The sequence below is a fragment of the Tiliqua scincoides genome, chromosome 5, assembly GCF_035046505.1.
Source record: "Tiliqua scincoides isolate rTilSci1 chromosome 5, rTilSci1.hap2, whole genome shotgun sequence".
NCBI lineage: Eukaryota > Metazoa > Chordata > Lepidosauria > Squamata > Scincidae > Tiliqua > Tiliqua scincoides.
The window spans coordinates 142,896,522-142,967,520 of record NC_089825.1 but is presented as its reverse complement, the minus strand read 5'-3'; the positions used below and the strand labels follow the sequence as shown (position 1 = coordinate 142,967,520).

At 47.5% G+C, this 70,999-nt stretch overlaps 3 protein-coding genes across 3 annotated transcripts; all 3 read right to left on the bottom strand.

The window, feature by feature from the left end:
* Positions 1–13,107: 13,107 nt before the first annotated feature.
* On the bottom strand, positions 13,108–19,537 carry LOC136654031 (vomeronasal type-2 receptor 26-like). Its single transcript, XM_066630893.1, has 6 exons — positions 19,394–19,537; positions 17,891–18,313; positions 15,905–16,132; positions 15,303–15,550; positions 14,469–14,595; positions 13,108–13,953 (listed from the first exon to the last, which is right to left on the bottom strand). The coding sequence occupies exons 1-6, from the start codon at positions 19,535–19,537 to the stop codon at positions 13,108–13,110; spliced, it is 2,016 nt and encodes a 671-aa protein (XP_066486990.1).
* Positions 19,538–34,914: 15,377 nt separating this feature from the next.
* On the bottom strand, positions 34,915–44,150 carry LOC136654030 (vomeronasal type-2 receptor 26-like). Its single transcript, XM_066630891.1, has 4 exons — positions 44,130–44,150; positions 37,874–38,101; positions 37,045–37,162; positions 34,915–35,825 (listed from the first exon to the last, which is right to left on the bottom strand). The coding sequence occupies exons 1-4, from the start codon at positions 44,148–44,150 to the stop codon at positions 34,915–34,917; spliced, it is 1,278 nt and encodes a 425-aa protein (XP_066486988.1).
* A 9,606-nt stretch (positions 44,151–53,756) lies between these two features.
* Positions 53,757–68,488, bottom strand: LOC136654029 (vomeronasal type-2 receptor 26-like). Its single transcript, XM_066630890.1, has 4 exons — positions 68,345–68,488; positions 57,522–57,944; positions 55,511–55,738; positions 53,757–54,602 (listed from the first exon to the last, which is right to left on the bottom strand). Exons 1-4 carry the CDS (start codon positions 68,486–68,488, stop codon positions 53,757–53,759), a joined length of 1,641 nt encoding a protein of 546 aa, XP_066486987.1.
* Between the last annotated feature and the right edge of the window lie 2,511 nt (positions 68,489–70,999).

Sequence of the window (70,999 nt, the reverse complement as noted above, 5' to 3'; positions counted from 1 at the left end):
CCCTAGAATCCTGTGAGAACTTTTGTGGAGTGAGATCATCAAGACACCTTCGTTTGTGACCTGAGGGCCCATAAGTAGTTAGATCAGCCAATCATTGCAGGCTTGGTAACACCCAGGGTGTGTCTGTCACAGGTACTTGTTGATTTTACTAACTCAGCAGCCTGCACCTGCTCCTGGACCAATTCGTTAGCTACGTTTCTGTTTCACTCAGAACCCAGAGCTAACAGAGCTTCTCAAAGAACTCCAGTGGGGAGGCTCTGTCTCATCTGTCTCCCCACCACTGCATATCCCCATGTCACCGGCATTGTACTTTTGTGGAGTGAGGTCATTAAGACACCTTCGTTTGGGACCTGAGGGCCCATGATCCCTGGTCCTAAATGGGTGCCATTTAGCTATCCACTGCCATAAGTGAAAATGTGTTGGCACAAATGTTGCACCACCTCAATGTCCTGCATTACTGGATAGAAATCTCTTTTTCTATTGTCAGGTCAGATATCAGTGTCAGGTGTGTGACAGAAGGATATCTAAGTCTCATCTCCTGAAGGGATCAACATAAAACACATTTTACTGCACCTAGGAGCAAAATGAGTCAATTCACCCCCATTTATTATCTATTCTCCCTGGTTTCAATCTAATAAATGCAAAACAAATATAATACAAGTTTATATTGCACCAAATTGCAAGGCACAAACTTGAATGGGAGGAGAAGTATGAAAAGAAAATAGAAGGCCAGACAGGTACCAAATTTAATTTTCCTTACAATCTGCTTCCTGGTGTTCAGCTCAGATTTCACCATGTAGATAATGTAGAATTTGGGGAGAAAGACGAAACCCAACAACCCAGCACAAGAGCTCAAGATGGAGACCTCCACGGCAACCATGTATTACCCTTTGGCGCTGGAGAACATGAAGGCTGTCAATCAAACAATCAATCAATCAATTTAAAGATGCAGTTCACCATCATTATAATCATTTATTATTTTTTGAGCAGTTACAAAGACCATAGGATAACTAAAGTAGATGATTGCACTTTGGAGGAGAAGGGAGGAATGAGAAATTAGTTTGACCCTGAAATGTCAGATTGGTGAAAGTTGAAATGAATCTCAGGATTATGTCCAAGAGGAACGGTAGGGAATAGAGAAGGAATTCACATGAGTTTCTATAAAACAATGGACATATCTCAAGGGGGTTCATGCACAATGCTACGGACGAAGGTACTCAAGCAATTCAGTCAGGTGACAAAATTCTTCTTCCTTACTAAGTTCTCCTTGGTGTTCAGCTGAGGCCTCAACACAATAATGAAGAATTTGGGGAGAAAGATGAAACCCAACAATCCAGTACTAGAGACCAAGATGGAGAAGAACTCCACGGCCACCATGTATTTCCCCTTGGTGCTCAAGTAGGCTGGCACAAAGTACACCTAAACACTGCAAAAGACTAACATGCTGAAGGTGATCAGCTTGGCCTCATTGAAAGTATCAGGCAGTCTTCTGGCCAAAAAAGCCACCCAAAAACTGACAAGGGCCAGAAATCCCATGTAGCCCAGAACAATTGAGAACATGAAGACTGAGCCTTCGTTGCACTGCACTATGATCTGACCTATCAGGGAGTGCGCGTCAAGCTCTGGGAAGGGGGGAGACACTGCCAGCCACGCTGCACAGAGGCCAGTTTGAATCAGACAACACACCACAATGGTGGACATGGCCAAACTCTTCCCTAACCATTTTCTCATCCTCTTAGCTGGTCTGGTGGCCATGAAGGCCAGGATCACAGTGAGGGTTTTGGCCAACACTGAGGAAACAGCCCCAGTGAAAGCGATGGCAAACAAGGCCTGCTGGAGAATGCAGGATTCCTTTCTGGGCTGGCCAATGAACAGAAATGTGCAGAGGAAGCAACACAGCAGGGAGAACAGCAGGGCACAGGTGATGTTCCAGTTGTTGGCTTTGACAATGGGGGTGTTCCTGTGCTGAATGAAGCTCCACACGAGCACAAGAGTGATGGTGGAGAGAAGCAGAGCAGAAGAAGCCAGAACAATTCCCAAGGGCTCTTCATAGGACAAAAAGGTTATGGCTTTGGGAATACAGTGATCCTGGTTCCTGCTTGGATGCTGGTCCTCTGGGCAGACACTGCAGTGATCTGCATCTAAGAGAAACATGCAGAGATTCAACAGTTCCAAGTGTACTTGTGTCACCTGAGCCTGTCTGGCAACAGTGCAGTTCAATCATAGGATGAAGTGTGCTAATTAATACATACAAAAGAAATTACTCACTCCAATGTTTCTTTCCATCCATCACTGTATGTAACACATCCGAGTATACTTTGAATGTCATCCCTCAGCAAAACTGGCATCAGGCTTTACCCAAAGTCAGCTGTGCAGTGCCTAGGAAGTGTGTGCTGTCATGGGGGGCAAACAGCCAGCCAGCAGAGTTGTGTATAGGCTGTCCAGTCACCTGTAGGTCACCTCCTCCATTTTGCTGATGCGCTTCCGAGGAGAGTCAGGGAGTATTCTGAGGCAAGGCTCAAGGATTAGAGCCTGGTGCATGTTGCTACCACCAGGATCCACCTCCTCTCTTCCCTGGCCTGATCTCTCCTCATCCACAACATGCCCCACTTCTGACTTACCGGCATCTGCAGCAATGTGGTTCCGGATCTGCAGCTGCTTTGAAGCAGATGCTTGGTTTGGCCCAGTGGTGGCACCAGCTTCATGCCATCACTGGGCCTTTGACAACAGTAGGCACCTGCCCCACTGTCATGACAGTCCCATAGGAGTGGGCCATATGTTCAGCTGAATTGCTGCTTTACTGATTGCATCAGTATGATGAATTGAGGATTGGGCCCTAAGGGTCCAATCCTAAAGGTTCATAGCACTGGTGCTGAGCTCCAGCGCCAGCACTGGGTGCTGTAAACATGTCATAAAGGACATTTACGGCACCCTTGGAGTAGGTAGTGCCAGATGAAGAATGCCATGTGACTGCGTGGAGATAAGTGGGACCACCAGGCAGTGGTCTGGCCTTTAGGTTTTGGGATGGGGTTATGAGCGGGGGAAGGGGAAATGGGGAAGAGATGGGGTGGGAGGGTTGTGGGAGCGGCAGAGGCCTCCTCCGCCAGATCCTATCCTCTGTGTCTGACCTAATAGCTTGACATGAAGCTTCTCACATCTGTGCCAGCAAAATAGGTGGTGCAAACATGAGAAGCCCCATAGCGGGACCTGAGACATTCCAAGGGGGAAGGGGACAAAAGTTCCTTGATGCCACAGTTCCTCTGAGTGCTGGGAAAGAAAAGATTGGGCTGGAAGACCTTTGAGCAGCTCATTTCCACCAACTTCTGGAACACCGATTGGATGGAGCATCACCTTCTTCACTTACCCAGCTGGCTGGAAATCCTCCCTTCAGAGCACTGAGCACAGTCATAGCAACAGATCTGCTCCCCCTGGCGTACCACCTTTGTCTGTCCAGGATGGCAGCTCTCAGTACATGTTGATCGGGGCAGCAACTTCAAAAAACCCCAAAGAAAAAGGATTAGCATGGAAATCAACTGTTTTCTCATTGCTGTTTGGTTTGGTTTGTTTTGCACAACAATACGGTAATGATATATAAGTCACATTTTTGTAAACATCTATATTCGACTTGTGCTCCTCATATACTGATTGATTTACTTCTATATTTATATATGTTTCTTGCCAGATATTTCTCAAGGTGGTTTACGTAGGCAGGCTGTAGACCCAATAAGTGTCGTTACAATATTGTTCTATATATGAATCAAGATGTTTTCCTTCCATGGTTACTTCCCGTACGTACCACCTCTTCACCATATTCAATTCAGCCTCACAATTCATAGGAAGATATGGATAAACACAAAGAGAAAAGACTATAGATATCATATGCCTGGGCATACATGAGCTTTACATGTATTATCCATGGTTATTCATCCTATTCTACCAGCGCAAACATTATAACAAATCTGCCCCATTTGTCCATGTTATTCTTGAATCACTGTTATGATAACCACAGAAGTCTAGCAGATCCAGAGTAAATCCCAGTGAATGCCACAGGGCTTGCTTCAGAGTAAGTGCATCATGTACAGGAATATGCATTCCCAGGCATCTGCTGAAGAGTACTTCAGAGTTCTTCTACAACTATGGAACTAAAGCTCAGAAAATGCATTCAGATCCTTCCCACCTGATCAAACTTCTGTTTCCACACAATGGCGCTTCCATTAATGGCAAACTCTTCTCCTTCAGGAGCCCAGGGGTCCGTCTTTCCTACCCTGACTCTACGGAAAGAGCGATTGAGGAACGTGACTGTGTTGACGATATCAAAACCTGTGGCCAGTTCCCCATTTTCAAAGAATATTTCTTCGCCTGCGTTATTCTTGAAGTGAATGTTTCTCAGAAAGTGGTGAAGCTGATTGGAGAAAAAGAAAAATAATACTCAGGGGTAAACTGTTGAGCAGGAGTTCTTTTGATATCACTGGAATCTGCGACCTTGACCTTCTGGCAAAAAAGATTCTGTGATTATCCATGGAGGCGCATGGCTAGGTCATTGGACACCCGGGGCCCATACATTTTTGACACCTCCCCCTGTATATGACAAAATTATTTTCAGTAGTAGTCATGAAATGAAATGAATAATAATCAGGGCCAGAAACATCTCCTGAAAGACTGCATACAAGCAAAACACTTTTTTTTTTTTTCTATGTGATGATTATAAACTTTACATAGTTAAACTTTCTCAGAGTTATTCTCACCCCCTCCTCCTATTCCCAGTCCCCATTTCCACCAGAATTCACAATTCATTTAATAACTCCAATAGTAACCCTTCAATCTATTGCTCCTCTAAATTAAGTCCCTTTCCAAATGGAAAGGACTCGGGCTTAGACAAACTAAAGTGAAAATATTGTCTCACTTTTCGCTCAGTCCAGTTGCATTGCAAGAGTGGATTCAAGTCCATCCGTGACCATACACAGTAGAGGCTAACAGGAAAATCCTACCTGCCATGGCTGAACAGCCCAAACATCACCTGTGCATCCAGTTCCCTTTGATCTGTGCTTAAATATTGAAGAGTACATGGAATGGAGAGCATGTACTACGGCATGAGCAGCATTGTAGATATTGTAGCTCTCACCGGACATTTTCATTTCAAATACAGAACTGGGGAGACTGCTTAGCTTCTCCTTCCCAGTGCAGTTCCTTGTGTTTGGTAGATTCAAGTTTAATGTGGGGAATGAACACTTAAATGCAACTGACCAGAAATTATACGACCAAAAAAACACAGACCAATATGGATTTATTGCCTTAAGGAAGTTTTCATATCTCGGCACATCCTTAGTGTGGAGTGCGAACGACAATGTACCATTGAAGGATTTGGGTGTGAATAAAACTGGGTTTAATATGGTTTCAAAATCCCACTTAGATGTCATGATCCAAACATTCTCTGCTTTACAGTTTCATAAACAATTAGAAGCGTTCGCAAACTTTCCATACATCGTGAATCTCCATGAGCAACAGTCACTTTGCTTTTGGATGCAGAGAGAATAGATCCTATTCCTAATACATGCTCATAAAAGGGTTTGTTTTCATGGAAGTAATTCTTTGCTTCTGAAATAGCCTTCGTAAAAGCCACACAAATGTTGTTCTGGAGGAACCTGGGAAGGAGAGTCCTCAGAAATGTTTCTCCAGTGTCATTGTCTGAAACGAGGAGGCCAATCCAGTTCCATTTGAAATGTCTAATCAGTCAAACAATCCCAGTGTACTGAGATCTTGCATTTGGGACCATCTGGTAGAGAGAAGGGAACTGAGTTCTGTCACTCAGTGAAGAGTCAAGTAAGCCATAATTGAGTTAAGGGGAAAGACAAGGAACTTTTTAGGGCAGACAAACATCTGATTATTGCTAAATAAAAAGGTCCTCTCTCAAATGCCTGGCAGGTTATATAGTAGAGTTTTTTGTACTTGATCCTGTAAGAAAAATTTGGAAGTCTCAATTTTCTGGGGTGTAGTGTTTTGGGCAGGATGACCAAGAGGCTTAGGATAATTCATTCAGGCTCCAGTTCTGTCCACACTTTCCTGGGAGTAAGCTCCATTTACTATCATGGAACTTACTTCTGAGTAGACAGGCATAGGATTGGGCTCTCGGGACCCAATCCTGCCCAACTTTCCAGCTTTAATTCAGCTGTCATTGTGTTATGCACTGCATCCTGCAGTGTGGGGCATTCATGGAGGCCTCCACGAGGGAAGGTACTGGAGAGAATATTTTGCCCACATAGATTTGCTGCTAATTCAGTACAAATTATTCCCTCCTTAAAGTGGTTTTTTAAGAACTTAATCAGGTTTTGACATTTTCACACAACACTTGATTAACATTTGATTCCAACTATGTGCTAAATGGACAGAGAAGAGTCTTCTGTCTTCACTCGATGTAGCCCAGATTGTCTGCTCTTCTAGCAATCCTAGTGGCTGTACCTCTCTCTAGATTAGGGAACACACATACCTGTGGGATCCTGTATATATTTAAGATGTGAGGCATCAGCTTCAAATTTTGAGGAATTGTTTTTTTAAAAAAAAATTGGTTTTGTTTTGTTTTGGAGATGCTCTAAGAGGATTCCTGCTTCCAGGCAGGGGTTTGGACTAGATGACGCTTTAGGTCCTTTCCAGCTCTAAGATTCTATTATTCTTTACTTTGTCACCGTATGCATGTCTCCTCATTGTGTTCAATGGGGCTTACTTCCAGGTCAATGTGAATAGCCATGCAGCCCTAAGGCCTAATCCTATGGGCATCTTCTGTTGATGGAGCTCGTGTTCCACCACTGGAATCCCTCTCCACTACAGAAGCAGTGACAGGGCATGCAATGCAGCGTGAATGGCTGGTGACCATGTGTGTGCACCACCAGAAACCTCCAGCTCCCCCCCGAGCATGCAGTGTGCACCTCCACCTTTTAGAATGGCAGGGGATGGGATTGGACTGTGCGTCTCTCTAATCAAGTATCCATTTTGCCTCTTTTGAGCTATTTCCCTCTACATTTTAAACTCTTCCGGCTTTTAAGAAACCAGCTTTGCTGCTGACTTAGATCTGAGTAGATCCAAGCAACTGTATTAGACCTAGTCTGGGGGCTTAGCATTCTGGCACCACCACTGTCACTGAGGCTCACCCTCGACATGCCTCCCAGCCCGATCCTTCCTCGGAGCACCTCCTCTGCTGACCCACCTGCTCTGGAAGGGGATCTGCACTCCTTCCGCATTCAGGGGCCTCCAGCCATTTGTGCCTTGGGCTGAAGGAGTGCAATCAGCACAAGGCCCTAATCACACTGGGCCAGTAGTCTTGGAAAATTCGCCCCATGATTCCAGCAACTCTTCAAACTCCTGTAGCAGATACAGATAGAGCACCTTTGGCAAGCCTGGCCAGTGACTCACTCAGCCTCTCTAGCTTCTTGTCACATTTGCATCCAAGTGGATGACACAATTAGCACCTCCATCATGTTCTCCTTGACATGTCTGAGTCCAGGACTCTTGTCTATGTTGGAATCATTGAAGGGGAGGCTTGAGATCAGCCCCAAGCATTCAACATATGATATGAGCATGTGGTCAGTGTTTATGGGATTGCAGCCCTAGCAACTGCTTATGATTAGGCCAAGTTGTATGAGTGAGTAGTGAATACACTGCAGTGATTTTCAACCCGTGTGAGTGGTACATTGGTGTGCCACGCACGGCCTGCATGTGTGTCGTGGACGTTTGGGGAGGGTCATTTATTAGGCCACTTGGTGATGTGGGCACTCTGAATGGCAGCTGGGTGTGCCTTGTCCAAGAACCCATGGTGAGTCTTTACAATTTTACACCCCTGACAGTGTGCCATGAGCTGAAAAAGGTTGAAAATATCCAATACATTGTATTTCTTTTTATTTTGACTCCACATTTCTGCTACTGCATTATTATCCCCACAATAAAAGTGATGTATTTTTACACAGTCATCTTTGTGTCCCATAGCTCTTGTGTGTCATTCCACTAAGTTGTGCCATTGACCTTCACACTCGAACCTGCAGGCCTATTAGCTTTCCTCCATGTGTGGTCATGTTCTACGTATCTTTAAAAGCACACCCACTAGCAAAACCACTTTAGAGCACCGGCTGCAGCTCACATAACCAAATATTCTGTTGCTTCCTACAGTAAAACTTCTCCTCACAGGGATAATGAGCAGGGCACATGGAAAGAGTTCTAGCTTAGTGTTCACCCTGACATTCTAGTTCTCTAGGTCCAGGGGTCTTTTGGTATATGTGAACTTGAACTCACTCCAAGCCACCTCTACTGCCCCCAATATAGCCACCAGTCCCAAAGTATGTAACCCCAAGGAATTTTTCTATATTTACAACACTGATTTTAATCACAATTACTAGACATCAAAACGACAACTCAACTTACTGTCCTCCCAGGGAAATCACATCTGGAGTTTCTTTAAAAGAGAGATCTTTGTGGTGAAGAATTGAGAGAGAGACAAAGACACCAATAGTAACATCTGGAAACTGCTGAATGCTCTTCTGCCAACCCCACCTGGAGTGGCAGTTGTTGATGACACTGTAAGGCAGCTGCAGCAGAAGCAGCAGCACTGTTGTCCATCTGAACAGCAGCATGTCTGAACCTCAGCTCCACAGCATTCAACCAATTTCCAATGACTTCCATAAATGAGGCACTATGAACACAATCATCAGTCAGGAGGAGAAATGACTATAGAGGGGCTGAGTGAATTCCCACTGCCAAGTTTCTCACATGAGGTCTTCATACTCAAGCGACAGACACCTGGCTGTATGCAGTGAATACTCTACATCCTTCTTGTGTAGCTGACTTTTCAAAAGCTGAAGTGCACATTTTATCCTCAGCTCCCGAGTGAATTCAGCTGTTTTTGTTATGAGTTTTGAAGGTGGCTTCAGATTATCCCTGGGACTTCTCTAACGGAAGGCAATGATTTAGATAATGATCAGGCAGATGATTGCATTGAAAAACTTTTTCAGAAGTCTGCAAGGCTGAAGAAGCTGTGTGTGTGTGTGTGTGTGTGTGTGTGTGTGTGTGTGTGTGTGTGTGTGTGTGTGTGTGTGTGTGAAGAGCCCTACACATGTAGGACCTAATGTTTAGTGTTGGATGGGTGGGTGGTGATCATCAGGTGGAGGAGGTTTAGGGCGCAATCCTAATCCCTTACGTCAGTGCTTTCCAGCACCGACATAAAGGCAATGCAGCTCTGAGGTAAGGGAACAAACATTCACGGACTTTGAGGGGGCCTCTGTGAGTGCCACCCAACTGCAGGATGTAGCACATGTCCCATTGGCACCGCTGTGCCAGTGTTGGACAGCACTGACATAAGGGGTTAGGATTGCGCCCTTAGAGCCCAATCTTGAGCTGCTGAACATCCAGAGGAGCAGCAGCACCTAAAGGCAACCGCTGCATCCTGAGTTCCAAGTATGTGCCTGCAAAACAGCCAGTGCAGAGTTGAGAGGTCCCATGTCAGACCAGGATCTCTGATGCAGTGTTCTTGATCCAGTGCAGCAGAGCTCTACTAGTCCCGCCCCTCTCCCTGCAACATTTACGGTGTGCTCATGGAGTCCCCGAATGTGTCCGCTGTCTGCCCCCTGCCTGGTTTGTTTGTCTGTCACTCCCACCTTCCCAGACATCCCCTGTGCCTCTATTTCCCTTTAATCTGTGCTTGGAAATTGAAGAGTACATGGAATGGAGAGCATGTGCTACAGCATGAACAGCATTGTACATACTGTAGCTCTCACCAGACATTTTCATTTCAAATACAGAACTGGGGAGACGGCCCAGTTTCTCCTCTCCAGTGCAGTTCCCAGTGCAGTGCTTGGGAGATACCAGTTAAATGTGGGGAATGAACACTCAAATGGAACTGACCAGACACTGTACAAGAAAGAAAACAGAGGCTGATGCGGATTTATTGCCTTAAGGAAATCTTCCTATCCTGGCACATGGTTTGCGTGGAGTATGAGAGACAAGGTACCATTGAAAGATTTGGGTGTGAACAAAAGCGGGTGGAATACAGTTGCAAAATCCCCCTGAGATGTCATGATCCAAACCTTCTCTTGCTTTGCATTTTCATAAAGTACTAGAATCAATCGCAAACTCTCCGTAGGTCGTGAATCTCCCTGAAGAACAATCATGTTGCTTTTGGACGCAGAGAGAATAGATCTTAGTCCTACTAGACGGGAATAATCCTGGTGGGGCCCTTGCAGCCCCGCCGCCATTTGCACTGCCCCTCCCCCTCAGCACATGTGGCAAAGGTGGGAAAATACAGACATTGCAATGGGCTGCCTTTTGGAACTGAGGGCTGTGGTGCAGCTGTTGCTGGGGCTGGCAGGCTGCCCGGCTTCTGTCTGCACCGATCTGGCAAGCTCCCTGTCGCAGCTCTTCCTTGCTGACACTCCAAAGTTCTGAGAAAGAGGTAACGTGGAGCAGGGAGAGTCCTGGATGAACTGACTCTGAACCATTTAGGTCTTCCCAGCACTGACATAGCTGTGCCAGTGGGGCATGTGCTGTACCCTACAGTTGGGGGGCAGCTATGGAGGCCTCCTCAAGGTAGGGCCATCTTTGTTCCCTTTCCTCAGAGCTGGAAAGGGGGTGAGGATTGCGCCCTGAGTGTTTGAAGTGAGTCACATAAAGTGGATTTGCTTAACTCCAAACTGACCTGAGTCTGAATGTTCTGAGTGCCAATGAGATGTTCTTATGACACAGCATGGAACCAAACTTTTTATTTATTTAATTAAATTTGATGTTATCATGCGGGGGCTACAAAATCTTCTTTGACCCCAGCTAGCAGATTGATGCCTTAGTTATGCCACTGACTGGGGGGAGGCAGCAGAACAAGTGGGTGGTGACCTGCTGGGGGGAGGAGGCAGGTTTCCCCCAATTTTCACTTTTTAAAAAGCCTAGGTGTGATGTCACTTCCGGTTGTGACTTCACTTCCAGGGCAACATTTTGAGCTTGGCACTGGGCTACATGATCATTAGCTATGCCACAGGCTATGCCAGCAAGTAGATTAGGCCTTCATGGGCCCATGGTTGTCTGGCAGTGACCAGCAAGCATTCAGCACCCTATTTTGGACTACATTTGTAAGTTGTTTAGTCCAGCCTTTCAATAGCCCCTGGTTGCCTGGCAATGCCACTCTCTTTTCAGCACTCTGTATGGGGCTACCTTTGTAGGTGAAGCAGGCCTTCAACGGCCCATAATTGCCTGGCAGTAGCTAATGACAGTTCAGCACCCTATCTGAGGCTATATTTGGCCCATCGTTGCCTGGCAATAGCTGGCAAGCATTTGGCACCCTATACAGGAGTTCCTTTGTAGGTTTAATATTACTTTATTGGCCCATGTTTTCATGGCAGTAGCCAGCAGACATTTAGCACAGTATATGGGACTACATTAACAAGTGAAATAAGCCTTTACTGGCCCATAGTTGCCTGGCAGGAGCCAGCGAGTGTTCAGAACCCTCTCTGGGGCTATATCTGCAGGTGCATTTATTTGCCCATGTTTGTCCAGCAGTCGCTGCTGGGCTTTCAGCACTCTATGTGGGTCTACATTTGTAAATGAAGAAGGCCTTTATTGGTCCAGGGTTGCAAGGCAGTAGCCAGCAAGTATTCAGCACCCTATAGGGGACTACATTTGTAAGTGAAGTAGGCATTTACTAGCATATAGTTGCCCGGCAGTAGCCGGCGAGCATTCAGCACCCTATATGGGGCTATGTTTGCAAGTGAAAATGGTATTTATTGGCCAATGTTTGGCAGGTAGTGGCTGGTGGGCATTCAGGACCCTAGATGCAGCAGAATTTGCAAGTAAAAATAGGTCTTCATTGGTCCGTGTTTGCCTGGCAGTAACCAGAGAGTTTCATTCCCCTATATGGGGCTACACTTACAAGTGATGACCTTTAGTTGCCAATGGTTTCCAGGAAGTAGCTGGTGGGCATTTAGCACTCTTTGTAGGAATAGGTTTTCGTGAGTGAAAGAGGACTTCATTGGCCCCTGGTTACCTGGCAGTGGCTGGCAAGCATTCAGCACACTGTATGGGCTACATTTGCAAGTGAAGTAGGCCTTCATTGACCAGTGTTTGCCTTGCAGTGGCTGGTTGGTATTCAGCACCCTACATGGGTGGGCTGCATTCATTCAGAATTGGGGCAGCATCTGTTGCAGCAGTATTCGTCTTTCACCAGTGGATATTAATGCATCGGCCAGTGGAGGTTGGTCGCTGATAAGTTCTACCTAAGTAAGTACTAGGCCAATAGGCTATGTGCTGGCCTGGCCTGCGGATGAACAGAACCTGGTGTGATAGGTACCACTGAGTGAGTGTTTGGGTGCCCGGTGTGATGGGCGTCCCATGTGGGGGCCATGGCTGCGGCCTGGTTAGGGACTGGTGTGATAGTCCTAGTTCTTTTGCCCAGTGTGATGGACACTTAAGGCATACTGTTACAGGTCTTAGGTTACAGATTCAGGTTACTTACACTCCTTTCTGTATTTTCAGGTCGTTGCTCAGTGTTCCCCACCTGTGTCTGCATCATTCTTATGTTCCTATTGGACACTACACTGTGTTTTGGGTGAGGAAGAGGGCAGCGGCCTTGGAATTTGGCACCCAGCTCGACTTGGGCGACATGGCGGAGATCTCGTGGGCTTTGAAAAGATGTATCCTCTGGGGCCAGCTACTCCCTTTGCAAGTTTTGTGCTATTCCCACCAAGGTCCTGTCAGCATGCGAAAGACTCAGATTTTGGAACATTCTGGATTTTGGAATTCCAGATAAGGGGTAATCAACCTCTCTCTCTCTCTCTCTCTCTCTCTCTCTCTCTCTCTCTCTCTCTCTATCTATCTATCTATCTATCTATCTATCTATCTATCTCTGTGTTTGCTTGTGTGTGTACACACATTCTTTTTCATCAAATTAAAAGCAGGGCTCTGCTGGAACAATAATTGGGCAAAAAAAATGACATATGAGGAATCCTTTCTAATGTACTAAATGCATGCATGATCCAAAGTGTTTTACAAACATCAAAGTAGTTGGACTTAACAATTTTTTAAAAAGACAAACCATAAAAGTGAGGGGGGAAATAACGAGACATGTAAGAAGAAAGAGAAGTTCAGTCAGGTAGCAAAATCCTTTTTCCTTACTAGCTGTTCCCTGGTATTCAGTTCAGGCTTCAGTACAATAATGTAGACTTTAGGGATGAAGATGCAACCCAGCAATCCAGCACTGGAGACCAAGATGGAGAAGATCTCCACGGCCACCATGTATTTCCCCTTGGTGCTCAAGTAGGCCGGGATAAATGATACCCAGACACTGCAGAACACCAGCATGCTGAAGGTGATCAACTTGGCTTCATTGAAAGTATCTGGCAGTTTTCTGGCAAAGAAAGCCACGGCAAAGCTGATGATGGCCAGAAAGCCCATGTAGCCAAGCACAATGTAGAACATGGTGGGTGAACCTTCATTGCATTGCAATACGATCTGAGTGGATTGAGAACGCATGTCTGATTCTGGGAAGGGGGGAGACGTGGTCAGCCACACTGCACAGATGCCACTCTGAGTCAGAGAAGAGAGTATGATGACCGACACTGCCAGTCTTTTCCCTACCCATTTCCTCATCCTGTTTCCAGGCTTGGTGGCCATGAAGGCCACCACCACAGTGAGGGTTTTGGCCAACACACAGGAAACAGCAGTGGAGAAGATGATGCCAAACACGCTTTGGCGGAGAAGGCAGGTCACCCTCCCAGGCTGGCCAATGAACAGAAAGGAGCAGAGGAAGCAAAGCAGCAGAGAGCAGAGGAGGGCACAGGTGATGCTCCAGTTGTTGGCCTTGACTATGGGAGTATCGTGGTGTTGAATGAAGACCCACATCACTATTCCAGTGACTGCAGAAAAGAAGAGAGCCAAGGAAATCAGTGTAATTCCCAAGGGCTCTTGACACGACAAGTAAGTTATTGTTTTAGGGATGCACTGATCCTGCTTCCTGTTTGGGTGGTGATCTTCTGGGCACTTGTGGCAATCTTCTGCATCTGGAAATAACAAGCAAATTCATGCAAATATAGTACAGGAGAACTTGCACACAGTTTGTGATTTTATTTAGTTATAGTTCCACATACCGTTATTTAAATATTGTCATATTCTGCTCTATGGATTATAGCAAGCCTTTCATCACCAGGATTGGGCTGTCATGTGGAGCCTCTTACGACGGTGGAAGGCACATCCACTGTTGGAAAATGGCGGCCAACAGAGCAGGCAGCACTCCATTGGTGGCCATTTTTATGAGCACTGCGTCATGAGGCAGCAGTGCTGCAGATCAGCCAAACAGACCCTGCAGAACCTAGTAAGGTCGCAGTGGGGGGAGGTGATGGATAGGAGGGTGGGTGGGGAGAGGTGGTTAGTGGCAAAACTGGGTGAAGAGGGGGAGGAACAGGGGCGTGGAGGCAGCAGCAATTAATGTCACTTTGTATTATTTTACTTACCTGTCTGGACCGAGATGCTATCTTCAGAGCACTGAGCGCAGTCATAGCAACACACCTGGGCACCCTGACGAACAATCCTGCTGTGTCCAGGAGGACAACTGTCAACACATGTGGACTGTGGAAGTATCTATCAACAAGTAGAAAAGCATCACATTGAGAACCTGAAACCAGCCATTTCTTCCTGTGTTCTGTCATGTTGAGTTGAACCTATTTATCCACTGAGGTTCTAAGAGGGATAATAATAATAATAATAATAATAATAATAATAATAATAATAATAATAATAATAATAATAATAATAAACAACTTTATTTGTTTCCCGCCCTTCTCCCTGAAAGGGACCCAGGGCGGCTAACAACATGTAAAAAACAGATTTAAAAAACATAAATTAGCACAATAGCAGATAAAAACATATTAAAAAACACATTAACAGAGACCATAAAAACGGTAGTCAGATTAAAAGACAGAATAAAAAGAGCACAAAAGAGCAAGTCACAGAGGACTCAGGCCTGTAAAAAACTACAAGATGTGTAAAAAATGTTAAGAAGGCCAAAAAATCAGAAGGCTTGTATAAACAGCAGTGTCTTCAGGCCTCGCCGGACACTCTCAAGAGAGGGAGCCATTCTCAGGTCAAGGGGAAGGGAGTTTCATAATGTTGGTGTCAATACTGAGAAGGCCCTAATTCTTGTCGCCGCACCATGTACCTCCTTAAGACTTAAGAGGACCTGACTTAAGACCTGACTTAAGAGGACGAGCCGGATTGTACGAGAGTAGGCCGTCTCTAAGATATCCTGGCCCAGAGCAGTATAGGGCTTTAAAGGTCAAAACCAGCACCTTGAATTGGGCCTGGAAACGAACGGGCAGCCAATGTAGCTCCCGGAGAAGTGGACTGACAGAGTAAGACCTCCTAGCTCAGTGACCACATGGGCCGCCACATTCTGCACTAATTGCAGTTTCCGAACCGTCTTCAGGGGCAGCACCACATAGAGTGCGTTACAATAATCTAACCTTGATGTCACCTTGATGTCACGATCCAAGTACGGCTGCAGCTGGCGCACCAGCCGAAGCTGAGCGAAGGCCCCCTAGCCACAGCCGCCACCTGGGAATCCAGGAGCAGCTGCGAGTCCAGGAGGACCCCCAGGCTGCGAACCTGCTCCTTCAGAGGGAGTGCAACCCCATTCAGAGCTAGCCGATAATCCAGCACCTGCATCGAGGATTTCTGAACCAGGAGAGCCTCTGTCTTATCCAGATTTAATTTCATTAAATTAAATGAAATTGATTGAAAGAGTCTCTGTGACACTCAAAATACCATGGTGCAACAGGGCCTGAGACAACAACAGCACCGAGAATGAAGTGTTCTGGGTCAGAGCACAACCTTCCTCTGATCTTTTTCTGCTGTGGATTCTACAAGTCAGAAAGATAATAGAAATCCTCACTTGGTTGTACTTGTGATTCCACACTATGGCACTTCTGTTGATGGTGAACTCTTTTCCTGCAGGAGCCCAGGGGTCCATCCGTCCAACACGGATTCTATGAAAGGACTTATTGGGATATGTGACTGTGTTCATGATATCATATGGAGCTGCCAAATCCATGTTTTCATCAAAGAATATTTCTTCCCCGACACTGTTGTTGAAGTGAACATTTTTCAGAAAGGAGTGAAGCTAGTTTGGAAGTGAGAAAAATGTGAATGAGCTGCTTTCAGTGGTCAAAACCTAGTGCAACTTCCCTGAAACTCTTGGATTTGTTACATTCGCGCATAAATTAATGGCCCTATCCCCAGGGCCACAGCACTAGTCTTAAGTGTGCGGCCCTGGCAGCAGCCATTACAAATGTACTGTAAAGTGATGGAATGTTTATAGTTATTAGATGCAGTTTGAGGCACATTTGCCTGGAAGTAACCCCATCTGAACTCAGTCTAACTTTCTTGTAAGTGGAGACATGCATAAGAATGCCCTGAAAATCAGTGATTGGACTGTGGGGGAAATGCACCACGTCCTGGATGACATTCATAAGCACACTCCCTAACTCCCACCAATTTCGTCCAAATTATGGCCCACCCTGTATTCTTCTTAGAAATGACTAATTAGAGAAGACTAATTAAGGCCTAAATCCTAACCAACTTTCCAGCACTGACATGGCTGTGCCAGTGGGGCATATGCTGTAGTTGGGGGCAGTCATGGAAGTGTCCTCAAGGTAAGGGAATGTTTGTTCCCTTATCTCGGAGCTGCATCGCCCTGATCTCGGTCCTGGAAAGTTGGTTAGGACTGTGCCCGAAAGGGGACTGCACAAAACCTAAGATGATTTTGCCAGTCCTAGTTAAATGACTGAGAAAACACTTCCATTTTTGACATATGTGAAACCAGCAGGAAAGAGAGAGGGTGCTGGTAATATCTGCAGTAGGGCAAGGTACTCTTGCCAATTACAGGTTGAGCGTATTTATTTGTGTGGATTCTGTTCCAAGCACTCACATAGAAGGTAAAAAACGCACTATAGCAAATCAATGCATAAAACCAAGTTTCTTTGCTCTGGTGATTTAAAAACAACCTTGCTGACCTTTGTGATGTAAGATAAGAGTCATTAAGAAGATAATCCATCAATCAGTCGTCCTGCAAGGGCTTCCAAAGGCACTTCACTCAATCCCTCCTTTCACCAATGCAAAGTGATTACCTTTCTTTCACATGCTCAGGGGGAAGGGAGGGGTCGCCTGGAGAGAGAAGGATTGATGGATTGTCAGCCAGCTGCCCTCTCTCTCTCTCTCTCTCATTAAGGAGGCTATTGTTAGGCCATTAAGGACTGGTCAGTTTTTTAAACTGATTTTAAAGGGATGCATTTTTCCCCTTCTCCAGGGATCAGCACATTCCTTGTCATTTGCAGTGGCCATTCATGTTGAGTCAAATTTGTGTATAAAAATCAATGTATAACAAGGCTGAACCTGTATGATGTTTCTTATTAAACTGAATTAATAGGAGAATCCACTCTACCTGCCACGGATGAACTTCCCTGAAGTCCCATGAACCTCCATCTCCCATCAATTTCTGCTTTGACTTAGATGAATATATGGCATGGAGCGCATGTGCCAGAGCATAAACAGAATTGTAGATGCCATAACTATGACCAGGCATTCCTGTTTCAAATATGGACTTGGGGAGGCTACTCAACTTTTCCCTCCCAGTGCAGCGTTTTCCTGCTGGAACATATTTGTCAGCTAAAGGCAATGAACAGTGAAATACTAGGGTCCAGAAGAGCTGGAACTCAACATGATGAAATTCTTTAAGAAATAATGTCTCAAGAAAATCTGCATATCCTGCCATTTCATTTGTGTGGAGTGCAAAGGACAAAGTGCCATTGAAAGTTTGTGGTGTGAATAGATCCAGATGGAATACAGAAGAGAAATCCCAGTGAGCTGTTATGATCCAAACCCTCTCTATTGGTTTCATTTCATCATATTCACTTTTTGATAGAATCTTGCGTAAACCCTCCATGGAACGAAACCCCCCATGAACAAGAATCACGTTGCTTTTGGCTGAGGAGATGGTGGAACGTGTTCGTTCCAGTTGGTCATGAATCTGCTTTTCCATTTCTCCCAAGAAGGACTTGAGCGTTGGAACAACTTCCCTAAAAGCGATGCAAATGTGGCTCTGGAGGAGCCTGGACTTCAGGATCCGCCAGAAGGTCTCTCCGCTGTCGTCATCTGAGACAATGAGGCCAACCCAGGTCCATCCGAAATGCCGAAGCAGCTGCACAATCCCATCGTACTGAGCCTTTTCATTTGGGATCATCCGGTATAAGGAGGGGAACTGAGTTTTGTCACTTAAGGCCGGATCAAAGGAGCCGTAACTGAGCTAAAGGGAATGCCAGAGATATTTTCAGAGCTAAGAACCATTCACAATCTGCAAATAGCAATTGCGTCCCCTGATGTGTGACACAATAGAAGTTTGATTTCAATTTGTGTTTCATTGTCCAGCAAATATTGTGGAGATTTCTGATACTGCTGACTGGCCAGGATTACTGGAGTGCTAATTATATCTTATGCACAATGCCACATGTCAGAGTCCAATTAAAATTTTTAAAGGGTTCAGGATTTGGCATAGAAAATGGGCAGGTTGTACTTTCCTTCCCTGCCCATTGCTTCTTTACTACCAATTTCCCAAATTTTCCCCTTCCCCTCATTGTACAAAATGAAGGCCGGCACATGTTATGAACACTACCAGTTGACACAGTGCTGGTAGCAGGAGGGCAGGAGGTCTGGTCTAGAGGGTTGAGCCTCCAACTGCCTGAAGATAACATCTGAAGGTTGGCAGTTCGAGGCCGCCGGCACCATGAACGGCGAGACCTTGAAGCAGCTGACAAGCTGAGCCGAGTTATTCCACCTGCTCTTCGGAAGGAGCTGCTTGTCAGCCTGTGTGGGAGGAGGCCAGAAAGTGCTAACAGACTGCAAAAGTTCCATCTGAAATGTGGTGTGGTTCTTGAAAGATAGAACCTTTCTTTAATTGTAAAAATCCCTACGGGGATTTAAACAGCCTGCCTATGTAAACCATTTTGAATTAAAGTCTGAGGAGAAATCTGACGACCAAGAAAGGTGGTATATAAACCAGAAGCTAAGCGATAATAATAATAATAATAATAATAATAATAATAATAATAATAATAATAATAATAATAATAATAATATTAGCAAAATCGCTTAGCTTCTGGTTTTCTAACTAGAAAGCAACCTAACTCTAATACCCAGTATGCACACATTCTCATGCAAAGTTTAATTAAAACCTGATTGAAACATGAATGACCAATGCTAAGCAAAAAGAGCAAAACAGAGTCTTTTGGCCCATCAGTTTGGGTGAGACATATGTAGGAATACAGCATGTTTGCCTTCCCTAACTTTTCCATTGCTTGAAAATATACAGAGAGATGAAGGCACATACCTGTGGTATCCTGTAGAGATTGACAATGTGGGGCATCTGCCTGGCGTTGAAAGTGGTGAGTCCTCCAATGATAGCCCTTAGCTTGACTTTCATTCCACAATTGTAATTGAGGGGATTCTGAAATCCTGAGAAAAGAACTTCCATGGTGCCAGCACAGGATCCCTTTGCATTGAAAGCATTTAGACAGAGTGTGGAACTCAGTGAGTTGTTGGGTAAAAGGTTGGAATTTGTGTTGATCTCACTTATGGCAAACCAAAAAACAGAGACATGGTGGAAGTTATGAGGTACTAAGCTGTAAAGAAGTATGCTCATTGAATATTAGACCTCGTACGTGTATACAAGCACAGTACCTCTGAACTAAGGTATAACTACTAGGCACTGAGGTTTGTAGTACTTAATATCTCATAGTAGGTCTTTTGTATTTTGATCCTTTAGAACAGAGATGGCCAACCCGCAGCATACCCCATGCCATATTTTATGTAGAGAATCTTCAGTGTGCAACTCCACCTTAATGTCACTTTTAGCGATTACCATGACAGATAAGTAGAGCTATTAGAGCCTCCAAATTTAAGGGCAGTATATCTCCCAGTGCCAGAAGGTACAAAGCCAGAAGGCTGGGAGTGCTGTCTGGTGCTTTCTAAAGTCATCTGACCGAGACCAGAAAGGTGGCCTGCACCAACCCTGAGTCCAGCCCAGCAAGACTTGTTCCAAGGTGCATGTAATGTATGTTCATTGCCCTTCTGCACACCGAAGCCTCCCTCTGCCTGCCCATCTTCTCATCCTCAAAGATGATCTTAGCCAGGATCTCTTTGCAGATGGTTTTTCTGAAGATGTGATCTTTGCGAACTGAGCTTTGCTGATCTTGTTGGTCATCTCTCGTTGGCATCACCACCTTCTCGTTGGCACCACCCCATTCCGTCCCTGCCGCCTTCTACAGCCACCCCTTGCCTTTTCAGTGCTCTACCAATACCGGTCTTCTCAGGTAAGAAAGGAACCCACCAGTTGGCGGAATGCAACTCACTGGCATCCGCCCTATTGGTTTTCTGTCCTGTCCGTCATTCTTTTCCTCCCCTTCTCCCATTTTCCAACTAGAGCAAACCAAGAGGAGTGGGCGTGGCTGCCCTGAATGGACCCATTACGGTGTTAGAAACTTGGGGGCATGCTGTGTAAGGAGTTGCAAAGGAAGCAAGCAAACCATCAACTGCTGCAATGCTTTCTTTGTTATGATTTACATGTTTTTCAGAAATGCATGGTGACTTTGTGAGTGCCACTTTATGACGTAAGTGACGTCATTAAGCAGCTAATGGTCAGAAATCAGACCCTGTTCTCATATAAAAACTCATTATCTGCAAATGACAGAAGAGAAAGTACGCAAATCTTGATCATATCTCAAGATTTGGGAGAGCCCAATTTTCATGTGGGCCGCCTTTTCAGTGATAACACCTCAGAAGCTGAGAGCCTGAGGGCCAGATGAAAAGCTTCCGGGGGCCGCATCCAGCCCCTGGGCCTTATGTCTGACACCCCTGCCCTAGAGACTGGGGGAGCTTTGTGAGCAGAAAAGGGCTGTTACCAAGGAGTGGCCACCAAGATCCCGAGTTCTGCAAAGGATGGCACTGGAGAAATGGGAGCCCTAATGCAGAAGACTCCAGACTGGAAAGGAGTGGAGGCCAGGAGGAGGGAAGAGAAGGAGGGAAGAAGCAATGTCTGAAACTGAGCAAAAACGAGAGCAGAGAACCCCTGGCTTCAGCATTTCCAGAAACTACATATCTAGCCATCACTGCATGATATTGAAAGTCAATGCACATTTTTAAACTTCTGCACCTCAAACGCTCCGCATCTGATTCCTCTGAAATTTGACCAGCATATGGTGCACAATAAGGCTGCAATCCTATACACTCTTTCCTAGGAGTAAACCCAGTTGAGCACAACGGAACTTACTTCTAAGCAGACATGCATAGGATTGTGCTGTCAGTATATTCTCTGAGCCTTGGTTGATACAGTTCAGACAATATTTTTTCATATTACAATTAAGGGAGTGTTTATAATGGGGAATGCAGTTGGATTCATCGGCATTAAATGGCCCCATTATAACGAGATCAAAGATAATGACGACTTTCCCCCTTCTAGTCACAGAAATATTGAGAATGTCCATTTTCACACACTGAGGAACTACATACTTACATGCCACTTTGTGAGAAAAGTGGGCGTGTACTAAAGTTGAACTCATCCCAAAAGTTAAGGAAAAGAGAGACAAATTCAGCAATCAGTATTTCATCTGGAGAAGCCTCAATAGGATTTGGAGATATCGGCCTCCAGCCACGTTGGGAGTCCTGGTGCTTGCAGAAAACATGAGGCAGCAAAAGGAGCAGCAGCAATGCCATCTGCCCGCAGTTCTTGTCCACAGCTAAACTGGTCGATGTTTGTTGTGTGACACACACCAACTGTACAGTCGCGACAAGAATCAGTCTTGAAAGAAGCTCCTACAACCAAGATGCTGCACCCAGTTCCCCACCTGGAGTCTCAAACTTTCGGTTGATCCTTCCTCGCCTGCCTCCAATTTACCTTGAAGAAGCTGGTAGCTGACAGGTTGCTTTGGAACCAGCCTTCATAGATGGAGTGCCTCATCAGCTCCTGGGATGAATTCATCTGTTTCTGTTTTGAATTTTGCTTGTGGTCTCTGGTTAGCCATGGGACTTTTGGAGCTAGACAAGTATAATTATCCGAATTACAGGGTTGAGAATTGCCATTTCCAACACGCTCAGTTCTCTGCAAAACTCAAGAAGTTATGTCTGTTGGCTATACAGCCAGGGATCAAACTCACTGCATGATGGCTATTGAGTCGAAGTTTCTGAACAGTTTTGATTTAGACTAGCATGAGAACAGTGGAAATAGAAGTGACCACAGATGACCAGCTTGGATTTCTATCTGTGGCTTTTAGCCAGCAGTAGTGGACCTACCATTCACTGAAAGGGGCTAATGGCCAGGTGCAAAGCTCTGCATGGTCTAGGACAGGGGTCGGCAACCTTAAACATTCAAAGAACCATTTGGACCCGTTTTCTGGAGAAAAGAAAACCTCAGGAGCCACAAAACACTTTTGACATCTAAAATGAAGATAACACTGCATGTATAGTTGTTGTTTTTTTTTTTACCTTTATGCTCTTATAGGTCCCATTTTTATAATGTAGCCCCCTCTTGTAGGTCCCTTGTAGGTGCTGGGGCACCTTCCTTATGAGGAAAGGCTACGGCGTTTGGGCCTCTTCAGCCTAGAAAAGAGGTGCCTGAGGGGGGACATGATTGAGACATACAAAATTATGCAGGGGATGAACAGAGTGGATAGACTAGAGATACTCCTTACACTCTCATATAACACCAGAACCAGGGGACATACGCTAAAGTTGAGTGTTGGGAGATTTAGGACAGACAAAAGAAAATATTTCTTTACTCAGCGTGTGGTTGGTCTGTGGAACTCCTTGCCACAGGATGTGGTGATGGCATCTGGCCTGGATGCCTTTAAAAGGGGATTGGACAAGTTTCTGGAGGAAAAATTCATTACGGGATACAAGCCATGATGTGTATGTGCAACCTCCTGATTTTATAAATGGGCTATGTCAGAATGCCAATGCAAGGGAGGGCACCAGAATGAGGTCTCTTGTTATCTTGTGTGCTCCCTGGGGCATTTGGTGGGCCGTTGTGGGTTACAGGAAGCTGCACTAGATGGGCCTATGGCTTGAACCAGTGGGGCTGTTCTTATGTTCTTATGTCCTTTTATTATGCACCACCAAGAAAATATTTTTTTTATTTACTATTTACTTATCTTTGCTCTGCTGTTGTCCTGGTCCCTGGATCTTCTCTTCTCTGCTTCTTCTTGGCGCACTTTGTCAACTGAATGACGCTGGTGTGTGCCATGTCGTCAAGATGGCGTCACCAGCAAAGTCCTGCTGAGTGCCACCTTGTCAGGTTCAGTGAGGAAGAGAGGGCATGCTCGGAGCGAAGGGAAGGTTATAGGCCAGGGTCTGGGCCACACCCCCACATAGGTCATCCAAAGGAGACAGGTAAAGTGTAGGCCAGGGTCACTGGGCTATGGCTTTCTTAACCCTTTCAGGACAGTATCCTGCCACCTCTGGACAGCAGACGGAGTTGCACCAAACTCCAACAGGTGCGACCCTAAGGTCCCAAGGGGGGAGGAGGAGGGGGAAAAAAGGTGCTTGTGGGCACTGAGTAGTGAGCCCCACTGAAAAGGACAGGGCTCCCCTCACGCCCAGGGAGGCCCAAGACACCAGGCAGCCAGCAGGGACCGTCCCTCGTGCTTCACCTGAGGGGAGGGGCTCCCACCTACCCCTCAAACCTGGACTGCGGTTTGCAGCACCCTCCCTCAGCGGCCCGGGAGACGACCGCCTACTGGAGCCCTTCCTTTGATGCCCTTCCCCGCTGAGCCCATGCGCAGCCGAGCCAGCGCTGCCAGCTCTCCCTGCCCAGCCATGGGGATCCCTGCAAGGAGCCCCCCGCGCTCGCCACCAGCGGCTCTGTCCTGAGGTTCAGCCCGCTGCAGGGCGAAGGAAGGAAGGGTGCAGGGAAGAGGTGCCTGGCTGCCCTGTGCGGGAGGGTCCCCACCCCCTTGCCCAGCAGGGTGCTTGCTCACAGTGGGGGGCAGAGAGCAGGTCCAAGAGAGCTGCTGGTGGCAGGTGCAGGGGGTGCCTTGCAGCGATGTGCTGAGGGTGCTGGCTGCTGGTGAGTGCGGGGCCAGGGCGCCGCCTTCGCCCACAGCAGCTCCTTCCTTGGCAGGCAGGGGCAGAGGCGCTATCCCAGACCTGCTCTCCACCCCCCACTGTGAGCAAGCACCCTGCTGGGCAAGGGGGTGGGGATCCTCCCGCACAGGGCAGCCAGGCACCTCTTCCCTGCGCCCTTCCTTCCTTTGCCCTGCAGTGGGCTGAACCTCAGGGCTGAGCTGGCTGGGCGGCAGCCGCGGGGAAAGCGCCCCACTTCCAGCCCCCACTCGAGAGCCGCATCAGACCAGTGAAAGAGCCACGTGCGGCTCTGAAAACACAGGTTGCCGACCCCAGGTCTAGGACCATGCAGAAGCCTTACTGAGACTCCAGACGTGGTCAGACACGCAGGGAAACCTCAGGTGCCTTCCTTGGTTTGTCGTGGAGTTCTGTGAGGCTCTGTAGGGATCCCATGAGTGGGGGGGGGTGGATTTGAGCACAAGGCGATTTGAGCACAGCATCTTGCGGGGGAGCCATCACGGACCTTGACCCTGAGCGTGGGGCTGGGGAAGTCCACCACTGTTAGCCAGCCAACCAAAAAGTCACCCCAGATAACAGGATAAGTGAAATACAGTATTGAGATCATACTTATTTCTTTTACATAACATAAGAACATAAGAACAGCCCCACTGGATCAGGCCATAGGCCCATCTAGTCCAGCTTCCTGTATCTCACAGCGGCCCACCAAATACCCCAGGGAGCACACCAGATAACAAGAGACCTCATCCTGGTGCCCTCCCCTACATCTGGCATTCTGACTTAACCCATTTCTAAAATCAGGAGGTTGCGCATACACATCATGGCTTGTACCCCATAATGGATTTTTCTTCCAGAAACTCGTCCAATCCCCTTTTAAAGGCGTCTAGGCTAGATGCCAGCATCACATCCTGTGGCAAGGAGTTCCACAGACCGACCACACGCTGAGTAAAATTTTACTGAGTAAAATTTTCATATTTTGCATTTAGCTTTTTGCCTAGCATAGAAAATGCTAACAACCCGATCCTGTATGTGAGACAAGCTGGTATAAAGGGAGCCCTGCCAGCATTCTGCCAGCAGAAGACAGTTTCTGCTGACAGACGTAGACCTAGTGCCAGCCAAAATGCTGCACCACCACGTATCAAACACAGACGAGATGCTAGTGCAATCCCAGCAACATGATGGCATTCCATGGGTTTGTCATGGAGTATGGCAGTGCCAAATCCGATCCCTGCCCCGCTTCTTGGGTCTTTCTGGGGCCTTTCTTGGGTAGGTGGGTGCTTCCCTCTCATAGGGCTCTCTATGGGCCCTAGAAGGGAGGGTTTGTCTCTGGGGTGGTGCAGTCCCTGGCCCACTTTGCACTCCCCTTCACTAGCTAATATACTGGGCTGTGATGGGCTCCTGGATGGCAGTGCCCCAGGAACTGCTGGGCTGGCTTTGCATCGGTGGGTGGGATGTCCATGGCCCTGAGCCCCCTTCCCCATCAGCCAGGGCTGCTGTGTTCTGCAGGCCAAACTGTGGAACATGGCACAAACACCTTGGTGACCTTGGTCTTCATCAGAAGCCCCCTGGATAGTTGCAGGCACCAGAAGAACATCTTCAGCATCCCAAACACACACACCACAGTCATGGATGGTATGCCATGTTGAACCTGGCCATAGGCCTTGGGGGCTCCACCACATAAGGCATCATGGGCTATGGATGGTACGCCATGTTGAACCTGGCCATAGGCCTTGGGGGCTCCATCACATAAGGCATCATGGACTAAGGCCATGGGGGTAGCCATGGTTAAGATGGAGGCAGCTGGCTATCGCCATGTGACTGCACGGCCCTCCAACTCCAAGTCCCCACACCTACCTAGTAGCTGGCTCTTCCCCTCTGGCCATGACGCTAAGGTGGACTTGATGGCAGAAGTGTCAAGAACCTGGGCACCATGGATGCTGCCAGGGAACTTGGCAGTGATGCTGGTGAAGAGTCCCCAGGCATCACAGGTTGCCTAGACATTCAGGGTGTGCTGCTGATGTCTGTTGCAGTTCATCCTGGGCACTTCAGGTGGAGTAGATATACCCACATGTGTCACATCAGCAATGGAGATGAATTTGAGAAACACCACAACACCATAGTATTCTTAATGCAGGTGATGCAGCTATGCCACAGCAGTGAGGAAGGTGACATAGACAGATAGGTGCAGGAAGTTGGCACTGAGGAACTCATCAACAGATCAACTGGTAGATAATTAGGCAGTTCCTGTATTGACATGTGATGACCCCTGGAAGCTTTCAGTCCCCAGGTAGTGGAGGGCCATCAGGAATTTCTGGAGGAAGGGGATGCACTTCCGGGTTGGGACTGGATCCTGGGGCTGAAGAGCTGGCCCCAGCTGGTACGCCTGGATGCAGGACACATCTGTAAGAAGGACCTGATGGATGAGAGGCAGGGTCCTCTAGGGGCGGTACCATGTATGCCATTCCTCTCGCTCGACGAGGTAGTGTGCAGGAGTGGCACATGCAGGGGGTCCTGACAATTGCTGGGAGGGAGGAGTGCCACTGCAAAGAGCTTTCCCAATGGAAAAATGAGCCCCGTGGGATGTGACCTGTGGTTTTTGTCCCGCTGGTGTGCATCAGGGTGCTGCCATGGCCTGCTGCTCCCAGCCCCCCCACCCCCGGCTGTGCTTGCCACATACTTCAGTCCAGACCAATTGCTACATCTGGTGCTGCTTGCACAACCTATCCAACCTGTTCCAGCCAATCTTCCCTCAATCCTCCCCCAAACCATAACCTGCCCTCATGACCCACAACTTCCTTCCACCTCTGACTTACCTGTTCCAGCTGTGCATCTGGAAGTTCACAACATTGCCACAGCTTTTGTGACATGGTTAAGAGGACACAACAGCACTAGAGTGTGAGATCTGCTGCTGTGGGCTCTCTATGGAATTGGGTTGCCCGACTGCTTTATTCCATGAGTCTGTGAGCCCACCAATTTTCTCTCCCAAGGAACTTCCATGGAACAGTGAGGCACTACCAATCTTTTTGTTGCCTGTGAATTATTTATTTTAAACATTTGTATCCTGCCTTTCCTATGCTGAAACAAAAGCGGAAGGTGGCTTTTGAGTGGCAAAGTGCAACTTTTGAGTGGCAACTTCAGCTCAGCCCTCAATTTAACTTCCCATCAAACAGAAGGAAAAAGTTTCATTTGCTTTAGTTAATAGAGTAATGTTTATAGAGAGATGGCTTCATTCAACATCACCATTGATTATCTTTTGACTATGAGGTGCTTCACAAGCATAAAGGTGGACCAGATTTTGCACATGGCCTATAGCCTTAAACAAGATAATACACAATACGGAAAGTGCAACAGTGATAAGAGGAAAGGAAGAATTTAGGGAGGGACCAAAATTACTTTTTCCTTACTGTCTGTTCTTTGGTGTTCAACTCAGGCCTCAGTACAATAATGTAGACTTTAGGGATGAAGATGCAACCCAGCAATCCAGCACTGGAGGCCAAGATGAAGAAGATCTCCACGGCCACCATGTATTTCCCCTTGGTGCTCAAGTAGGCCGGGATAAATGATACCCAGACACTGCAAAACACCAGCATGCTGAAGGTGATCAGCTTGGCTTCATTGAAAGTATCTGGCAGTTTTCTGGCAAAGAAAGCCACGGCAAAGCTGATGATGGCCAGAAAGCCCATGTAGCCAAGCACAGTGTAGAACATGGTGGGTGCACCTTTGTTGCATTGCACTACGATCTGAGTGGATTGAGAATGCATGTCTGATTCTGGGAAGGGGGGAGACGTGGTCAGCCACACTGCACAGATGGCACTCTGAGTCAGAGAAGAGAGTATGATGACCAACACTGCCAGCCTCTTCCCTACCCATTTCCTCATCCTGTTTCCAGGCTTGGTGGCCATGAAGGCCACCACCACGGTGAGGGTTTTGGCCAACACACAAGAAACAGCAATGGAGAAGATGATGCCAAACATGGTTTGGCGGAGAAGGCAGGTCACCCTCCCAGGCTGGCCAATGAACAGAAAGGAGCAGAGGAAGCAAAGCAGCAGAGAGCAGAGGAGGGCACAGGTGATGCTCCAGTTGTTGGCCTTGACTATGGGAGTATTGTGGTGTTGAATGAAGACCCAAATCACTATTCCAGTGACTGCAGAAAAGAAGAGAGCCAAGGAAATCAGTGTAATTCCCAAGAGCTCTTGACACGACAAGTAAGTTATTCTTTTAGGGATGCACTGATCCTGCTTCCTGTTTGGGTGGTGATCTTCTGGGCACTTGTGGCAATCTTCTGCATCTGGAAATAACAAGCAAATTCATACAAATATAGTACAGGAGCACTTGCACACAGTTTGTGATTTTATTGAGTGTGCAATCCTAACCCCTTATGTCAGTGCTTTCCAGCACTGGCATAGTGGTGCCAATGGGACGTGTGCTGCATCCTGCAGTTGGGTGTCACTCACGGAGTCCTCCTCAAAGGAAAGGAATGTTTGTTCCCTTATCTCGGAGCTGCATTGCCCTTATGTCAGTGCTGGAAAGCACTGACATAAGGGGTTAGAATTGTGCCGTTAGTTATATATCCACATACTGGTATGTAAGTATTGTTATATTCTCTCTATGGATTATGGCAAACCTTTCATCACCAGGATTGGGCTGTTGCGTGGAGCTACTTATGACAACAGAAGACACATCCTCTGTCGTAAGGTGGCTGCCAGCTTAGTGCGCAGCACTCTGTTGGTGGCCATGTTGTGAGTGCTGCTTCAAGAGGCAGCAGTGCTGCAGCTCAGCCAAACAGACCCTGAAGAGCCAAGTAAGGTTGCAGTGGGGGGAGGTGATGAATAGGAGCGGGGGAAGTGGGGGTAGGGAGGGGTGGCTACTGGCAAAACCAGGTGAGGAGGGGGAGGATCCGGGGCATGGAGGCAGCAGGAGTTGATGTCCCTTTGTATTCTTTTACTTACCTGTCTGGACCGAGATGCTATCTTCAGAGCACTGAGCGCAGTCACAGCAACACACCTGAGCACCCTGACGAACAATCCTGCTGTGTCCAGGAAGGCAACTCTCCACACATCTGGAGTGTGGAAGCGTCTGTCAATAAGTAGAAGGGATGGGGTTGAGAGTGGAGATCATCTGTTTCTTTTCCTCAGCTTCCCATCCATTTTACACAAGAACACACTAATGACTAATCCATAGTGAATATCTATGGAGCAATCAATGTTCACAGCAATGTTCTCTGTGATTTACTAGCCTTTTGATTTGTCTTTCTACATTTTACATTTTGTTTTATCTTTTACTCTCTGCTCTGTTTTCCATCTGCAGTTCAGCCTCACCAGCCATATGAACTTATACCATCTGCTAGACCAGTGATTTTTCAACCAGTGTGACATGGCACATTAGCGTGTCATGAACGGTCCATAGGTATGCCGCAGGAATTTGGGAGAGGGTCACTTATTTGTGGGGCCATTGGGGATGTGAGCCCCCCATCAGTCACATGAGGTGCCTTGTCAACTCTCAAAAAACTGATAGTATGCCTTGACAACTTCACTGCATTGTCAGTGTGCCATAAGGTGAAAAGGGTTGAAAATCGTTGTGCTAGATACATGGTCCCTCTAGACCAGGGGTACCCAAACCCCAGCCCAGGGGCCACTTATGACCTTTCGGGACTCCCAATTTGGCCCCCAGGGACCCCCCCAGTGTCCAATGAGCCTCTGGCCGTCCAGAGACTTGCTGGAATCTGCATTGGCCTGATGCAACTGCTCTTAGCATGAGGGCAACTGTTCAACCTCTTGGCATAGAGTCATCCCTGAAAAGTTGAAATCAGAGAAGGGAATGGGAAGGGAGAAAAGGCAAGAGCCTTCCTCTGTTCTTTTTGAACTGAGGATTGTATACTTTAGAAACATGCTAGTGTTTCCCACCTGCTTAAACTTGTGATTCCACACTATGGCACTTTGGTTGATAGTGAACTCTTTTCCTTCAGAAGCCCAGGGATCCATCTTTCCCACGCAGATTCTATGAAAGGACTTATTGGGATAAGTGACTGTGTTCATGATATCAAACGGAGCGGCAAAATCCATATTTTCATCAAAAAATATTTCATCCCCAGCACTATTGTTGAAATGAATGTTTTTCAGAAAGGAGTGAAGCTATCTTGGAGGAGAGGAAGAAAGAAATGAACTCGGGTCAATGACCAAGAACAAGCTTGAATGCAATTTCTTTGACATTTGACTTTTTCTAGAAAATATCTGACTAGCTAACACTTAAAGCCTCTTTCTTACTTTTCTGTGACGTATAAATTCCAACCAACGTAAATTATTTGTATCTTCCAGTCATCCTAAGAAGAAGAAACTGTGCAAAAATGTAATCCGTGGCTGAGATTTCCATCATAAGCTTCTCATATCTTTGAATCTGGTCATTTGAAAGAGTTCCCTTCTCCACGTCGGCCTGTTTTGCAGCCCAGTCCGGTCCAAATTTCCAGCACTGGGGCAGCCACAATGCAGCCCCGAGGTAAGGGAACAAATGTTCCTCTACCTTGAGGAGGCCTCCAAGACTGCCCCCCCCCTACACAGGAAGCAGTGCATATCCCACAGGCACAGCAGCACCGACCCTGGAAAATTGGATAGGGTTCAGCCCTTATTCGCTGCACTCATCAAGGCATGGCACCTGCTGGGCACTCCTTCAGTCCAAGGTGAGCAGGGTGACAAGGATGCAGGGAGAGGAGCACCTTTTAAACAATGTTCTTTCCTATACACCTCTCACGTCTTCAAATATGCTTTCTGGTTGCAGGTGAAGCTGTTTCTAATCTCCCAGGCTCTTAATGTCTGATGGCCTCTAATATTTACCATATTTCCTGTGCTGTTTTAGGGCCAAATCCTATCCCATTTTCCAATGCTGGTGCTGTTGTGTCAGTGGGGTGTGTGCTGCATCCTGTGGTGGAGGGATAATCACTGGGCTCTTCTCAAGGTTTGGGAACATTTGTTCCCTTACCACGGGGCTGCATTGTGGCTACACCGGAGTTGGAAAGTTGGATAGGATTGGGCCCTTAGTTTTCTCTGTTGAATGTTGAATATATTTAGTGATTGAACTAAGGGGGAAATGCAGGATACTCTTGATGAAACCCACAGGTCCACTCCCCCAACACTCTCCAAATTACAGCTGAACATGCAGTCTTCTTAAAACATTAATAAATGGTGCCAGCACAAAACCTAAGGTGAACGAGCCCCACCTGCCCCTTGAATAAAGCACTTTGGACCCAGTCCTATCAATTCTTCCCATCCTGGAGCCTCCGTGCATCTCATTCCTCCCCTTCCATGCCCCATTTCGCTTCCTTCCTGCCCCTGCTGCTGGCAGGTTTGTCAACAGATGGGGAGCACTGCTCCCTCTTGTGGCAGCGCTCCCAAAATGTCTGCCGACAGGGCACTCCTTGCGCCAACAGCAGCCATTTTATGGAATCATAGAGTTGAAAGGGGCCTAATTGGTCAATTAGTCCAATCCCGACAGTGGAACTGTTTCTTTTCCTACTCACCAGCACCTATAGCCCACACTTTTTTTTAACCTTGACTGTACCGGGGCCTGAAGATGTGAAATAACATAGGTAGATTAGAGGTCAGAATGTGGTTGCCAACAGGAACCAGTCACTGGTCAGATCAGCAGTGAATCAAGAAGAATTTGTTTGCTGTCCCCAAAAAGGTGTGGTAGTTCTGCAGGTCTCAGTAACGATTCCAAATAACCCCCCATTTTTGCAACCTGTGAAAGGAGCAGCATACATGGAGGCTGCTATTCATAACATACCTGGTGACAACATCAATTCTCCCAGACAGTTGCAATTGCCAAGAGAATCCACCCTACCTGCCACCACTGGACATTCCGAAGATCCCATGTGCCTCCGTCCCCCTTCAGCTTCTGTTTGGACTTTGATGACTCCATGGCATGGAGAGCATGCGCTATAGCATAAACAGCATTGTAGATACCATAGCTCTGCCCAGACATTTTCATTTCAAAGATGGACTTGGGCAGGCTGCTCAATTTCTCCTCCCCAGTGCAATCTTCTGCTCCTGGTATATGTAGACCAACTGAAGGCACAAAACACCGACATACAGTAGACCAGAAGAGTCTGAAGTGATAAAGATTAAAATTGTTAAGATTTATTTTCTCAATGATTCCCTGGTATCCTGCCACGTCATTTCTGTGCAGTGAAAAGGACAAAGTGCCATTGAAGGACTGTGGTGTGAACAGATCCAGATGGAATACGGAAGAGAAATCCCAGTGAGCTGTTATGATCCAGACCCTCTCTATTGGTTTCATTTCATCACGTTCACTTTTGGACAGAATCTTGCGCAAACCCTCCATAGAGCATAAACCCCCATGAACAAGAATCACATTGCTTTTGGCTGAGGAGATGGTAGAACGTGTTCGTTCCAGTTGGTCATGAATCTGCTTCTTCATTTCTCCCAATAAGGACTTGAGCATTGGAACAACTTCCCTGAAGGGAAAACCAGAGATGTTTTCAGAGCACAGTAGAATCTTTCACAATCTGCAAATGTCAATCAATGCCCCCAAATGTGTGACACACTAGAAGTTTGATTTCAATTTGTGTTCATTGTCCAGCAAATATTGTGGAGACTTCTGATGCTGCAGTCTGCGCAGGACTACTGGAGTCCTAATTATATTTTATACATAATTTCACATCTCAGAGTCTAATTAATATTTTTAAAACGTTTAGGAATAGGGATTTGGAGCAGAGAATTGGGTGATATGTGCTTAGCTCTTTCCCTACTTACAGTTTCTCTACTAAAAATTCACTTATATCTTCCCCCCCCCCCCCTCAGGATTCCAAAGAAAGGCCAACACATGTTAGGGGTTTCCCAGGGAGAACTGGGGCTGGAGTCCAGCAGGAGCCAGGAAGGAGGGGGAGAGGAGAGAAGCTATGGGTGAGAGACAAAGAAGAAGATGGGTTCCTGGAATTTGGGCTGCAGCTGAAGGCAGGATCTTTTTATAGTTGCCTGTAGTCTGAACCAAAGGAGGCCTGGAGGATGTGAGACCTCTTGCCATCTGTCCTGCTTCAAGGCACACTACTGGCTTGGGTCATGCTCTCTTGGGAGGTACCCAGCACCACATGCATGTGGGGCTCAAAATAAAAAGAAATACAAGGGCTTCTCAAGCAACAGAGCAAAGGAGATTAGATTCTGCTTGGTAAAAAAAAAAAAAAAGGAACCAGGGCTCTAATACACATTATACCCAGAAATTCAGGTACTGCATTATTTAATACCTGATGATGAATACCTGAATATTTAACATGTTGTGGGCTAAACAAAGCAGAGCCATTTTAACTCATAAATCTTGATGGGAAACATGCTTCTGACTAAAGATAAATTTAGTAATGAAGTATTTTTTTTTCTGAATGTACAGGAGGATATTTGATCAGACTTTTCACTTGGACAGAAGTTCACTTTTCAAATATTAGGTACTACTTACTAGCTCCTGCCCCGCCCAATGGGTAGGGATGGCCCAGGAGCTTTACCCCCTCTGGCTGGCTCCTTGTCCTCCCAGGGCATTCCCCTGGGGGGTTCCCTTGGGCTGTGCTCCCCCTCCTTCGGCTCGCCTTCCTTCGTCCTCCTCCTTCCCTGCTGTGCATCACTGTCAGGGTAAGTCCCTGGGAGACAGGTACTCAGGTAGGTTGGCACAAAGGACACCCAATCACTGCAAAAGTCAGCCTGGGGCTATTAACTTCACCTGGGGGTGGGGGGTTCTGCTGGCCTACAGAAAAGTCCAAAAGACTCAGAGATTGGAGCTCTGTGCAGTCATGGGGGCTGTGAGCCTCCTGGACCCTGCTAGAGGCCACTGCAATCCTACCAGGTAAGGTGACAAGCCCCTGGGCCCCCATGGCTTCATGATTACTGCAGTGCTATTGGGGCCTGTCAGTATTGCTTCATCTTCAAACTATATAAATGTCTTTAATTTATGCTTTTATTGGTTTGGATTCTCCATAATGTCTGGTGCAAAAGATCTTCGTACTCCACTATAAGAACACAAACAGGAACTTCTTTTGCTATCTCTGGAAGGGAAATGGGCCAACAATAAATGCATCAACAGAGAAAGGCACTCATCATGATTTTATTATCTAGTGATTGCTTAAAACATACTAAATGATTTTCTAATTATGAAGAAGATACAACCTTGTCCATAGGATTACATTTTAAAATGCAGTGAAATAGACAAGGAAAGAGGAAGCATGTGATGAACTGGGAACATTAGTCAGTACTGCAGATACTTGTTTCTTACCAGCTGCGCTCTGGTATTTAGGTCTCAATATAGCACTTGGGGAGAAAAATGCATCCTAGTAGCCCGGCACTAGAAACCAAGATGGAGAAGATCTCCACAGCCACCATATATTCCCCCTGGTGCTCAGATATGCTAGGAAAAAGGACACCCAAACACTGCAAAAGACCAGCATGCTGAAGGTGATCAGCTTGGCCTCATTAAACGCATCAGGCAATGACCTGGCTAAGAAAGCCACAGTGAAGCTGATGAAGGCCAGAAGCCCCAGGTAGCTCAGGACTAGATAGAACATCTATCTAGAACAATAGGACAACACCTTGGAGGAGAAGGGAGGAACGAGAAATTAGATTGACCCTGAAATGTCAGATTGGTGAAAGTTGAAATGAATCTCAGGATTACGACCAAGAGGAACAGCTGGGAATATAGAAGGAAGTCACACGAGTTTCTATAAAACAATGGACATATCTCAAGGGGTTCATGCACAATGCTACGGACGAAGGTACTCAAGCAATTCAGTCAGGTGACAAAATTCTTTTTCCTTACTAAGTTTTCCTTTGTGTTAAGCTGGGGCCTCAACACAATAATGAAGAATTTGGGGAGAAAGATGAAACCCAACAATCCAGCACTAGAGACCAAGATGGAGAAGACCTCCACGGCCACCATGTATTTCCCCTTGGTGCTCAGGTAGGCTGGCACAAAGGACACCCAAACACTGCAAAAGACTAACATGCTGAAGGTGATCAGCTTGGCCTCATTGAAAGTATCAGGCAGTCTTCTGGCCAAAAAAGCCACCCAAAAACTGACAAGGGCCAGAAATACCATGTAGCCCAGAACAATGGAGAACATGAAGGTTGAGCCTTCGTTGCACTGCACTATGATCTGAGCTATCAGGGAGTGCGCGTCAAGCTCTGGGAAGGGGGGAGACACTGCCAGCCACGCTGCACAGAGGCCAGTTTGAATTAGACAACACACCACAATGACAGACGTGGCCAATCTCTTCCCTAACCATTTTCTCATCCTGTTGGCAGGTCTGGTGGCCATGAAGGCCAGGACCACAGTGAGGGTTTTGGCCAACACTGAAGAAACTGCCCCAGTGAAGGTGACAGCAAACAAGGTCTGCCGGAAAATGCAGGATGCCTTTCTGGGCTGGCCAATGAACAGAAATGTGCAGAGGAAGCAACACAGCAGGGAGAACAGCAGGGCACAGGTGATGTTCCAATTGTTGGCTTTGACAATGGGGGTGTTCCTGTGCTGAATGAAGCTCCCCACGAGCACAAGTGTGATTGTGGAGAGCAGCAGAGCAGAAGAAGCCAGAACGATTCCCAAGGGCTCTTCATAGGACAAAAAAGTGATGGCTTTGGGGATACAGTGATCCTGGTTCCTGCTTGGATGCTGGTCCTCTGGGCAGTCACTGCAGTGATCTGCATCTAAAAGAAACATGCAGGGATTCAACAGTTCCAAGTGTACTTGCATCACCTCAGCCTGTCTGGCAACAGTGCAGTGCAATCATAGGATGAAGTGTGCTAATGAATACATACATAAGAAATCACTCACTCCCATGTTTCTTTGCATCTATCCATGTATGTAACACATCCAGGTATCCTTTGAATGTCAACCCTCAATAAATCTGGCATCAGGCTTTACCCAAATGTCAGCTGTGCTGTGCCTAGGAAGTCTGTGCTGTCATGGGGGGAAAACAGCCGGCCAGCAGAGTTGCGTATAGGCTGCCCAGTCACCTGTAGGTCTCCTCCTCCATTTTCCTGATGCGCTTCTGAGGAGAGTCAGGGAGTGTTCCGAGGCAAGGTTCAAGGATTAGAGCCTGGTGCATGTTGCTGCCACCAGGATCCACCTCCTCTCTCCCCTGGCCTGATCTCTCCTCACCCACAACATGCCCCACTTCTGACTTACCGGCATCTGCAGCAATGTGGTTCCAGATCTGTAGCTGCTTTGAAGCAGATGCTTGGTTTGGCGCAGTGGTGGCACCAGATTCAAGCCATCACTGGGCCTTTGACAACAGTAGACACCTGCCCCACTGTCATAACAGTCCCATAGGACTGGGCCATATGCTCTGCTGAATTGTTGCTTTACTGACTGCATCAGTATGATGAATTGAGGATTGGGCCCTAAGTGTCCAAAGCTAAAGGTTCATAGCACTGGTGCTGAGCTCCAGTGCTGGCACTGGGTGTTGTAAACATGTCGTAAAGCACATTTACGGCACCCTTGGAGTAGGTAGTTCTGGATGAAGAATGCCATGTGACTGTGTGGAGAAAAGTGGGACTGCCAGGCAGTGGTCTGGCCTTTCAGTTTTGGGATGGCGTCCTGAGCGGGGGAAGGGGGAATGGGGGAAGAGATGGGTTGGGAGCGGTGTGGGAGCGGCAGAGGCCTCCTCCGCCAGATCCCATCCTCTGTGTCCAACCTGTCAACCAATAGCTTGACATGAAGGTTCTCACATCAGTGCTAGCAAAATAGCTGGTGCAAATATGAGAAGCCCCATAGCGGGAACTGAGACATTCCTCGGGGGAAGGGGACAAAAGTTCCTTGACGCCACAGTTCCTCTGAGTGCTGGGAAACAAAAGACTTTTGAGCAGCTCATTTCTACAAACTTCTGGAAAACCGATTGGATGGAGCATCACCTTCTTCACTTACCCAGCTGGCTGGAAATCCTCCCTTCAGAGCACTGAGCACAGTCATAGCAACAGATCTGCTCCCCCTGGCGTACCACCTTTGTCTGTCCAGGATGGCAGCTCTCAGTGCATGTCGATTGGGGCAGCATCTTCCAAAAACCCCAAAGGAGAAAGGGTTAGCATGGAAATCAACTGTTTTCTCTTTGCTGTGATGTTTGGTTTGGTTTGGTTTGGTACTGAGAGTACAGTAATGACATATAAGTCACGTTTCTGTAAACATCTATATTCGACATGTGCTCCTCTGACCTCATATACTGATTAATTTACTCCTATATTTATATATGTTTCTTGCCAGATATTACTCAAGGTGGTTTACGTAGGCAGGCTGTAGACACAATAAGTGTCCTTTCAACATTGTTCTATATATGAATCAAGATGTTTTCGCTCCGTGGTTACTTACCCTACGTACCATCCATTCACCATATTCAATTCAGCCTCACAATTCATAGGAAGATATGGATAAACACAAAGACAAAAGAGCATAGATATCATATGCCTGGGCATGCATGAGCTTTGCATGTATTATCCATGGTTATTCATCCTATTCTACAAGCACAAGCATTACAACAAACCTGCCCCATTTGTCCGTGTTATTCTTGTATCACTGTTATGATAACCACAGAAGTCTGGCAGATCCAGAGTAAATCCCAGTGAGTACCATAGGGCTTGCTTCGGAGTAAGTGCAGCATGCACTGGAAGATGAATTCCCAGACATCTGCTGAAGGGTACTTCCATGTTCTTCTGCAACTGTGGAACTACAGCTCAGCAATTACATAAAAGATCATTCCCACCTGATCAAACTTCTGATTCCACACAATGGCGCTTCCATTAAGGGCAAACTCTTCTCCTTCAGGAGCCCAGGGGTCCACCTTTCCCACCCGGATTCTTTGGAAAGACAGGTTGTGGAATGTGATGGTGTTGACAATATCAAAACCTGTTGCCTGTTCCCCATTTTTATCAAAGAATATTTCTTCGCCCGCACTATTGTTGAAGCGAACGTTTCTCAGAAAGTGGTGAAGCTGATTGGAGAAAAAGAATACTCAGGGGTAAACTGTTGAGCAGGAGTTCTTTTGATATCACTGGAATCTGCGACCTTGACATGCAGGCGCATGGCTAGGTCATTGGACACCTGGGGCCCATACATTATTGACACCTCCCCCTGTATATGACATAATTATTTTCAGTAGTAATCATGACATGAAATGAATAATAATCAGGGCCAGAAAATAAATATTGTGAACATTTTCTGAAAGATTGCATACAAACAAAACCTATGAGAACATTTTTTTCTATGTGATGATTATAAACATTACATAGTTAAACTTTCCCAGAGTTATTCTCACCCCCTCCTCCTACTCCCAGTCCCCATTTCCACCAGAATTCACAATTCATTTAATAACCCCAAAAGTTATCCTTCAATCTATTGCTCCTCTAAATTAAGCCCATTTCCAAATGGAAAGGACTCCGGCTTAGACAAACTAAAGTGAAAATATTGTCTCACTTCTCGCTCAGTCCAGTTGCATTGCAAGAGTGGATCCAAGTCCATCCATGGGAATGCAGGGGTGACCGTACACATTAAAGGCTTACAGGAAAATCCTACCTGCCATGGCTGAACAGCCCAAACATCCCCTGTGCCTCCAGTTCCCTTTAATCTATGCTTGGATATTGAAGAGTACATGGATTGGAGAGCATGTGCTACGGCATGAGCAGCATTGTAGATATTGTAGCTCTCACCGGACATTTTCATTTCAAATACGGAACTGGGGAGACTGCTCAGCTTCTCCTCACCAGTGCAGTTCCCTGTGGCTGGTAGATACCAGTTGAACTTGGGGAGTGAACACCAAAATGCAACTGACCAAAACTTATGTATGAAAGAAAACACAGGCTGATGTGGATTTATTGCCTCAAGGAAGTCTTCATAGCCAGGCACGTCCTTTGTGTGGAGTGTGAATGACAAGGTACCATTGAAGGATTTGGATGTGAATAGAACTGGGTTGAATACTGTTGCAAAATCCCACTGAGATGTCTTGATCCAAACTTTCTCTGTTGGGTCTTGCTTCGCTTTTTCATAAAATGTTAGAATCAATTGCAAACTCTCCATAGATTGTGACTCTCCATGAACAACAATCACGTTGCTCCTGGACATGGAGACAATAGATCTTACGCCTTCTAAATGGTCATAAAAGGGTTGGTTCACTTCCACATACGTCTTTAGTCCTGAAAGAACTTCTGTAAAAGCCACACAAATGTTGTTTTGGAGGAGCCTGGGAATGAGAGTCCTCAGAAATGTTTCTCCAGTGTCATTGTCTGAAACAAGGAGGCCAATCCAGTTCCATTTGAAATGCCGAATCAGTCGAACAATCCCAGTGTACTGAGATCTTGCATTTGGGACCATCTGGTAGAGGGAAGGGAACTGTGTTCTGTCACCCAGTGCAGAGTCAAAGAAGTCATAATTGAGCTAAGGGGAAATGAAATGAGCTTTTTAGGGCAGACAAACATCTGATGATTGCTAAATAAAAAGGTCCTCTCTCAAATGCCTGGCAGGGTATATAGTAGAGTTTTTTGTACTTGATCCTGTAACAAAAATTTGGAAGTCTCCATTTTCTGGGGTGTAGTGTTTTGGGCAGGATGACCAAGAGGCTTAGGATAATTCATTCAGGCTCCAATTCTGTCCACACTTTCCTGGGAGTAAGCTCTATTGAGTATCATGGGATTTACTTCTGAGTAGACAGGCATAGGATTGGGCTCTCAGAACCCACTCCTGTCCAACTTTCCAGCTTTAATTCCGCTGTCAATGTGTTATGCACTGCATCCTGAAGTGTGGGGCATTCATGGAGACTTCCTCAACGGAAGGTACTGGAGAAAATATTTTGCCCACATACATTTGCCGCTAATTCAGTACAAATTATTCCCTCCTTAAAGTGGTTTTTTAAGAACTTAATCAGGTTTTGACATTTTCACACATCACTTGATTAACATTTGATTCCAACTCTGCTAAATGGATAGAGAAGAGTCTTCTGTCTTCACTTATTGTAGCCCAGATTGTCTGCTCTCCTAGCAATCCTAGTGGCTGTACCTCTCTCTAGATTAGGGAACACACATACCTGTGGGATCCTGTAGATATTTAAGATGTGGGGCATCAACTTTGAGTTCTGAGGAATGAGCCCCCCAATGACGACAATGAGCTCCTTTTCCTTGCTGCAGACGTAATTAAGGGGATGCCCCTGACCTGTGAAAAGGAGACGCATAATTCCAGAACAGGACCCCCTGGCATTGTTAGCGTTTTCAATCGGTAAAAAATTCAATGTCTTGTTTGTCAAGAGGTTGACATCTTTCTCGATTTCGAACCTGGCAAACATCATGGCAAAGAGACGATGGAAGTACTTCAGAATTACGCTGAAATGTGACAATCATGTAGTCTTAGGCTCTGGTTCATAGTCAATATGGTGAATGGAAATGCTTCATGCTCTTTGCATAGCCCTTACTTGTGCTTAAAATCAGGTTGATGGGCCCACATGCAGCTCTGCTTTTCTGAACTTTCTAGCTCTCACTATGCTCAGTTACAGGCAAGGAATTCCTGGTAACATCTTTTGATGCCCAACAAGGAAAAGAGATGGAAAATAATATAATCCTATCACACTAGTTCCTTCTGAACAAAAGTCAGAAGGGATCTGGTCACCTGGCCTGCTGGATGTGTCCACTCATCTTCCCATAGTTTATGGGTGGTTGAACAGGATGACATTTTCTTCTCCTGGAACAAGCCAATGAGGAAAGTGGAGTCTCAGTTCCCCAACTCCTGACAAGGGAAGGCTGGCTTGAGAGGTTTTGTTTCTGTCATGGAAGAGCCCTTTGCTCATGCCTAGATGACCTTCAAGGGTAGAAAGGGACCCTTGTCTAGGTTGGAATCATTTAAGGGGAGGCCTGAGATCAGCCCCAAGCATTCAACATATGATATGAACATGTGGTCAGTGTTTATGGGATTGCAGCCCTAGCAACTGCTTAAGATTATGCCGAGTTGTATGAGTGAGTAGTGAATACACTGCAGCAATTTTCAACCCATGTGAGTGGCACATTGGTGTGCCATGCATGGTCTACATGTGTGCCATGGACATTTGGGGAGGGTCATTTATTAGGCCATTGGGTGATGTGAGAACTCTGACTGGCAGCTGGGTGTGCCTTGTCCAAGAACCCATGGTGATTCTTTACAATTTTACACCCGACAGTGTGCCATGAGCTGAAAAAGATTGAAAATATCCAATACACTGTATTGCTTTTTATTTTGACTGCACATTTTTGCTGTTGCATTATCATCCCCACAATAAAAGTGATCTATTGTTACACTGTCACCATTTTGCCCCATAGCTCTTGTGTGTCATTCCACTAAGTTGTGCCACTGACCACCACACTCACGCCTGCAGGCCTATTAGCTTTCCTCCATGTGTGATCATGTTCCACATGTCTTTAAAAGCACACCCACTAGCAAAACCACTTTAGAGCACTGGCTGCAGCTCACATAACCAAATGTTCTGTTCCTTCCTGCAAAAAACTTCTCCGCACAAGGATAATGAACATGGCACATAGAACGAGTTCAAGCCTAGCATTTACCCTGACATCTAGTTCTCTAGGTGCAGGGGTCTTTTGGTCTATGTGAACTAGAACTCACTCCATGCCATCTCTACTGCCCCCACTATTGCCACCAGACCCACAGTATGTAATCCCAAGGAATTTTTCTATATTTACAACACTGATTTTAATCAGAATTACTAGACATCAAAACCACAACCCAACTTACTTTCCTCCCAGGGAAGACACATCTGGAGTTTCCTTAAAAGAGAGATCATTCTGGTCAACAATACCGAGAGAGGCAAAGACAGCAATAGTAACATCTGGAGTTTCTTTAAAAGAGAGATCTTTCTGCTCAACAATTGAGAGAGAGGCAAAGACAGCAATAGTTATGTCCGGAGACTGATAGCTGCTCTTCTGCCAACCCCCCCTTGAGTGGCAGTTGTTGCTGACACCGTAAGGCAGCTGCAGCAGTAGCAGCAGCACTTTTGACCATCTGAACAGCAGCATGTCTGAACCTCAGCCCCACAGCATTCAACCAATTTCCAGTGACTTCCACACACGAGGCACCATGAACACAATCATCAGTCACGAGGAGAAATGACCGTAGAGGGGCTGAGCGAATCCCCACTGCCAAGTTTCTCACATGAGGTCTTCATACTCAAGCGACAGACACCTGGCTGTATGCAGTGAATACCCGACACCTGCCTCGTGTAGCTGGCTTTTCAAAAGCCACAGGCTATGCCAGCAAGTAGATTAGGCCTTCATGGACCCATGGTTGTCTGGCAGTGACCAGCAAGCATTCAGCACCCTATTTTGGATTACATTTGTAAGTTGTTTAGTCCAACCTTTCAATAGCCCATGGTTGCCTGGCAGTGCCACTCTATTTTCAGCACTCTGTATGGGGCTACCTTTGTAGGTGAAGCAGGCCTTCAACGGCCCATAATTGCCTGGCAGTAGCTAATGAAAGTTCAGCACCCTTTCGGAGGCTATATTTGGCCCATCGTTGCCTGGCAATAGCTGGCAAGCATTTGGCACCCTATATAGGAGTTCCTTTGTAAGTTCAATATTACTTTATTGGCGCAAGTTTTCATGGCAGTAGCCAGCAAGCATTCAGCACAGTATATGGGACTACATTAACAAGTGAAATAAGCCTTTACTGGCCCATAGTTGCCTGGCAGCAGCCAGCAAGCGTTCAGAACCCTCTCTGGGGCTACATTTGCAGGTGCATTTATTTGCCCATGTTTGTCTGGCAGTAGCTGCTGGGCATTCAGCACCCTATCTGGGGCTACATTTACAAGGGAAGTAGGCCCTTTAGTGGCCAATGGTTGCCTGGCAGTAGCTGGTGGGCATTCAGCACCCTATAAGGGCCTACATTTGTAAATGAAGAAGGCCTTTATTGGTCCTTGGTTGCATGGCAGTAGCCACCAAGCTTTCAGCACTCTATTTGCAAGTGAAGTAGGCTTTACTGCCCATAGTTGCCTGGCAATAGTCAGCAAGCATTCAGCACCCTATATGGGACTACATTTGTTAGTGAAGTAGGCATTTACTAGCATACAGTTGCCCGGCAGTAGCCGGCGAGCATTCAGCACCCTATATGGGGCTATGTTTGCAAGTGAAAATAGTATTTATTGACCAATGTTTGCCAGGCAGTGGCTGGCGGGCATTCAGTACCCTATATGTAGCAAAATTTGCAAGTAAAATAGGTCTTCATTCCGTGTTTGCCTGGCGGTAACCAGAGAGTTTCATTCCCCTATATGGGGCTATACTTACAAGTGATGTCCTTTAGTTGCCAATGGTTTCCAGGAAGTAGCTGGCGGGCATTTAGCACTCTTTATAGGAATAGGTTTTTGTGAGTGAAAGAGGACTTAACTGGCCCATGGTTACCTGGCAGTGGCTGGCAAGCATTCAGCACACTGTATGGGCTACATCTGCAAGTGAAGTAGGCCTTCATTGACCAGTGTTTGCCTTGCAGTGGCTGGTTGGTATTCAGCATCCTACATGGGTGGGCTGCATTCATTCAGAATTGGGGCAGCATCTGTTGCAGCAGTATTAGTCTTTCACCAGTGGATATTAATGCATCGGCCAGTGGAGGTTGGTCGCTGATAAGTTCTACCTAAGTAAGTACTAGGCCAATAGGCTATGTGCTGGCCTGGCCTGTGGCTGAACGGTACCTGGTGTGATAGGTACCACTGAGTGAGTGTTTGGGTGCCCGGTGTGATGGGCGTCCCATGTGGGGGCCATGGCTGCGGCCTAGTCAGGGACTGGTGTGATAGATCCTAGTTCTTTTGCCCAATGTGATGGACACTTAAGGTGTACTGTTACAGGTCTTGGGTTACAGATTCAGGTTACTTACACTCCTTTCTGTATTTTCAAGTCGTTGCTGAGTGTTCTCCACCTGTGTCCGCATCATTCTTATGTTCTTATTGGACACTCCATTGTGTTTTGGGCGAGGAAGAGGGCAGCGGCCTTGGAATTTGGCACCCAGCTCGACTTGGGCGACATGGCGGAGATGTAGTGGGCTTCCAAGAGATGTATGCTCTGGGGCCAGCTACTCTCTTTGCTGTGTGAACTTTCTGGATTCCAGGACGCCCGCTCAGGTACTGTTAATATACTTTAGTGAGAATGACCTGCGCCAGAGGACCTCGTTGTCCTTCAGGCTACTGGTCTGTAGGGATCTTGCTCTGACTCATAGCTGGCTATCAGGAATTATCATAATCTGGTCAGACATGCTCCCCAGAAGGGACTGGCTTGGGGCTGTCAGCCCTCTTGTAGTTGACGTCTCCAGGCACAAGATCTATGCATACCTGAGGTGGATAAAGTTCAGACAAGGTGGAACCTCATCTTCCACCCTGACATCATGTTCTCACAGGGTACATATATCTATGACTGGGGCCGATATTTTTCTGTTTCACCTGCAGCAGGGTCTGCGGAGCATGTTGGGTTTTTACTTGGGGTGGTGGGGCTTAAGCGCTAGGTTACCCCCCCCCCCCGGTGTGGCAGGTGGCGTGCTGGCTGGGTAGCCAGGAGTGGGGGTTGGCGTACATGCTGAGGTTAGCAAGGCCAAGGGGTAAGCCAGAACTGCTCTGACAACATTTGCCCGGGTTGATGAGGCTGGCTGGTGTGGTTCGAGCAAAGGCTTACACAAGGTTTTCCGGTGTGGGTCTGTGCTGGCCGGGTGCCTCGACCCTTTGGGGTTGGCCGTGATAGGATAACTCAGTCCTCGATTGAGTGACACCTTGAGCCAGGATGTGACATCCTATTGGGGTCAGGGGGAGGTAGATGGCCAGTGCAATTTTCCCCAAGCTATTAGATGCCAGCATGCTGGGGGACTTCAGATAAATTTCTCCCTGCTGCAGGTTTGTTGTTTATTAATAAAGTTTAAATCATTCCAAGCCTGTGTCTTGTGTGCTTCTTTGGGGGGTGCCAGTGTAAAACACTGATCAGACTGGTGACTGCTTAAGACATACTAGATTGTTTTCCAACTATGATGAAGACACAACTTGTCTGTAGGATTACATAGAGACGGGGAGGGGGAAGGTGTGTGATGAACTGGGAACATTAGTTAGTGCTGCAGATGTTTGTGTCTTACCAACTGCTCTCTGGTATTTAGGTTAGGTCTCAGAACATTAATATAACACTTGGGGAGAAAAATGCATCCTAGTAGCCCAGCACTGGAAGCCAAGATGGAGAAGATCTCCACTGCCGCCATATATTTCCCCCTGGTGCTCAGATATGCTGGGACAAAGGACACCCAAACACTGCAAAAGACCAACATGCTGAAGGTGATCAACTTGGCCAGATTTCACTGGCATAGATCAGAATAGCCCCGTAAAGGGTGGCTGGTGCGTGACATGGGGTAAGGGGATAGATATTTGTTTTCTCCAAGTTGCACCACAGCCACCTCCTCACCTGCACTGGATACAGCACACGCCAGTTGGCCTGCCTGCTCCAGCGCTGGTTAGCACTGGGCTGCCTGGGCTTTGTGATATGGTTCTCAGGAAAGGATTACCAATGATCTAATTCAGTTATCTGCAAATGCAAGACTCAGAACCTCAATTATCCGCCCCCCAAAAGCAGTTTATACAGGTGAGATTTAGGAGCAGAGCAACAAGAAGGGGTTGGGGGTGCTTGCTAAAACCTTTGTTTCCGCACTGTCCAATGAACACTCGAGACAACAGATATGGGAGAAAGGGCAACTTTATTTCATGTTACCAAAAGAAGCAGAGGCTGAGACCTGCAGCATCCAAGGCAGCGAAAGCCCCTGTGGTGCGGGGAGGGACCTCTGGGCGGTACCAGAAACCTCTGCCCCCAGGTGGGCATGCACCCGACTCCGAGTCGCGCCCCGCTGCTGGGACGGCACGTCTCATCCATGTCTATCCCTTAAGGGGAAGGCAGCCGGACCGCAGACTGCACCACCTCGAGCCGCTGAGCCTCTGAAGTGTGCCCCGCAGTCCCGGCCAGGGCCCCGTCCACGTCCTTGTGCCGCCAAGCCCCTGAGGACTGAAATAGGGTTCTGCCCTGCCTATGCCGCCTGAAGGTGCATGCCAAAGTCCCATTCACGCCTCCTAACCCGCACCACCTGCCACAAGGAGGGGTCAGCCTAGCGCTTGAGCCCCCCACTCCCAACAGGGGCAGAAGCGACTTAAGGCCGCCCCGCAGGTCCTTAAGAAAGATGCCTGCGCCTTTCTCCAACAAATGAACACACATCGCCCTGTACAGGTAAGGTAGCGACAACACAATTGCAAGATGCATTACCACGCTGCCACCAGTGCGAGACACCAATCCACCAATGCCCTTGGTGATCTTCCTGCACATCCTTTCAATCTTAGTGCAGCAGAAGGCCCTTCGCCATCCACAACGCTGCAAGAGGTCCGACCAGACCAAGGCGGTACCAGGCAGCCAACGCATTAGGGTCCTGCTGTCCTCACAGGTTCTGCTCATCAAAACCAGACCAGACCTCCTGCAAAGGTCATTCTCGCCCAGGTGGAGCACCCAAAGCGTCCGTTGGGTGGTTCACATTCAGTAACTCCATCAATGTGGGCCGCAGCTGGCCCCATCTCATCCCCTTCTTGGCTAACCAAGCGACCTGCACTGCCAGGCTGAGGCCCAAGTGCGATCTGCAGGGGGTTGCAGCCACCCTCTTGTGGGCCCAAAAAGACCATGGAGTGGCCGCAGATTAATACGCATACAGGGCTACCACCGTGTCCTGCAAAATGAAAGCAGAGATGTTAATGCAAGGTATCCCTGCTGCTGCTGCCGCAGCTTAACACACACCCTGGGCCACCACAGCGTCCTGCAAGATGAAAGCAGAGAGATTATAACAAGGCATACCCTCCACGCTGCTCCCCCACAGATTGGGGAATGCCCGGAATGCCAGTGTCCCTGAAGTGAACTGTGCAAATACTAGTCGTGAATGCCATTGTTCACCAATGTCCTGTGGGTAAGACACTTGTTGAATGAGGCGGTATACCCCAGGGGCCTTCTTAGGCACCACCCCCAGCAGAGAACCTAAGGCCAGGCGGGGGGTAAGAAAAAAGGGGGGGCCCAAACTCACCCACACCCACCCCTTGGTAATTGTCCTCTAGACTGTGTCCTCCATGCCCGTGACTGACTTCAGGTTGTGAGCTAAACTCACGCCCTTGGGGTGTGGCAAGCAGACACAGAAAACCTTGAGTGAAACCCTCCCACAGGAATACAGCCACAGCGTGATCAGAGCCCTCGCGCAGCAGCTCGGCCTAATCGGACTTGTCTTCTTTGGAGTTGGATGGGTCACCTGCACCTCCTCCCTTCTCCTGGCCTGAGCCATGGCGCCTAGATCTCCTGTCCCGGTAACCCTTCGGGCAGGAGGTAAGCGGGTGGTCGTCACCGCACAGTCCACAGTTGTGCAAGAACGTACAACTTGACCTAGAACAGTGCCCCGAGGAGGCATACTCATAGCAGAGACGCGAGGGTTGAACCCATTGGCCTGGTGCTCCCGCCTGAGGCGGCCCCGCCAGGTGCGAACTACTGCTCCTGGCAATCAGGTGGCCGCTGTCCGAGCGCTCACCCCCAGCAGCACCACCCGCCATCACGAGTTGCATCCATAGCTCTGAATTCTTCCTTTCCCAGGAAAGCTGCGGGTTATTTCCCATGTGCATGCGGAACTGCTCATCATAGGCCAACCAACCTGAACCTGAGTATCCCCTAAAAGCCCTGTGAATCACGTCCAGGTACTTTGCCAGCGCTGGGCCCTTAGACAAGTCTTTCTGCAGCACCACCCCCATGTAGATGGTAAACCCTGCTAGCCAATTGGTCCAATTGCGATCAATTTTGGACTTATGCAACGCCTGATATTCCCGACAGCACTCCCTTGCCTGGCTTGATCTCAGGCTCTGGCTCCCTATGAAGAAGGCTGAAGAGGTCCACATACTCGCCCCTCCATATCTTTTCTTTAACTGCAGGGGCCAGATGGTCCCCAAGTGGCAGAGACTCCTCCCCGTATGGCATGGGGGGAAGGGGTGGTGCCCCTTGAACCACCGCCTTGGAAACTGGTGATGATAGGGGCCATGCACCCGCTGCCAGCCCCGCCCCGCTCTGCACAGGCAGCCCAGCATGCCAGGCTTGGGCTGCAGTGGCCAGCTGTGACGCTGAGCAAACTTCCCTTTGCGCTGGTGGGAGCACGCCTGGCTCTGTAACACCCGCTGCTAGCTGCCCGCTCGTCCCTGGGGCGCCGTCCTGCACCTGAGAGGGGCCTGAATGTAGCACTGCCATCACTTGCAGAGGCAGCGCCACCGATGCCACACCACCCCGCCAATACGCAGCCTGCTGCGTGGCCCATCCTTGTGATGAGGCTGGTTGTCTGCCCTCAGGCAGCTGTGTCGAAACTGACTGGCAGCGGGGCTGTGGAGTCTCCCCAACTGCCAGGACGGGTGAAGGCTGACGTGATCCTGGTTGCCCCCCAGGGCCCTCCTGCATAGCCCCTGGGTGCCCTTGTTGGTTGTGCGGGGCAGCGCAGCCTTCCCATACTTCCGCCACTCCAACCAAGCCTCCCCCTTCATACTCACCCCTGTTGGCCCGGGCCCCCATGTTGGGGTCGGGAACTTCAACAGACACAGTTGGAGCTGCTGCTGCATCATTGTCCGCAGAGGCCTCTGGATATTCTCTCGCCGGGGTCCAAGCCGGGCCTGTTGAAGGCCTCGCATCTGCCACTGGTATCATCGCTGCCGCAGGCCTGCCGTTCTCCAAGGCTACAAGCCTGTCCAGAATTCCTTGCAGAATATCGGACAGGGAGGAGCATGCCCGCTTCCCAGGCGGGGCATTGCCCCCCACTCGGGGAGTACCTGACGAAGGCACCATCTCCCTTTGTAATGCCAGTACCTGCGCAGCTATGCTGCCCAGACCTGGTGTGGGGACCACCTGTCCCGCCGTGGAAGCCCCTGTGCTCCCATCTGGCACTGCAGCAGCGGGCGTCTTGCGGTTGGCTCTACGCTGAGACCTACGCATGTTGACAGAGAGACTGAAGCAAAGAAACAAGGAGCTAACCTGGAAGGGAAGTGATGAAGACAAGTAGTCAATGCCAGCTAAACCCTCACGCATAAACCCGTATGAGCAGTAACCAAGCACCAACTGTAAGGCCCCGAGGAGGGGGGTGTGGCAAGAAAACTTCCCCGCCGACCCCCCCAGCCAGACCAACCTCCGGCCGTGCCTGGCAAGGGGATCAAATGGAGCCCGACAGCTCCTCAGCGGGGGCCCCTCCCAAAGGGAAAGAACCCTGCCACATTCGCATTGCCATGGGGGGGGTGCTTAAGGGTGCAGGTTTCTTCATGAGGAAGCTGCTTGAACCCATCGGTTGGCAACCTTCGGTTTTGAAAGACTACGGCAGAAACCCACAGCCCCGATGCACAGGCAGTCCCATCCAAATTACCAACCGGGCCCGACTCTGCTTAGCTTCTGAGCTCAGACAAATCCTGCCACCGCAGGGGAACAAGGGAAACCCCCAGAGGGAAAGACCCAATCATATTTGCCCTGCCATGGGGGGGGCGGCAATTAAGGCACCTCCACCAGCCTCCCCTCACCTGTCAGCAATGAGAGGGGAAAAGCTGCTCTCCTAAGGGGGGGGCACCATGTCAGCCAGCCAAGCCCCCCCCGCAGCTCCACTCCCTGGGAAGGGGGGGTCCCGAGGCACCCAGGCAACTGCCCTGAGTGGTGGGCGGCCCCCCCGCCAAGCCCCCCCAAGCATGCGGAAGGGGGGATCCAGCCCCCTGGGCACTGACCACACCAACTCAGGCGGCCCAGCGGTGCCCGGGGTCCCCTCACCCGACGCAACCCGCTCCGCCAAGCATGCAGGCAGAGGGGTCCAGCCCCCACAGGCGCCGATAGCGCCGCCAACAGCAGCGCAGCAGGCCCGGCCCGGCCCGCCGCAAGCAGGCGCGGGAAGGGGGGGACCTCCCCAAGATGGCGCCTGAAGGGGCCGGAGGAGGTCCCTCCAAACATGGCGCCGGCTATGCACGCGCAAAGCCGGCGCCAGCGCCTCATTGCACAGGCGCGAAAGGGGGCAACCCTCCCAACATGGCATCCACGATCGGACGGAGGGACACCTCCTCAAAATGGCGCCGGCCGTGCATGCGCATGCCGGCGCCCCGATTTGCACATGCGCGAAGGCCCCAGACCTCCTCAAGATGGCGTTGGTCTCGCGCATGCGCAGAGGCGCCAGACAGGAAAAAGGCCCTCCCTAAGATGGCGGCCGCCACCAGCAGCGGAGGCGGCAATGCCCCGCTGTGGGCCAGCCACGAACAGCCCAGCGGCCAGGGCCTCGAGGGCCATCAGAAAGTGCCAGCCCTGGAGAGGCCATCTCAGGGCCTGCCCCGTCTACCCAGCCCCTTGGGATAAGCAACCGTGGCAGCTGGTCCCGCGGCATACCGGCCCGGCAGCGGCCCCCCGTCATCACCCGTAGCGACCCGCTAGCCCAGACCACGTGGGTGCCCCCATTGGTGAGTAAAGCAGGGCAGCATGGGGCCCAACCTGGCCCCAATACACAATATTTGTGTCAGGCAGCCCGGGATGCTCCCCGCACCTGGGCTGCTTCGCGGGCACCATTCAATGGGGGGTGGGTGTGCGCCTGGAATGATAGGCACCATGGGAAAGTTTGTGAAAAAAAGGGGGGAAAATATGCAGGGGATTAAAAAGGGGAAGCGAAATTGCAGGGGGGGTGGGTAATCAAAAAAGGGGGGATGAAGCGGGCAGCCCCCCCACCTTACCTTGAACCTAGAAGTATGCTGGAAAGCACCACCTGTTGCTATTCTCAGTATGCTGCTATTCCCACGGTGCCCACGTGCACAAGGAGGAAGAGGGCTGGGTCTCGTCCCCTTTTAAAAGGTCCGCCGTGGCTGCTAGACCCAGCCCCCTTCACCTCCCCCTTGGGGAGGGGCTGGACTCTCAGAGTGTCCTGGCCAGGGCCAAACAAACTCCGACCACCTCTTTAATTGGGTGATCGGGATTCTGTGCACATTGCTGCCAGTGGTTTTCCTGCTTTTCATGGCTCATTTATAACAGATATGGAGATATGCAAGAGGAAAACACCTGCTTTGCAAGTGCTTCCCAACCCCAGAGGGCTCTTCCCATTAAACTGATGGCCCAATCCTAAGCGTGCAGAGCACCAGTGCAGCAGCAAATATTTTTCTGGAGGAGCCTCAGTCTCAGTGTTCGGTGAAAATTTTCTCCATTGTCGTCATCTGGTATGAAAAGGCCAATCCAATTCCATCCAAAATGATTAAGCAATTGAACAATTCCAGCATACTGAAGGCTTTCGTTTGGAATCATCCGGTTGAAAAGGGGGAACTGAATTTTATCACTCAAAATGGGGTCAAAAGTGCCATAGCTCAGCTCAGGGAGATGAATTTTTTTAAAGCGAGAAATGTATTCCTTCATTATTAAACAGTGTATTTCTTCTTACATTCAGAGAAAACACTACTCCAACAGATGTACCCTTCAAAAACGTGCTATTGGAGCAGAGAGCACAGATACACACATAAAATTATACCATGGAGTGAATGCTAAGCAACTATGAGAGGAATTGCATTGACTCATGTCTGACTCATGGCTTAAAGTACAGTGGGCTCATGCTCTGTAATGAGGTGAAGCAAACCGTACTAGAATTATGAGGCCATGGCCCTGTCATTCCAAGAAGCCCAAGGAATTTGTAATGATAGCAGCTTCTGCTGAGTAGTCCTGTCAACTTCCACACTTGGAGGGGGTACAGGTAGGGTACTGGAAGCAGATCTCCACTTCTCTGCATTGAAGGTGCACACCTGTGAAGAAACATGCCTACGAAGACACATACCTGTGGGATTGTGTAGGCATTCAAGATGTTGGCCATCTGCACGGAGTTTTCAGAAGTGAGCCCACCAATCACAGCCATTAACTTCTTCCCCCTGACACAGTTGTAATTGGAAAGTTTCACTTTGCTGAAGAGGAGTTCCAGAGTGTTCCAAGAGGTTCTTCTTGAATTAAAAGAATCGTCCAACATTTGGTGTCCTAGCATGGCATTGGGCATCAGCTTGGCATTCTTGTTGATCTCATTGATGGCAAAGAGAAATGCAAGGGCATGCTGGTAGTATTTAGGCACGAACCTGCAATGTGGGGTTTCTCAAATGTAGTCTTACTCCATGTATTAGATGAACAAGTTCACTTTCTCTACATACCCTGATCTCATTGAGGTGCTCTTTGCTGGAGATTGCTGGTTATTTCAGAATCCCTTGTTCTGAAATTCTGCTGTCCAGTTTGCTACCCACACAGAGTGCTGGAGTGTGTTCCGGGACATTAACACTCTCCACAAAACACTGAGAGTCTCAAGACTTGTTTTCAAAAGGTGGGGAAAGATTTCATTTTTCCACCAACTTGTGGTTTACTTTATGAATTGCCTGCACACCTCCAATAAATCACAGAAGACAAGGTACTTATAGGATAGTAGGGCCACAATTTATTAAATAATGCATATATCCATTTCAAGCATGCCCTGCAGTGGACATTACTTCCTATCGCATATAAATTCCCACTTCAGTGCTGACTCCTACGCTGGAGGAGAGAGCCAGCTTCTGTCTTTTCTCCCCTTTTAAGCTATCCCATCCTGACTCCATGCTTAATTCCATCAAATGCCAATAATGCTTTCTCAATAACATCAGAAAAGGGGGTTGAGGAAGCTCAGAGGTAAGTCCCATTATAGTCAACAAGGCTTTCTCTTGGGTAAGTGTCAACAGGATTGCAGCCTCTATCTCATAACACACACACCACTTGAAGACCAACAAATCTGTTGAAGTGCAAACATTTCTGTGTCGCTGTATTTTGAAGCTACCAGCTGCCTGTCCTTATTTCAGGAGACCCTTTGCAACCTCCCCACCCTGGAGCATCTCCTGCCCAGCTGGGCCCATGAAAGTCCCCCTGCCATTACCACCCGAAGGCACTCTCCAGGATCAGCAGTGGCCTCTTTCGAGGCACCCAGGCCTTTAGTACCTACCCAGCAAAACTGATTCAAGACACACATGCCAGGCTCATTACAATTTACTTACACTGAAATTATCTTTTAATGGAAAATCTCTTCTAAATCACATTTAATTGAAAGAAAGATGGACTTTATATCAGGATCATGATTCTTCCATTGTCATTTTAGCAGTGTGAAAGAACTGCTTGTGCATCACAAAAACCCTGCGTGAAACTGAACGAAAGGAGATGCCACTGAAGGCAATGGGAGTTGTTTGGCCCTGTCACACCCAGAAGGCTCACTCCCATTGGCTGAAATGGCTGTCCATTGACCTGGCTGAAGAGCACTGTAGCAAAGCAGGGCTAAAGGCGCTCTCTCTCTCTCTCTGTGTGTGTGTGTGTGTGTGTGTGTGTGTGTTTGCTTGTGTGTGTACACACATTCTTTTTCATCAAGTTAAGAGCAGGGCTCTGCTGGAACAATAATTGGGCAAAAAAAATGACATATGAGGAAACTTTTCTAATGTATTAAATGCATACATGTTGCAAAGCGTTTTACAAGCATCAAAGTAGTTGGACTTTACAATTTTTTTAAAAGACAAACCATAAAAGTGAGGGGGGAAATAATGAGGCAAGTAAGAAGAAAGAGAAGTTCAGTCAGGTAGCAAAATCCTTTTTCCTTACTAGCTGTTGCCTGCTATTCAGTTCAGGCTTCAGTACAATAATGTAGACTTTAGGGATGAAGATGCAACCCAGCAATCCAGCACTGGAGGCCAAGATGGAGAAGATCTCCACGGCCACCATGTATTTCCCCTTGGTGCTCAAGTAGGCCGGGATAAATGATACCCAGACACTGCAAAACACCAGCATGCTGAAGGTGATCAGCTTGGCTTCATTGAAAGTATCTGGCAGTTTTCTGGCAAAGAAAGCCACGGCAAAGCTGATGATGGCCAGAAAGCCCATGTAGCCAAGCACAGTGTAGAACATGGTGGGTGCACCTTCGTTGCATTGCACTATGATCTGAGTGGGCTGAGAACGCATGTCTGATTCTGGGAAGGGGGGAGACGTGGTCAGCCACACTGCACAGATGCCAGTCTGAGTCAGAGAGGAGAGTATGATGACCGACACTGCCAGCCTCTTCCCTACCCATTTCCTCATCCTGTTTCCTGGCTTGGTGGCCATGAAGGCCACCACCACAGTGAGGGTTTTGGCCAAAACACAGGAAACAGCAGTGGAGAAGATGATGCCAAACACGCTTTGGCGGAGAAGGCAGGTCACCCTCCCAGGCTGGCCAATGAACAGAAAGGAGCAGAGGAAGCAAAGCAGCAGAGAGCAGAGGAGGGCACAGGTGATGCTCCAGTTGTTGGCCTTGACTATGGGAGTATCGTGGTGTTGAATGAAGACCCACATCACTATTCCAGTGACTGCAGAAAAGAAGAGAGCCAAGGAAATCAATGTAGTTCCCAAGGGCTCTTGACTCGACAAGTAAGTTATTCTTTTAGGGATGCACTGATCCTGCTTCCTGTTTGGGTGGTGATCTTCTGGGCACTTGTGGCATTCTTCTGCATCTGGAAATAACAAGCAAATTCATACAAATATAGTACAGGAGAACTTGCACACAGTTTGTAATTTTATTTAGTTATAGTTCCACATACCGTTATTTAAATATTGTCATATTCTGCCCTATGGATTATAGCAAGCCTTTCATCATCAGGATTGGGCTGTCACGTGGAGCCTCTTATGACAGTGGAAGGCACATCCACTGTTGGAAAATGGCAGCCAACAGAGCAGGCAGCACTCCATTGGTGGCCATTTTTATGAGCGCTGCGTCATGAGGCAGCAGTGCTGCAGCTCAGCCAAACAGACCCTGCAGAACCTAGTAAGGTAGCAGTGGGGGCAGGTGATGGATAGGAGGGTGGGTGGGGAGAGGTGGTTAGTGGCAAAACTGGGTGAAGAGGGGGAGGAACAGGGGCGTGGAGGCAGCAGCAGTTAATGTCACTTTGTATTCTTTTACTTACCTGTCTGGACCGAGATGCTATCTTCAGAGCACTGAGCGCAGTCATAGCAACACACCTGGGCACCCTGACGAACAATCCTGCTGTGTCCAGGAGGACAACTGTCGACACATGTGGACTGTGGAAGCATCTATCAACAGGTAGAAAAGCATCACATTGAGAACCTGAAACCAGCCATTTCTTTCTGTGTTCTGTCATGTTGAGTTCAACCTATTTACCCACTGAGGTTCTAGGAGGGATTGAAAGAGTCTCTGTGACACTCAAAATACCATGGTGCAACAGGGCCTGAGACAACAACAGCACGGAGAATGAAGGGTTCTGGGTCAGAGCACACCCTTCCTCTGATCTTTTTCTGCTGTGGATTCTACTATTCAGGAAGATAATAGAAATTCTCACTTGGTTGTACTTGTGATTCCACACTATGGCACTTCTGTTGATGGTGAACTCTTTTCCTGCAGGAGCCCAGGGGTCCACCCGTCCAACACGGATTCTATGAAAGGACTTATTGGGATATGTGACTGTGTTCATGATATCATATGGAGCTGCCAAATCCATGTTTTCATCAAAGAATATTTCTTCCCCGACACTGTTGTTGAAGTGAACATTTTTCAGAAAGGAGTGAAGCTGGTTTGGAAGTGAGAAAAATGTGAATGAACTGCTTTCAGTGGTCAAAACCTAGTGCAACTTCCCTGAAACTATTGGATTTGTTACATTTGCGCATAAGTTAATGGCCCTATCCCCAGGGCCACAGCACTAGTCTTAAGTGTGCGGCCCTGGCAGCAGCCATCACAAACCTACTGTAAAGTAATGGAATGTTTATAGTTATTAGATGCAATTTGAGGCACACTTGCCTGGAAGTAACCCCATCTGAACTCAGTCTAACTTTCTTGTAAGTGTAGACATGCATAAGAATGCCCTGAAAATCAGTGATTGAAATGTGGGGGAAATGAACCACGTCCTGGATGACATTCATAAGCACACTCCCTAACTCCCACCAATTTCATCCAAATTATGGCCCACCCTGTAGTCTTCTTAGAAATGACTCATTAGAGAAGACTAATTAAGGCCCAAATCCCAACCAAATTTCCAGCACTGACATGGCTGAGGTAGTGGGGCATATGCTGCAGTTGGGGGCAGTCATGGAGGTGACCTCAAGGTAAGGGAATGTTTGTTCCCTTATCTCGGAGCTACATCGCCCTGATCTCGGTCCTGGAAAGTTGGTTAGGACTGCGCCCAAAAGGGGACTGCACAAAACCTAAGACGATTTTGCCAGTCCTAGTTAAATGACTGAGAAAACACTTCCATTTTTGCCATATGTGAAACCAGCAGGAAAGAGAGAGGGTGCTGGTAATATCTGCAGTAGGGCAAGGTACTCTTGCCAATTACAGGTTGAGCCTCATTATTTGTGTGGGTTCTGTTCCAAGCACTCACACAGAAGGTAAAAAACGCACTATAGCAAATCAATGCAAAAAACAAAGTTTCTTTGCTCTGGTGATTTAAAAACAACCTTGCTGACCTTTGTGATGTAAGATAAGAGTCATGAAGAAGACAATCCATCAATCAGTCGTCCTGCAAGGCGCTGGACACTTCCAAAGGCGCCTTCACTCAGTCCCTCCTTTCACCAATGCAAAGTGATTACCTTTCTTTCACATGCTCAAGGGGAAGGGAGGGGTCGCCTGGAGAGAGAAGGATTGATGGATTGTCAGCCAGCTGCCCTCTCTCTCTCTCTCTCTCTCTCTCTCCCTCTCTCTCTCTCATTAAGGAGGCTATTGTTAAAGGACTGGTCAGTTTTTTAAACTGATTATAAAGGGATGCGTTTTCCCCCTTCTCCAGGGATCAGCACATTCCTTCTCATCTGCAGTGGCCATTTGTGTTGAGTCAAATCCGTGTATAAAAAATCCATGTATAACAAGGCTGGACCTGTATGATGTTTCTTATTAAACTGAATTAATAGGAGAATCCACTTTACCTGCCATGGATGAACATCCCTGAAGTCCCATGAACCTCCATCTCCCATCAATTTCTGTTTTGACCTCGATGAATCTATGGCATGGAGTGCATGTGCCAGAGCATAAACAGAATTGTAGATGCCATAACTATGACCAGGCACTCCTGTTTCAAATATGGACTTGGGGAGGCTGCTCAACCTTTCCCTCCCCGTGCAGCGTTTTCCTGCTGGTATATATTGACCAACTAAAGGCAATGAACAGTAAAACATACTGGACCAGAAACTCTGGAACAGAAATTGATGAAATTCTTTAAGATATAATGTCTCAAGAAAATCTGCATATCCTGCCATTTCATTTGTGTGGAGTGCAAAGGACAAAGTGCCATTGAAAGATTGTGGTGTGAATAGATCCAGATGGAATACAGAAGAGAAATCCCAGTGAGCTGTTATGATCCAAACCCTCTCTACTGGTTTCATTTCATCACGTTCACTTTTTGACAGAATCTTGCGTAAACCCTCCATGGAACGAAACCCCCCATGAACAAGAATCACGTTGCTTTTGGCTGAGGAGATGGTAGAACGTGTTTGTTCCAGTTGGTCATGAATCTTCTTCTCCATTTCTCCCCAGAAGGACTTGAGCGTTGGAACAAGTTCACTAAAAGCAATGCAAATGTGGCTCTGGAGAAGCCTGGGCTTGAGGATCCGCCCAAAGGTCTCTCCGCTGTCATCATCTGAGACAATGAGGCCAACCCAGGACCATCCAAAATGCCGAAGCAGCTGCACAATCCCATCGTACTGAGCCTTTTCATTTGGGATCATCCGGTATAAGGAGGGGAACTGAGTTTTGTCACTTAAGGCCGGATCAAAGGAGCCGTAACTGAGCTAAAGGGAATGCCAGGGATATTTTCAGAGCTAAGAACCATTCACAGTCTGCAAATAGCAATTGTGTCCCTTGATGTGTGACACAATAGAAGTTTGATTTCAATTTGAGTTTCATTGTCCAGCAAATATTGTGGAGACTTCTGATGCTGTAGTCTGGGCAGGATTACTGGAGTACTAATTATACCTTATGCACAATGCCACATGTCAGAGTCCAATTAAAATTTTTAAAGGGTTCAGGATTTGGCATAGAAAATTGGCAGGTTGTACTTTCTTTCCCTGCCCACTGCTTCTTTACTACCAATTTCTCCAATTTTCCCCCTCCCCTCAGTGTACAAAATGAAGGCCGGCACATGTTATGAACACTACCAGTTGACACATTGCTGGTAGCAGAAGAGCTTAGCTTCTGGTTTTCTAACTAGAAAGCAACCTAACTCTAATACCCAGTATGCACACATTCTCATGCAAAGTGTAATTAGAACCTGATTGAAACATGAATGACCAATGCTAAGCAAAGAGAGCACAACAGAGTCTTTTGGCCCATCACTTTGGGTGAGACGTATGTAGAAATACAGCATGTTTGCCTTCCCTAACTTTTCCATTGCTTGAAAATATACACAGAGATGAAGGCACATACCTGTGGTATCCTATAGAGATTGACAATGTGGGGCATCTGCCTGGCGTTATAAGTGGTGAGTCCTCCAATGATAGCCCTTAGCTTGACTTTTGTTCCACAATTGTAATTGAGGGGATTCTGAAATCCTGAGAAAAGAACTTCCATGGTGCCAGCACAGGATCCCTTTTCATTGTAAGCATTTAGGGAGATTGTGTAATTCAGTGAGTTGTTGGGTAAAAGGTTGGAATTTGTGTTGATCTCACTTATGGCAAACCAAAAAACAGAGACATGGTGGAAGTTCTGAGGCACTAAGCTGTAAAGAAGTATGCTTGTTGAATATTAGACCTTGTACGTGTATACAAGCACAGTATCTCTGAACTAAGGTATAGCTACTAGGCACTGCGGCTTGTAGTACTTAATATCTCATAGTAGGTCTTTTGTATTTTGATCATTTAGAACAGGGATGGCCAACCCGCAGCATACCCCATGCCATATTTTAAGTAGAGAATCTTCAGTGTGCAACTCCACCTTAATGTCACTTTTAGCGATTACCATGACAGATAAGTAGAGCTGTTAGAGCCTCCAAATTTAAGGGCAGTATATCTCCCAGTGCCAGAAGGTACAAAGCAAGAAGGCTGGGAGTGCTGTCTGGTGCTTTCTAAAGTCATCTGACTGAGACCAGAAAGGTGGCCTGCATCAACCCTGAGTCCAGCCCAGCAGGACTTGTTCCAAGGCGCATGTAATGTATGTTCATTGCCCTTCTGCACAGTGGAGCCTCCCTCTGCCTGCCCATCTTCTCATCCACAAAGATGATCTTAGCCAGGATCTCTTTGCAGATGGTTTTTCTGAAGATGTGATCTTTGCCGAACTGGGCTTTGCTGATCTTGTTGGTCATCTCTCGTTGGCATCACCACCTTCTCATTGGCACCACCCCATTCCATCCCTGCCGCCTTCTACAGCCACCCCTTGCCTTTTCAGTGCTCTACCAATACCGGCCTTCTCAGGTAAGAAAGGAACCCACCAGTTGGCGGAATGCAACTCACTGGCATCCGCCCTATTAGTTTTCTGTCCTGTCCGTCATTCTTTTCCTCCCCTTCTCCCATTTTCCAACTAGAGCAAACCAAGAGGAGTGGGTGTGGCTGCCCTGAATGGACCCATTACGGTGTTAGAAACTTGGGGGCATGCTGTGTAAGGAGTTGCAAAGGAAGCAAGCAAACCATCAACTGCTGCAATGCTTTCTTTGTTATGATTTACATGTTTTTTTCAGAAATGCATGGCGACTTTGTGAGTGCCACTTGGAAAGTGCCCACGTGCCACTAGCGGCACATGTGGCACAGGTCAGCCACTCCTGCTTTAGAACATTGGTACATCATTGGAAAGGAAAGAAGGATGAGGTGGAGGCTAAGAGACAAGAATGGGACAGGCACCATTGAGGAAGCAAAGGAAAAGAAGGATGGGGAGAGACGTTGCTACTAAACTGGAGTGATGAGAAGAAGGGCAGAGGAAGAGAAGGTGGGGCAGTGGTAGCAGGAAGGAGAAACACTACAAGGCAATGGGCGTGGCCTGATGTAGAGAGGAGGGCAGGCACCCGAGAGCAGGGGTGTCAAACTCGTTTCATACAGAGGGCCAAAGTTAGCATTCAGGGCTCAAGCTGAGGGCCGGAAGTGATGTCATGAAGCAGAAAGTGACATCATTAATCAACTAATGGTCAGAAATCAGACCCTGTTCTCATATAAAAACTCATTAACTGCAAATGACAGAAGAGAAAGTATGCAAATCTTGATCATATCTCAAGATTTGGGAGACCCCAATTTTCATGTGGGCCGCCTTTTCAGTGATAACACCTCAGAAGCTGAGAGCCTGAGGGCCAGATAAAAAGCTTCTGGGGGCCACGTCCGGCCCCTGGGCCTTATGTTTGACACCCCTGCCCTAGAGACTGGGGGAGCTTTGTGAGGGGAAGAGGGCTATTACCAAGGAGTGGCCACCAAGGTCCCGAGTTCTGCACAGGATGGCACTGGAGAAACGGGAGCCCTAATGCAGAAGACTCTAGACTGGGGAGGAGTGGAGGCAGGAGGAGGGAAGAGGAGGAGGGAAGAAGCAAAGTCTGAAACTGAGCAGAAACGAGAGCAGAGAACCCCTGGCTTCAGCATTTCCAGAAACTACATATCTAGCCATCACTGCATGATATTGAAAGTCAATGCACATTTTTAAACTTCTGCACCTCAAACGCTCCGCATCTGATTCCTCTGAAATTTGACCAGTGTACGGTGCACAATAAGGCTGCAATCCTATACACACTTTCCTAGGAGTAAGCCCAGTTGAGCACAATGGAACTTACTTCTCAGCAGACATGCATAGGATTGTGCTGTCAGTATATTCTCTGAGCCTTGGTTGATACAGTTCAGACAATCTTTTTTCATATTACAATTAATGGAGTGTTTATAATGGGGAATGCAGTTGGATTCATCGGCATTAAATGGCCCCATTATAACGAGATCAAAGATAATGACGACTTTCCCCCTTCTGTTCACATAAATATTGAGAATGCCCATTTTCACACACTGAGGAACTACTTACATGCCACTTTGTGAGTAAAGTGGGCGTGTACTAAAGTGGAACTCATCCCAAAAGTTAAGGAAAAGAGAGACAAATTCAGCAATCAGTATTTCATCTGGAGAAACCTCAATAGGAGTTGGAGACCTTGGCCTCCAGCCACATTGGTAGTCCTGGTGCTTGCAGAAAACATGAGGCAGCAAAAGGAGCAGCAGCAATGCCATCTGCCCACAGTTCTTGTCCACAGCTAAACTGGTCGATATTTGTTGTGCGATACACACCAACTGCTCAATCGTCACAAGAATCAGTCTTGAAAGAGGCTCCTAAAACCAAGACACTGCTGCACCCAATTCCCCACCTGGAGTCTCAAACATTCAGTTGATCCTTCCTTGCCTGCCTCCAATTTACCTTGAAGAAGCTGGTAGCTGACAGGTTGCTTTGGAACCAGCCTTCATAGATGGAGTGCCTCATCAGCTCCTGGGATGGATTCATCTGTTTCTGTTTTGAATTCTGCTTGTGGTCTCTGGTTAGCCATGGGACTTTTGGAGCTAGATAAGTATAATTATCCGAATTACAGGGTTGAGAATTGCCATTTCCAACACACTCAGTTCTCTTCAAAACTCAAGAAATTATGTCTGTTGGCTATACAGCCAGGGGCCAGATGCACTGCATGATGGGTATTGAGTAGAAGTTTCTGAATTGATTTAGACTAGCATGAGAACAGTGGAAATAGGAGGAAGAAGTGACCACAGGTGACCAGCTTGGATTTCTATCTGTGGCTTTTAGCCAGCAGTAGTGGACCTACCATTCACTGAAAAGGGCTAATGGCCGGATGCAAAGCTCTGCATGCCTCCAGGACCACGCAGAAGCCTTACTGAGACTCCAGACGTGGTCGAACATGCAGGGAAACCTCAGATGCCCTCCTTGGGTTGTCCTGGAGTTGTGCGAGGCTCTGTAGCGATCCCATGAGTGGGGGTGTGTGGATTCGAGCACAGGGCGGTGGCAGCATCTTGCGGGGGAGCCATCACGGACCTGGACCCTGAGTGCGGGGCTGGGGAAGTTGACCACTGTTAGCCAGCCAAACAAAAAGTCACCCCAGATAACAGGATAAGTGAAATATGGTATTGAGATCGTACTTATTTCTTTTCATATTTTGCATTTAGCTTTTTGCCTAGCATAGAAAATGCTAACAACCCGATCCTATGTGTGAGACAAGCTGGTATAAAGGGAGCCCTGCCAGCACTCTGCCGGCAGAAGAGTTTTTGCTGACAGACGTAGACCTAGTGCCAGCCAAAAAGCTGCACCACCACGTATCAAACACAGACGAGATGCTAGTGCAATCCCAGCAGCATGAGGGTATTCCATGGGTTTGTCACCGAGTTCGGCAGTGCCAAATCCGATCCCTGCCCCACTTCTTGGGTCTTTCTGGGGCCTTTCTTGGGTAGGTGGGTGCCTCCCTCTCATAGGGCTCTCTATGGGCCCTAGAAGGGGGGGTTTGTCCCTGGGGTGGTGCAGTCCCTGGCCCACTTTGCACTCACCTTCACTTACTTGGTCCTCATCAGAAGCCCCCTGGATATTTGCAGGCACCAGAAGAATATCTTCAGCATCCCAAACCCACACACCAAAGTCATGGATGGTATGCCATGTCGAACCTGGCCATAGGCCTTGGGGGCTCCATCACATAAGGCATCATGGACTAAGGCCATGGGGGTAGCCATGTTTAAGATGGAGGCAGCTGGCTATCACCATGTGACTGTACGGCCCTCCAACTCCAAGTCCCCACACCTACCTAGGAGCCGGCTCTTCCCCTCTGGCCATGATGCCATGGTGGCCTTGATGGCAGAAGTGTCAAGAACCTAGGCACCATGGATGTTGCCAGGGAACTTGGCAGTGATGGTGGTGAAGATTCCCCAGGCATCACAGGTTGCCTAGGCATTCAGGGTGTGCTGCTGATGTCTGTTGCAGTTCATCCTGAGCACATCAGGTGGAGTGGATATACCCACATGTGTCACATCAGCAATGGAGATGAATTTGAGAAACACTACAACGCCATAGTATTCTTAATGCAGGTGATGCAGCTATGCCACAGCAGTGAGGAAGGTGACATAGACAGACAGGTGCAGGAAGTTGGCATTGAGGAACTCATCAACAGATCAACTGGTAGATAATTAGTTCCTGTATTGACATGTGATGACCCCTGGAAGCTTTCAGTCCCCAGGTAGTGGAGGGCCATCAGGAATTTTCCGAGGAAGGGGATGCTCTTCAGGGTTGGGACTGGATCCTGGGGCTGAAGAGCTGGCACAGTCCCCTATCCAGCTGGTACGCCTGGATGCAGGACACATCTGTAAGAAGGGCCTGATGGATGAGAGGCAGGGTCCTCTAGGGGCGGTACCATGTATGCCATTCCTCTCGCTAGACAAGGTAGTGTGCAGGAGTGGCACGTGCAGGGGGTCCTGACAATTGCTGGGAGGGAGGAGTGCCACTGCAAAGAGCTTCCCCAATGGAAAAATGAGTGCCATGGGATATGACCTGTGTTTTTTGTCCTGCTGGTGTGCATCAGGGTGCTGCCATGGCCTGCTGCTCACAGCCTCCCCCAGCCCCCCCCCCGGCTGTGCTTGCCACATACTTCAGTCCAGACCAATTGCTACACCTGGTGCTGCTTGCACAACCTATCCAACCTGTTCCAGCCAATCTTCCCTCAGTCCTCCCCCAAACCATAACCTGCCCTCACGACCCACAACTTCCTTCCACCTCTGACTATCTGTTCCAGCTGTGCACCTGGAAGTTCACAACATCGCCACAGCTTTTGTGACATGGTTAAGAGGACATAACAGCACTAGAGTGTGAGATCTGCTGCCGTGGGCTCTCTATGGAATTGGGCTGCCCGACTGTTTGCTTTTTTCCATGAGTCTGTGAGCCCACCAATTTTCTCTCCCGAGGACCTTCCATGGAACAAGGAGGCACTACAAATCTTTTTGTTGCCTGTGAATTATTTATTTTAAACTTTTGTATCCTGCCTTTCCTATGCTGAAACAAAAGCGGAAGGTGGCTTTTGAGTGGCAGAGTGCAACTTTTGAGTGGCAACTTCAGCTCAGCCCTCAATTTAACTTCCCATCAAACAGAAGGAAAAGTTTCATTTGCTTTAGTTAATAGAGTAATGTTTATAGAGAGATGGCTTCATTCGACATCACCATTGATTATCTTTTGACTATGAGATGCTTCACAAGCATAAAGGTGGACCAGATTTTGCCTATAGCCTTAAACAAGATAATACACAATACGGAAAGTGCAACAGTGATAAGAGGAAAGGTAGAAATTAGGGAGGGACCAAAATTACTTTTTCCTTACTAGCTGTTCTTTGGTGTTCAACTCAGGCCTCAGTACAATAATGTAGACTTTAGGGATGAAGATGCAACCCAGCAATCCAGCACTGGAGGCCAAGATGGAGAAGATCTCCACGGCTACCATGTATTTCCCCTTGGTGCTCAAGTAGGCTGGGATAAATGATACCCAGACACTGCAAAACACCAGCATGCTGAAGGTGATCAGCTTGGCTTCATTGAAAGTATCTGGCAGTTTTCTGGCAAAGAAAGCCACGGCAAAGCTGATGATGGCCAGAAAGCCCATGCAGCCAAGCACAGTGTAGAACATGGTGGGTGAACCTTCGTTGCATTGCAATATGATCTGAGTGGATTGAGAATGCATGTCTGATTCTGGGAAGGGGGGAGACGTGGTCAGCCACACTGCACAGATGCCACTCTGAGTCAGAGAAGAGAGTATGATGACCGACACTGCCAGTCTTTTCCCTACCCATTTCCATTTGGCTACTGGCAAAACCGGGTGAGGAGGGGGAGGATCAGGGGCATGGAGGCAGCAGGAGTTGATGTCCCTTTGTACTCTTTTACTTACCTGTCTGGACCGAGATGCTATCTTCAGAGCACTGAGCGCAGTCATAGCAACACACCTGAGCACCCTGACGAACAATCCTGCCATGTCCAGGAAGGCAACTCTCCACACATGTGGAGTGTGGAAGCGTCTGTCAATAAGTAGAAGGGATGGGGTTGAAGGTGGAGATCATCTGTTTCTTTTCCTCAGCTCCACAAAGTGAGGTTCCCATCCATTTTACACAAGAACACACTAATGACTAATCCATAGTGAATATCTATGGAGCAATCAGTGTTTACAGCAATGTTCTCTGTGATTTACTAGCCTTTTGATTTGTCTTTCTACATTTTACATTTTGTTTTGTCTTTTACTCTCTGCTCTGTTTTCCACTTGCAGTTCAGCCTCACCAGCGATATGAACTTATACCAGCTGCTAGACCAGTGATTTTTCAACCAGTGTGACATGGCACAGAGGCGTGTCATGAATGGTCCATAGGCGTGCCGCAGGAATTTGGGAGAGGGTCATTGGGGATGTGAGCCCCATTTGTGGGGCCATTGGGGATGTGAGCCCCCCATCAGCTGCATGAGGTGCCTTGTCAACTCTCAAAAACCGATAGTATGCCTTGACAACTTCACTGCATTGTCAATGTGCCATAAGGTGAAAAGGGTTGAAAATTGTTGTGCTAGATACATGGTCCCTCTAGACCAGGGGTGCCCAAACCGCATCCCAGGGGCCACTTATGACCTTTGGGGATTCCCAATTTGGCCCCGAGGGAGCCCCCCAGTGTCCAATGAGCCTCTGGCCATCCGGAGACTTACTGGAGTCTGCATTGGCCTGATGCAACTGCTCTTAGCATGAGGGCAACTGTTCAACCTCTTGGCATAGAGTCATCCCTGAAAAGTTGAAATCAGAGAAGGGAATGGGAAGGGAGAAAAGAAAAGAGCCTTTCTCTTTTCTTTTTGAACTGGGGATTGTATACTTTAGAAACATGCTAGTGCTTCCCACCTGCTTAAACTTGTGATTCCACACTATGGCACTTTGGTTGATAGTGAACTCTTTTCCTTCAGAAGCCCAGGGATCCATCTTTCCCATGCAGATTCTATGAAAGGACTTATTCGGATAAGTGACTGTGTTCATGATATCAAACGGAGCGGCAAAATCCATATTTTCATCAAAAAATATTTCATCCCCAGCACTATTATTGAAGTGAATGTTTTTCAGAAAGGAGTGAAGCTGTCTTGGAGGAGAGGAAGAAAGAAATGAACTCGGGTCAATGATCAAGAACGAGCTGGAATGCAATTTTTTTTGACATTTGACCCATAGCCCCCATTTTTTTTTTTTCACCTTGACTGTACCGGGTCCTGAAGATGTGAAACAACATAGGTAGATTAGAGGTCAGAATGTGGTTGCCAACAGGAACCAGTCACTGGTCAGATCAGCAGTGAATCAAGAAGAATTTGTTTGCTGCCCCCAAAAAGGTGTGGTAGTTCTGCAGGTCTCAGTAACACTTCCAAACAACACCCCATTTTTGCAACCTGTGAAAGGAGCAGCACACATGGAGAGTGCTATCCATAACATACCTGGTGACTACATCAATTCTCCCAGACAGTTGCAATTGCCAAGAGAATCCACCCTACCTGCCACCACTGGACATTCCGAAAACCCATGTGCCTAATGTACAGAACAGTGAAATACAGTAGACCAGAAGAGTTTGAAGTGATAAAGATTAAAATTGTTAAGATTTATTTTCTCAAGGATCCCTGATATCCTGCCACGTCATTTCTGTGCAGTGAAAAGGACAAAGTGCCGTTGAAGGACTGTGGTGTGAACAGATCCAGATGGAATACGGAGGAGAAATCCCAGTGAGCTGTTATGATCCAAACCCTCTCTATTGGTTTCATTTCATCACGTTCACTTTTTGACAGAATCTTGCGCAAACTCTCCATAGAGCGTAAACTCCCATGAACAAGAATCACATTGCTTTTGGCTGAGGAGATGGTAGAACGTATTCGTTCCAGTTGGTCATGAATCTGCTTTTCCATTTCTCCCCAGAAGAACTTGAGCATTGGAACAACTTCCCTAAAAGCGATGCAAATGTGGCTCTGAAGGAGCCTGGGCTTGAGGATCAGCCCAAAGGTCCCTCCGCTGTCATCATCTGAGACAATGAGGCCAACCCAGGTCTATCCGAAATGCTGAAGCAGCTGCACAATCCCATCATACTGAGCCTTTTCATTTGGGATCATCCGGTATAAGGAGGGGATCTGAGTTTTGTCACTTAAGGCTGGATCAAAGGAGCCATAGCTGAGCTGAAGGGAACGCCAGGGATATTTTCAGAGCACAGTAGAATCTTTCACAATCTGCAAATGTCAATTGATGCCCCAAAATGTGTGACACAATAGAAGTTTGATTTCAGTTTGTGTTCATTGTCCAGCAAATATTGTGGAGACTTCTGATGCTGCAGTCTGCGCAGGATTACTGGAGTCCTAATTATATTTTATGCATAATTTCACATGTCAGAGTCTAATTAATATTTTTAAAATGTTTAGGAATTGGGATTTAGAGCAGAGAATTGGGTGATATGTGCTTAGTTCTTTCCCTACTTACAGTTTCTCTACTAAAAATTCACTTGTATCTTTCCCCCCTCAGGATTCCAAAGAAAGGCCAACACATGTTAGGGGTTTCCCAGGGAGAACTGGGCTGGAGTCCAGCAGGAGCCAGGAAGGAGGGGGAGAGGAGAGAAGCTATGGGTGAGAGACAAAGAAGAAGACGGGTTCCTGGAATTTGGGCTGCAGCTGAAGGCAGGATCTTTTTATTGTTGCCTGTACCCTGAACCAAAGGAGGCCTGGAGGATCTGAGACCTCTTGCCATCAGTCCTGCTTCAAGGCACACTACTGGCTTGGGTCATGCTCTCTTGGGAGGCACCCAGCACCACATGCATGTGCAAATGGAGCTCAAAATAAAAAGAAATAAAAGTGCTTCTCAAGCAACAGAGCAAAGGAGATTAGATTCTGCTTGGTAAAAAAAAAAAAAAAAAAGGCACCAGGGCTCTAATGCACATTATACACAGAAATTCAGGTACTGCATTATTTAATACCTGATGATGAATACCTGAATATCTAACACGTTGTGGCCTAAACAGAACAGAGCCATTTTAAGTCATAAATCTTGATGGGAAACATGCTTCGGACTAAAGATAGGTTTTCCACCCCCAAGGCTGTAATCCTATAAACATTGTCCTGTGAGTAAATCCCATTGAATTCAATGAGACTTACTTCTGAGTAGACATGCATAGGATTGTGTTGTGAGGCTCCCACCTGTTGCACCAATACTTATGGGTAAAGACACATACCTGAGGTATCTTGTAGAGATTTAAGATCTGAGGCATCTGCCTGGAGTTATAAGTGGTGAGCCCTCCAATGATGGCCCTTAGCTTGTCTTTCTTCTCACAGTTGTAATTGAGAGGACTCTGAAGTCTTGAGAAAAGAACGTCCATCGTGCCAGCGCAGGATCCTTTTGCATTGAAAACAGTTAGATAGAAGGTGTAACTCAGTGAGCTGTTGGGTAAGAGGTGAGGATTCCTGTTGATCTCACTCATGGCAAACCAAAAGGCAAGGACATGGTGGTAGTTGTTAGGCACTATGCTGCAAAGGAGATTTCAGGGAGTGTTAGGGTTCTGACATGCACAACTTCTGAATTTCTGTACAACCAGTGTCGTTTCTCATGGTGAGAAGTTATTTCTGATATACCAGTCAGTGGGGCGGTGCAGTGCAAACGTCTTCATATGACTTATGCAACTTAGAGCATTTGTACTTGTGTTTCCCTTTTTTTGTTTACTCAAGACCTTTAACAACCATATTAAACTTACAAACATTTTGAGGCTGTGATGCTTTGGATCCATTGGTTTGAACTGGATGTACTCTGTCTTGATCCCGTGTAGATGACATGGGCTTTTAAAATGACTATCTTAAATATATGTATTAACTAATTAATGAATAAAAAGAAACACACAATGTCTGAATACTTTGGAATGCATGCAGAATTGAGGACTGCTCCAGTCAAACCAGGATGTCTGGTCACCTTAATTAACGTTCACTTCCACCAATTCAACAGTTATCCACACCACAGGGGCTGCAAAGTACTAAGTTGCCTCTGTTTTGCTCTCCTGACCCAGAATGGCTCTGAATGGGAGTGGGTCTGCTCACATCTCGCAGTGAGGCTCCCTGCAAATTAGTGCTTTGCTCTCCCTCCAGCTATGACAGTGATGCACACAAGTTCAAACTGGATTTTTAAGTAGATAAACATTTCATGAAAGAGTTTGCTGAAGATAAAAGGACAAATCCCCCTCCCCCGTCAGTGCAGCCAGAAGTGATGGTGCAGTTCAGTCCCCACCCCCCAATAGCATGGACAAAACAGATGCTGCTCTTAAGAAGTCAGACTCCTGAGTCTTTAGGGGCAATGGTCTAAAAACTCCAGAACATCATAATCAAAGAGTTTATTGTAAGGTTAAGGAGAGAAAAGGGGATGAAAAGGATGAAGCTGATTCATCATAGTAAAATCCACAGGAAGATAGAAAGAACCACATTGTCCTGTACATTTAAGAATCTGGCAAGCTAATGGAATGTAGAATGGCTATGAGGAGGTGACTTCCATTTCCAAGGAGGTGGAGCAGAATTCATGCCTCCAGATCACCAGCTCTGATGCTCTGATGATCATGTTGACTGAGGCAAATGGGTCAAGCCCATTGGTGTCCCACACATCCAGGCTTACCACTTTTGACAGCAGCCAACTGAGTCTTACTCAGAGAGTAAAGAAAGAGGAGAAAAGAGGTGCGAACCAGAGAAAGCTGCTTCTCTCCTGCCAGACAGGAGTCAGATGCACATAGGCAGCAATCTTATATACAACCTTTCCTGGGAGTCGGCTTCATTGGACTCTCCTTCTGAATAAACATGCATACATTTGCACTGTTAGGAAGATTCCTGGACAAGTATTCATAGGATCAGGACCATTTGATCCAAAAAGAATGATTTTGTGATTTTCCCTTCTTGAAAAGTAGTATATAAATATTAATCACCGTAATCACTTGTTGGCACGAGTCCATGGACAGCCAAGGGGCAGAGAGATAATAGAAATGGGGGATCCAGCATGTCACCGAATCTACCCTACTCCCCGGCACAGTTGCTCCCCAACATTCCCTGTTATTCCTCCTCCCCACCCAAGACGCACCCCCACTGCCAACCGGAAGTCATGTCACGGCTAGAAGTGACATCATCAAGCAAAATAAAATAAATAATTATAAAAAATTAAATTAAAGAAAAACAAATATTTAAATAATGGGAAGCCAGCCCAGTTTCAGCAAGTGAATTTCCTCTGTAGCCTGCCTGCAATAATACCCCCCCCACACACACACACAAATATCAGTGAGATTTTCAGCCCTCCCCAGTGCCCAGTTCAGTGTAAGTTCTTCTGTTGCAAGCATATCACTATCAGGACCCACCTGGCTTTGCAAATCTAAAAACAAATAGAAATTGACCTTAGCCTCGGTTTTATTCTTGGGAGGGGGGTGCTGCCTTCTGGAGCATTTTTTGAGCTCCAATTTCATCAGATTGGGGCATTGCTGCTAGCCTTGCATTTCCCTGTGCCTGACTTGACCAGCAGCCAAGGCACGTTTGCTTACTCACAAGTAAACACGACCGTGTGGCCTACTTGCACTTTCCATGGGCTCAATACATTGGTCTGCTTGGAGGGAGGGACTTCCTTCTTGGGTGTTTTATGGGGGTTGCCTTCATTGGCTAGGAACCATTCTGATGTTGTTGGATTCCTCTCAGCCTGCCCATTCTGATGGACTAAGGCAAGTTTGCCTCTTTATGAGTAAACGTGCAATATGGCTCAGTTTCGCTTTCCATAGGGCTCCATGCATTTTTTGTTTTCCATGTTCTGGGGCACAATGTTTGATGAAAAGGAGATATCTTACTCCGGTTCTTTCCATTGCATTCTGCTGGAAATT

What these genes read in the sequence shown, in the direction of transcription:
- LOC136654030 (XM_066630891.1), bottom strand. Translation starts at nt 44,150, where the DNA reads ATGTCGCCCAAGTCGAGCTGG. An exon ending in GGAATCAGAAGTTTGATCAG is followed by an intron (nt 37,163 to 37,873) that starts GTGGGAATGATC and finishes AAGATGCTGCCC; the next exon opens with CAATCGACATGCACTGAGAG. An exon ending in GAGGATTTCCAGCCAGCTGG is followed by an intron (nt 35,826 to 37,044) that starts GTAAGTGAAGAA and finishes TGTTTCTTTTAG; the next exon opens with ATGCAGATCACTGCAGTGAC.
- LOC136654029 (XM_066630890.1), bottom strand. Translation starts at nt 68,488, where the DNA reads ATGGACGTTCTTTTCTCAAGACTTCAGAGTCCTCTCAATTACAACTGT. An exon ending in AAATGAAACCAGTAGAGAGG is followed by an intron (nt 55,739 to 57,521) that starts GTTTGGATCATA and finishes CTTCCAAACCAG; the next exon opens with CTTCACTCCTTTCTGAAAAA. An exon ending in GGAATCACAAGTACAACCAA is followed by an intron (nt 54,603 to 55,510) that starts GTGAGAATTTCT and finishes GATCAGTGCATC; the next exon opens with CCTAAAAGAATAACTTACTT.
- LOC136654031 (XM_066630893.1), bottom strand. Translation starts at nt 19,537, where the DNA reads ATGGAAGTTCTTTTCTCAGGATTTCAGAATCCCCTCAATTACAATTGT. An exon ending in AAATGAAACCAATAGAGAGG is followed by an intron (nt 16,133 to 17,890) that starts GTTTGGATCATA and finishes CTTCCAAACTAG; the next exon opens with CTTCACTCCTTTCTGAAAAA. An exon ending in GTTTCCAGGCCCAATTCAAG is followed by an intron (nt 14,596 to 15,302) that starts GTGCTGGTTTTG and finishes ACTTGTTGATAG; the next exon opens with ATACTTCCACAGTCCACATG.